At 40.3% G+C, this 60,948-nt stretch overlaps 2 protein-coding genes across 2 annotated transcripts; one reads left to right on the forward strand and one right to left on the reverse strand.

Annotated features, from left to right (window-relative positions):
• The first annotated feature begins 33,035 nt into the window (after positions 1 to 33,035).
• Positions 33,036 to 38,804, forward strand: acta2 (actin alpha 2, smooth muscle). Its single transcript, XM_072666915.1, has 9 exons — positions 33,036 to 33,082; positions 34,588 to 34,763; positions 35,430 to 35,558; positions 36,321 to 36,431; positions 36,708 to 36,792; positions 36,877 to 37,038; positions 37,411 to 37,602; positions 37,715 to 37,896; positions 38,170 to 38,804. Exons 2-9 carry the CDS (start codon positions 34,635 to 34,637, stop codon positions 38,311 to 38,313), a joined length of 1,134 nt encoding a protein of 377 aa, XP_072523016.1. The 5' UTR covers positions 33,036 to 33,082; positions 34,588 to 34,634; the 3' UTR covers positions 38,314 to 38,804.
• Positions 38,805 to 39,772: 968 nt separating this feature from the next.
• On the reverse strand, positions 39,773 to 60,670 carry stambpl1 (STAM binding protein-like 1). The gene is made up of 12 exons (XM_072667310.1): positions 60,516 to 60,670; positions 60,302 to 60,418; positions 55,381 to 55,487; positions 53,037 to 53,254; positions 51,359 to 51,434; positions 50,945 to 51,040; positions 49,606 to 49,906; positions 47,589 to 47,713; positions 45,445 to 45,582; positions 43,695 to 43,807; positions 42,340 to 42,439; positions 39,773 to 41,604 (listed from the first exon to the last, which is right to left on the reverse strand). The coding sequence occupies exons 3-12, from the start codon at positions 55,459 to 55,461 to the stop codon at positions 41,548 to 41,550; spliced, it is 1,305 nt and encodes a 434-aa protein (XP_072523411.1). The 5' UTR covers positions 55,462 to 55,487; positions 60,302 to 60,418; positions 60,516 to 60,670; the 3' UTR covers positions 39,773 to 41,547.
• Between the last annotated feature and the right edge of the window lie 278 nt (positions 60,671 to 60,948).

Genomic DNA, 60,948 nt, shown 5'->3' on the forward strand with positions numbered 1-60,948 from the left:
ACATTTGTGAAAGAATAGGTCGCTCTCAGGAGCTCATTGAATTCCAGTGTGGTACTGTGATGCCACCTGTCCAGTCGTGAAATTTCCTCGCTACCAAATTTTCCACAGTCAACTGTCAGTGGTATTATAACAAAGTGGAAGCTATTGGGAACGACAGCAACTCAGTCATGAAGTGGTAGGCCACGTAAAATGACCGAGCAGGGTCAATGGATGCTGAGGCGTATTGTGCGCAGAGGTCACTAGCTTTCTGAAGTTATTTGCTACAGAGCTCCAAACTTCATGTGGCCTTTAGATTAGCTCAAGAACAGTGAATAGAGAGTTTCATGAAATGGGTTTCTATGGCAGAGCAGCTGCATCCAAGCCTTACATCACCAAGCGCAATCCAACGCTTTGGATGCAGTGGTGTAAAGCATGCCGCCACTGGAGAAGTGGAAACATGTTCTCTGGAGTGACGAATCATGTTTTTCCCTCTGACAATCCAATGATAAGCAAGTTTGGTGTAGAAAAACTTCACTGAGTCCTGACCTGAACACGATAAAACACAGGGATGAATTAGAGCAGAGACTCTGAGCCAGGCCTTCTTGTTGAAAATCAGTGTCTAACCTTAAAAATGAGCTTCTGGAAGTATTTCCTATAGATACACTCCTAAAGCTTGTGGAAAGCCTTTGCAGAAGAGTTGAAGCTGTATTAGATGCAAAAAGGTGGTTTGGTCAACAGTACCTTATTGAATCGAGCCTCAAAAACACCAGTAAATGTGTTTCAGCTGGCATTGCTTTAATGTTTGCACAGAAGAGCCCCCTTGTGGGCCCGTGGGCGGTCCCATTCTAGCTATCTAAAATCAATTAAGTGATTAGTGTCCAATATTCTCAAGCCATCCACACACCCTACCACTCCCCTCCCCCATAACCTTTTAAGACATACTAAACATGTGAAATAACTTTATATGTTGTCATAGAAAACCCTACCATCGCAGCAGCTGTATGACATGATTGGAAAGCGTAAGCAATGTGAGTGAAGTTCTGTATTTGCATGCTCATGTCATCATAAAAAATCAGCGACCAGGCATCGTAATGTTGTCATGTAAACCCAAGCTAAAGATTAGATTCTGTGGTGTTGTTCTTGAGTAAGGAGCATTTTCATATATGGCATAGGCGCAAGCTAACGTTGTTGAGAGGTGCCCAATCACATTTCCTCATTGCACAAATCTATCTCTCTCTCTCTCTTTCTCTCTCTCTCTCTCTCTCTCTCTCTCTCTCTCTCTCTCTCTCACTCACACACACACACACACACACACACAAAGGCCACAGAGAGTGGTGTCTTATTATACTTTGTAAAACTGTGTCTGACAATTGTTGACTTAACTGAGATGCAGAATGAAAATAGGTGAGTTAGGAGAACTGATGACTAAACTTAGTTGAGATAAAGTAAGTTATTAAAGTTATTTTTTTAGTTATCATTTTAAGTTGCCCCAACTTTAAATGGTTTACAGTCACAAACATATGATCTCCTGTCTCTTGACAAGCACACAGTTTGATGGTTATGTCTCTCAATAGCCCATGTACAATTCTGTGTCCATGAAAGAATGACTCAGAACTGTGTTTAGTGAAATTTCACAACTCTAGAGTGGCCCAACAGTCTAACTGCCTGCTCATCAAGCGTGAGGACATCATACATTCATATCCCAACAGTAGTTGGGATATAGTCTGTGTCCTAGTCTGTGGACATCATGTGATGGGGGAAGTTCTAATTTACCAATGGGGTATAAACAGTAAACAAACTGACACAGTACTGTATGTGGCCTTTTTGGCCTTGTCAGAAATTATGGCAGGATAGTGTTTTTAGGTGCAAAGTTGTATTTCTAAGGTACATCTTGTCATTGTGTCTATTTGATCTAAAGTGATGACTACACATTATCATCAGTTATAAGTTATCTCATATTAGTTCAGTCAAATGTGTTCGTAAGTTGCCCTTTTTAGCTCTGCATCTCAGTCATCTCAATACAGTTAAAGTTCGATTCTTTAAAATTGTTGTCCTCTCCCTTAAATTGGATAATTGCTTATTTCTACCTATAAAGAGGATATCAGAAAAATTGTTTCAAAACAAAACAACAAAACGAATACTGTTCAGTTTAATAGTTTGGGGAGAGGCTTTCTTTTTCTGACATAGTTAATATCATAGCACACAAAGGTCCTGAAAAGGTCCTTTCACAATTGTGAAATTGAGAATTCTTCAATTTCCAGGTCACTGGGCTAAGGTTCCATCACTACAACAAAGGTTTATACTGTTGCTTGTTATGTCTGAATAATTTTGGGACCGTTTCAAATCAACAGCCGCACTTTTCCTTGGCTGAACTTTTTATGACAAAAGTAGCCATGCGCAAAAAAAGAATAAAATAAATGTTTTTTTTATTCATCTATTTCAGTATGAAGTTACCATTCCATAAAAAATGGGGTTTTGCTACATGGGAGTAATATCTTTGTAAGCCTAAGCTGTTATCACTGTTCCCTAGAGTTCTTTTGAACAATTATTGCATTGATAGCATTAAACAGTATTTCTGAACTGATACTTCATCTTCAAATGAGCCTTTAAGAACAGTGCCAGTTCAGTTCAATGCAAGGTTAACTGAGTTCAGTTCAATGCAATGCTATTAACTGCTCAGTGAATATACAAACTTTAATCTGAACTACTTGTACATTTAATATCTCTGTGGCCTGCTTAGTGTGTCATCAGCTTTCTAACTGTCATGGAAGATGAAGATGGTCTTCATTTCCCTTTTCCCCTCAAAATATGACCACAAACCACATGTGTTCAGCACATCGTAGTCGCTGTGGTGTGGAACGTAACCAGAGTAGCTCTTTTGGAGTTCCCTCTAAAGCCCAGATAATTCACAGAGAAACTTTATATGAAAAGTTGCATTTGCTTTTGCTCTTGCTGCTGCAGCTGCGTAAGAAAGGATCTCTGAAGCAGCAAATGGTTTTAGGAATGTCACAGGATTGGACTCCAGCGCAACCCTGGATATTTGGTAATGCTCACACATGCTGCAACAAGCTTTTATCAGATGATGATTGAAGGATAAAGCCATAAGTGTACGTCATCATACAAACAGTGCACTTCCGTTATTGCTTGTGCATGTATAAACTGTTTTGGTGTTCAATATCATTGTTCTTAATTCACACTGGAAAGGTTACAAATGACTCAATAACAGTGATGCACATCTATGAACTTGCTGGGAACTTTCATGACTTTAACACTGCGTATAGCTGCCATGAGAATTTTTGAGATTTGGTCTTTGCGGTTCTGACAGTGGATATATATATGGATAGTAGAATGGGTGGAAATGATAGTTGTGTTCGCAGCAGCGTTTTATACTTTGGTCAGCACATTTTAATTAATCACATTCACTCACTGACTGACCCTGTAGCCTAAAAGACACTGAAGTATATTAATGTATTAATATTAATGTATTAATTATTGTAATGGTTCTAATTGTAATGAAGAGATTAAACCTTTACATTAAGTGAAGGTTCTTCAGACCTTTAAAAGGTTTTTTACATCCACATAACTTATTACAAATGTGGTTCTTATAGGGCACCACTCGAAGGAACCAGTTAAAGCACCTTTATTTTTAAGAGCGTTACCAACAACATTTCCACAGATTGTTCCAGCCAGCATTTGTATTACAAACCAATCTGCTCTTAAAATGTGAGGATTTTTTTTATGTACATTTTCAGACTTCAAGCACTGTATAAAACATTGTCCAACAATCAAATGTGTCAAACGTATTCACATTCATTACTAGAAGTGGAGATACTAGGGTTTTAAAGGCTTCTATAGGACATCTATAGAAGTATCAGCTTAAGCTTTTTACTCAAGTAAAAGTGTAAAAGTTCTGGTTTCAAAAAGTATTGTAAACCTAACATGTTAAAATTACAAAGATTTTACATTTCAGGCAAACTGTTTTGTACATTTCACAGAGTGGCTGCACAGTTAAAGTGGTCTTGACTGATGTCCCAGGTTGTTGCTGTGCTGTTGTCCCTGTGTTGTTGCAGGAGGTGTTGATATGGTATACCTGTTGGTTGCTAAGCCATTGCTAATGGAACAGATGTGTACCAAAATGTAGGGTGCTAAAACATTTGCTCAAAAAATGGTTGGTCTGAAAGCTCAACCAATGTGTTTAGCTAATAGATCTGTGTCCAGAAACTTTTGACTAAAATGTAAGGAAAACAAGTGCTAAAAGATTAGGCCATGTCACAGAGACCTATAGTGCAGAAATTTTGATTATCTTTACTTTGACACCTCTGCCAACCTCTGCCAACCATAGCCATTTTATGCTGATCAATTACGTTTGCTGTTCCAATCCTGGCTAGTGCTAGTTGAAAAATCAGTTCTGCTGCATCTGTAACTCAGTAACCCAACATACGAATCCTAAAGCTCTCTTATTGGCTCTGTTATCCTCCTTCTCCGTTCTCCTCATTAAGCCCAGCCTTTACACACTTAGCGGATTATCGAGTCCCTAACATGCATTAAGGGTGAATGTTCTCTTTAAAGCAAATAAAAAAAAAAAGTCTGCAGATGTTTGAGATTTGAAAATTGCTGCTTAAATACATATTTGACCCCCATTTGATACTCGCATGTTCACTCGTTATTCCTGACAGATTTGGACTTCATCTTGTCCAGTGTAGAACATTTATCTTTCAGTTGTTCAGACCAGACTCTTGATATTGTTGACTGGGGTCAGCCACTGAACTCTGTAGCTCCTTCACAGTTTGACCCTGTTTACACTTCATGTGACTAGTATCTGGATTGTAACTTCAAGTAGAAAAGTAAAAGTAATGTAAGGAAAACAAAGGCCAAAAGCGTAGGTCACGCCACAGGGGCCTATAGTGCACTACCCCACCTTCCCAAAAAGACTTTTTCTAAAAGCCATGTTCTATTAAAATGTTAATGCTGAAAAATGTTGCGATGCACTAGGCTGCCCGTTTCAGCTGCAGACCTGCCGATTGAAAATGAATGCATTTTAGTAATATCAAATATATTAAAGGAGCATCTATGTGCACTACTGAACATTAACATGTGTTTTATGGAGCTGATAAGATTTTTATCCACATGCATTTACACTTGGTAGTCAAATGCATCTCCTGTTAGTCAGATCGCTATGTGGGACGAGGTCAAATATACAGAAAACCTAACATGTTAAAATGACAAAGATTCTACATTTTAGGCAAACTGTTATGCTGATATCATTAAAAAAGTACATTTCACAGAGTGGCTGCACAGCTAAAGTCATTTTGACTGATGTCCCAGGTTGTTGCTGTGCTGTTGTCCCTGTGTTGTTGCAGGAGGTGTTGATATGATATACCTGTTGGTTGCTAAGCCATTGCTAATTTGTGGCTAAAGTGTTGCTATGGTATAGATGTGTGCCAAAATGTAGGGTGCTAAAACATTTGCTCAAAAAATGGTTGGTCTGAAAGCTCAACCAATGTGTTTAGCCAATAGATCTGTGTCCATAAACTTTTGACTAAAATGTGGGCTGCCAAAACTTTTGCCCGGTCCAAATATATTCGAAAATGTGTCCAAAATATGTCCAAAAGCTCAACCAGTAGATTTGGCTTCTTCTCTCTGTACAGTCTTGCAGATCTAGACAGAGTGGGAGTTCCACTGCGATGACACTTAAGGTCCTGTGACTGATGTTCTACAAATCAAGTTTCACACCAAAATATGGTGTGGTTGGTGTGGCGCAACAGCTAACACCACTACCTGCCACTGAGCTACCACACCCTGTGGGAGACTGGTGTTCGATTCCCGGTCTGGGTGACTATGCTGCGCTATGCCAATAAGAGTCCTTGGGCAAGACTCCTTACACTACACTGACCCACCTCTGTAATACGAGTAACCTTGTAAGTCGCTCTGGATAAGAGCATCTGCTAAATGCCATAAATGTAAATAATATTTTTACTAAAAGATTCTTTTTACTCAGTTACGTCAGTTATGTCAGTTGTGCTGTCCTGCCTGTTATTGTGCTTAATAAATGTATTGTAATTATTGTATTGCTTTTTGCTTTATGTTTGCAGGCTTGCACATTTGTTTGCACATGCACTGCACTTTATATAGTCATGTGTAGTAGTGTGTTGCTGCAAGGTGATTTCGTTTCAGTGTGTACTAGTACACCATTGAAATGACAGTAAAAGCCTGTTGCCTTGAGTGGACTGGACCTGAGTAAAAGTATGAATTTGTATTTAAAATTTTATATATAAGTATTTGATTATATATAAAATACTTAGTTACTTATTTGCACTTTTTTATTTTCATTATGTTGATAATAGCATCTGCTTACTGCATACTGCTCTGTGGATTCAGTGCTGGTTGATTGGTCACCTCAGGCATTAGAGGTTTATTATTTCATTTTAAACTAAAACCATTTAAAAAGTTCGATGCACAGCTAATTCACCAGTGTTAAATCAACACCGATAGCGTTAAATTAACACAGTGTAAAATTTAAATTTATTCAAAATGTTCATTTGACACCAGCAATGTTAATTTAACACTGGTGAATCTGCTGTGTAGGCTCCTTTTGTCCTTTAGCTCAAGTCTTTTTGAAAATATACGTTTACCAGATTATTAGACTGCGGTAATAACACCTTGATAAGTTCAGCCTACTCTATACACATCTTACAGAAGCTCTTCCCAGTTAACACTTGCTGTAACAGTGGATCAACTTTAGAAGAATCTGAATCATGGTGGTTTGAGACCAGCTGTTCATGATTAAAGTCTGTACTGTCCTGTAAAGTACCTCACATTTCAAGAGATGAATCCACAGAGTGACAGTTCACTTCTGAGCAGGAAATGACTGATCATGTTGAGTAGCGGAGCCACATCATTTGTCTTATACATTTGTGCGAGAGTTTAGGTGTGCAGGTTCATGACGCTGTCCAATATTAATGAATATCTGACTCTCCAGATGAAATGTGCGTCCAAAATGTGGATAAGTGCAGCTTTGGTTATATAGATGGATGGATGGATAGACCTTTGTTGATCCAGAAGGAAACCATGTAGTCATGTATGTAATTGTACACAAGCAGACACATATTAGGCAAGAGTTAAAAAAAAAAGAAAAAGAAAAAAAACCCTGACGTTTATCCAGTGGCTGTAATGAGTCACAGTCATGTGGTTAATGTTCACATTAGGGTGGAAATACCTTCCCGTGGTGGAGCCTCCCCACGCTCGCTTTAATGGACGTATTAATCAACTAGACGCGTTAATTAATTACTAATGTTAATGCTTATCATTCTTGAACTATTATGACTTTGTCTGTAAACTAGTACGAACCTAAAATGACCCTTGTTCAAAGAGTGAGGAGCGTAGTGGAATTGCTGTACGTAGACCCTGACGTACAGCTGTAACCAAACGTTTCACATCCGCATGATAAGAATTAACAAGCCAGTCCTGGGTGATGCGGTTTCTAGAGAAAGAAAAGTGGAGCGGTAAGGGAGTTAGAGGTAAATAAAATAATTGGTAAAATGTGATTAATAAAAATGACCTGTTAGATCACCCCCGCATGTTTTACTATTTGAAATGTCTATAAAAAAGAATCAGGAGCTCTACATTAGTTGTAGATGTTTAGAACATCAACAGAGAGGATTTTGGAGGAGCCGGTCTTATTTAAAATGTAGTCTGGTTTGCTCTAGATTGTTGAAGTGAGTGGGATCACCATGGCAAGATGCAAAGAGCTCTCAGAAAGGTCTTCAGAAAGAAGGTTGTAGATGCAGATGAGTCTGGGTAGAGATTTAAAAAGATCTCGTTCCACTGTCTGCAAACAACTGCCAACACGACAGCAGACTGAAATGATGCTTGTGCAAAAGGTGAGGAGCGTAGTGGAATTACTGTAACATGGACCCTGATGTGCAGCTGCAACCAAACGTTTCACATCCACATGGGAAGAATAAACAAGCCAGTACTGGTGATGCGGTTTCTAGAGATAGAAAAGTGAAGCGGTAAGAGAGTAATTGGTAAAATGTGATTAACATTCTATTTTCTTGTGAAGAAAAAGTTGACTAAAATGATGCTTGTGCAAAAGGTGAGGAGCATAGTGGAATTGCTGTAATGTAGACCCTGACGTGCAGCTGCAACCAAACGTTTCACATCCACATGGGAAGAATAAACAAGCCAGTACTGGTGATGCGGTTTCTAGAGAAAGAAAAGTGAAACATGGAGGGCAGTGTTCTGCTATGCAGATCTAAGAGGGTAACCGTTGTTTGGCCAAAGTACCAAACAACCTCACAAAGTGGCTGCCAATGCAAGAAACCTGAATCCAGTTTTCCAAAAGCATCTTAGTGATAAATTAATCTAATCCGGGAAAGAAAGCTTTCGGGAAACTCAACTTTGATCAGTAAACAAAGTTGGCACACATTCATGTGGAAAAATTACGACACATCATGAAAAGCCTTGGTCTCTAACATATTTAAAGATATGACAGATTGATCTTCTCTTAAACAATATTGGGAGATGAAGGTGATATGACAAAAGCGTTTAAAACTAAGTGAAGAAATGTCTTTTCAATCATTTGTAAAATGTAGTTAATAGAAATGCAATTTTCCATTCCAATTAAAATGGAGACACCAAACAAGCCGTAGATGACTGACTACATCTGGGATACATGTGTAAATGTGGGTTTTCACTGAACTATTCATTTAACACTCCAACACTAAGGCTAAGGCATATTATTCGGTAACTACAGGGACTTCAGTGCAAACATGTGGGCCATTTCTTGGAAGTAGGAGTGTGTAATAAAGACCACTGGCCATTTAAGTGGTTAAACCAAGCATGGGCCTAAATAACAGTTGTACACAATCATTACTACATATCTCACAGAATCATTCTACAGTAGCTGCTGAATAGCTCATATTAGTTACTGAATAGTACGTTTTAGGACAAATAACTTAATAATTAGCCATGGGTTCAAGGGGTTTGTAATTACTCCATCATTTTGCATGCTTTAATGTGTAGTTACTAAAAACACAGCTTATAATGGGGACAACTGGAAAGTGATGAAAGAAAGGGAAGTTCATCAACTTGCAAATGTGTCCTTGTAACTTCCTTTTCCTTTTCAGTCATAAATATCATTGGCTAAATATGAGCCAAAAATGTTTTGTCTTCTTTTGGAAATGTTCATTCCAGTAAAACTGGAGTCATTCCATGCTTATATACTGGAAACATTCAACATTTGGGACTCATAACTAATTCAGAGATGAAATAGACTGAATAACAAACCACTTTGAAAGCAACAAGGAACTTCATCCGGTGTTAAGCCCCTAAAAGTGCTGAAGGACAAATTAAGCTCACTGGTTAAGCTTGTAGGGTCTGGTTCCTTAAAAAGCTCTGCAGTGAAATGCTCTCTTTAGAGACACTCTACACTACTTATAGCCCTTTAGAAGGGTGGCCCATATAGTTATTTTAGTAAAGCCTATAGTTACTAAAGTAATACACCTCAGGAGTGCATTGTATAGCAGGTAAAGGTGTTCTCAGACACAATGCAAACATCCATTTTCAAACATTAGTGAACCAAGTAGGTACTAAAATATCAGCTCTTTATGTGGCAACATGATCCTCTCTATGATGCTTAATTTTAGATTTACCCAACCCACTCATAAGAGTCATTTGCAATAACCTGTAAGTAATATTGTTATTGCTTTTTTAATTTTTATTTATATTGTGTAAATAGTGTAAATTATTTATCTACATTTTTGTAACTGAGTGTCTTGCTATCCCTTTCTGCTGTTACACTGAGAATTTCCCCACTGCGGGACTAATAAAGGATTATCTTATCTTATCTTATCGTAGTACTGTCCCCCCCATTACATGCAGTGGTCTCGACACTGGGAGGATAAGGATTGACTCATGCCTCCTCTGACGCTTGCAAACCAGCCACCACCTCTTTTCGAATGACCTGCCAACCAACACAGTGGGAGGAAGCGTACTAGCAGACACCCGTGCTGGGGTACAAGAGAGGTCGGTCATGTAACTTCCTGATTGGCTAGGGCAGAGATTACCAGGAAAGTTAGAGACTATGCAGGCGGCAGCATAGCGCGAATCTCTGGTGCACTGTTCAAACAACTGCATTTTTTAGAGACAATTGTGTCTGTGCAGCTCCAACAAACATAGTGTTTTTGCTTGAAAGCACTGACGTGAGCATAGACTAAACTTGGTGATAGCCTTACAAGCTGCTACAGAAGCGTTACAAGCATGTATTAATTTGTCATCATTGAAAGTTATAGATGAATGAGTCATTCACCAGGTGTTATTGACAGGTAAAAAAAGGACTCAGGGGGTTCAGTGGCAAACCAGATAAATTTAAGCATTTGAATGCCACACAAGAAGGCATGATTACAAGTCATTCAAAGATTATGAGAAATAACTAGACGGCAAGACAACTTACAGGAATTCATCACAGCAGACCTCGGCCACATCTTTCATTTTATTTATGACTTGCTTAATCAACAGCTGTTTTACAGGTGTGGAAAAAATATATACTCTTAAACCAAAAACACCTTAGGGAAATCAAATGACCTTACTGAAACCGTAACAATCTTTCTGCCATATGGCCCAAATTCCAACAAAATCAACATTGTGAAGCATTGTTTATAGAGTGTATTATTATTATTATTATTATTATTATTATTATTATCATTATCAGTAGTATATTTTTTCACCCCAATTAACAAGAGGCTATACTTCACTGACCATTCTGAGCATGACTGGGCAAAACAGCTCTGGCTTTTGGATAATGAGGAGCTTCTTCTTCAAACATTACATTACACAGTATTTTGGGTCTATCTTTGGGTCTATTTGTAGGCTATGAAACTATTGTTAAGTTTGTGGATCAAACTCCAGAAAGTCTTTCTTTATAGAAGAGAACACGGGTCGTTTCATACGATTATCATCATTTGAAATGGAACCAATGATAATGGAGTGAATGGAAGTGAGTGACAGCTTCTTTCAAATGGTCCCCCACTTTCCATTTGAATATGCTAGACAAATGCAGCTGATGCTTCCCCCACATGGTCTAAATGCATGCTCAAACCTGTTGCCATTTTCTGCCAAGTTCTGATATGAAAACTAGTTGGCAAGCATCAGTTGGCAACAGCTTGTACAGAATTTCTGCATAAAAGCTTGGTGAACAAGAATGACCATAATCTTGCGATATCCAACACATTATTTTTGTCTATAACTTATTAGCTTATTAGCTTACTCTGGCACATTGATGGCAAATAAATAAATCAATAAATAAACAAATCTCACACTCACAATCTATGTGTTGCTATAAATGCTTTGTTAAAATACCTTGATAACAAAGAACGTGATGATAAGAATAAGCCAACCCCGAAAGCTCCCAAAATCACTTGCCACAAAAGCAAAAATTCAGGGGGGATTTTCTCCCACTAAAATTGCACCAGTCTGAAGTACCCTTGTTTTTTTTTTAAGTTGATTGCCCATATGAGTATATAAAACTGTTTGCCAGATAAATGTTGGCGAGAAAGCTGGCAAATTTTAGACAAGACGACTAACATTAGCCTGACTCCAGATGAAACAAGTAGCAAACTACAGACTGAGGGTGTTTAGAAGTTTAGAAGAGTTTTGTTTTTGTGACAGATTTGCTCAGGTACTCAGGAATAACAGCCAGCACAGTTAACTGTACAAACCCACGGTTAGTTTGACTAGCTAGTTTGCTAACTAAGAAGTGGTGGCTAAATAACTGAGTCAGAGCATCTCCAAAACAGGTAGATCAGTTGGGTCTTGTGGGGATGCAGTGGTCAGTACCTACCAAAACTGCCCCAAGGAAGGACATCTGGCGAACCGGCAACAGGATTATGGATACCGAGGTCTCATCCACCTTCCAACTTACAGAACTTAAAAAGGATCTGCTGCTAACATCTTCTTGACCACAGGACACCGTCAAAGATCCTGTGCAGTCATAGGGGTCCGCTACAAACCCTTTGCTGCCATCGACGCTTATCACTATCCAAGTGTTCTTTAGGCCTCCTTAGAAAGTAATAGGGTCAACAAGAGCATACAACAAGAATTTGATTGTAAATCTGAAAACAGGCAATCAGAGTAAAAAAAAAGCATTAAGTGAAGGACCTGCGAGGCCGATTCAAGTTTATACAGATCAGACTATATGCATGTTGAGTCACTAGTTGTTTTTCAACATACTCTATCGGCCATGCTCCCTCATGTTTGCTCTTTATCTCTATCTCGGTCTTACACTATAAGATGTTGTGAAATGGCAAGCAGTGAGATTGTCCACATTTTGGTTATACAAGGCCAATTTGTTGGAACCATTGGAAGCCTGATGGCTTGGGTTTGGAACTGTCTGCACATGCCTATACCCTTAGGCAAGAATGTAATTGTCTTTTATAGAGAAAATGTGGGCGCAAATGGAAATAGTATGTTCATCATTGACATGGGCGCTTTATTGTGATGAACCTTTCCCCACTTTTTTCTTTAGTCTTTTTCCATGTTGACTTTTCTTAATAATGCTTAAACAAATTAAAAAACAAAACGCTTTAAAGTGAAAGTGCTTGTCACACTCACGCTTATTTGTCAGTACCCTATCATGGTTGATCAAAGCTAACAATCAGTAAGCCGTATACGTAGAGGGCGGGGGGATTTTGTTGGTGGTTGGATGAAGTGTGTGAATTTTCAAGCCAGGTTTCCACTCAGCCTAATCTAATCAGACGATTGCCTGAAAGTAGAACATTGACGGATCACACACATATATATATATATATATATATATATATATATATATATATATATATATATATATATATATATCAAGTCAAGTCAAATGGGTTTTATTGTCATTTCAACTATATACACAGTGAAACGAACAACGTTCCTCCAGGATCATGGTGCAACATATATATATATATATATATATATATATATATATATATATATACACCTTTCTGAAATCAAGGATATTAAGAGAAGAGAGTTTATCCTGCTTTTGTTGGAATAACTGTCTCTACTGTCCAGGGAAGGCTATTTACTAGACTAGACTAGAGCATTGCTGTGAAGATTTGATTGCAATTCAACACAACAAAGGTGTTAGTGAGGTCAGGATGTTGGACGATCACCACCCCACCTCATCCCCAACCTCCCAAATCATCCTAAACGTTTTGAATGGAGCACCATCAATCATTCCAGAGAACACAGTTCCACTGCTCCACAGCTCAATGCAGAGGAACTTTATATCCCTCTAGCCCAAGCCTGGCATTAGGCATGATGCCAACAGGTCCACGTTTATCTGCTACAGAGAGTCCTACTCTATTGGACTAGCTGAAAGTACCCTTCATTAGAAGGGGTGTCCACAAACATTTGAACATTTGAATGTGACAGCGGCAATCTTAACTGAACATTAGCACCATTAATTGGTAAAACGATCTTAATCCAATGCCATTGATAATGCCATTCTTCTTAAAAAGGGCAAAACAGTGCATGGGCATGTTTTATTAGATTGGTTTTCATTCCATGTAAACATACTTGAGCATGCTCCAACAAAGCATGTACTTCACAAATAAAACTCCAGGCAGTTTAAAAAGGCATGGCTTGATTTTTAATGTTGACTTTCTTTTCTATGCTCCATGGAATATATCACATTGCCAAACCTATAAATCCCTATGGTCAAAGCTTTGAATGCCTGAACAAGTCTAACATTGTTCAGAACAAGTTGTACCTTTTCATTTAGTCATTAGTATTTTAAATGACAAGCATTCCTTTGATTACTTGCACTGAGTCACCAGTTTATCCGATGGCCATTTGATCAGAAACTACTGCCAGAGAACCCAGGCATGATTTGTGTATATAGCTTCTGTTCCTTAGAAGAATACACATGCTCTGTCCAGCTTGATAAACTCATTCATATCCAAAAGCTAAATCTAAAATTAGCAGGAAAACTGTCCCAAAATGTGTTCTGATTGAGGTTTAGACTATATGTAGAGTTATGCCTTGGATGAAGAGAGCTTATTCGAATGTTTCTGTGATTGCTCATTCTTAGGGGAGCACAGTGGTTGACGTAGCAGGTAGGGATGCAACAGGTCATAACTACCCCAAACCGGTTTCTTCTACCTCTGCCTGAGGTTGTGGGTTCCATCCTTGCTTTGTTCTCTGTCTGCGAGACGTCCCGAGTTCCACCTGTGATAGCATGGGTTACCCTCAGATTTCCTCCTTCCCCCTGATTAAAAGACATGGTAGGCCGACTGGCTATGCAATTGACTGTAAAATTCTTATTTAAAGGGTATCTGCATTATTTAAAGCAACATTATGTAACATTTTTACCTTTAAATAACAGCTTTAAAATCACTGTGATGCTTCACTGACCTGTAACAGGGAGAACAGCACCGCTATCATTGCTAATCCAGGCTCAGCACATCATAAACTGCACTATGTAACCTGCGAGAACTGCATAATGCTGCACAACTGCTGAGTAAAATTCAGTAATATTGCTCTACCACATTAGTCCACATGCGTCCTTTACTTTCAGTGATGGTTCTGTATCTCTCAGCTTGTCCAGAAACACATGTGAAAAGCGTGTTCTTGATTTGTGACTACAGCACAAATTACACTTCCTGACTTTAGGGGAAGCCTAGGAGCCAGAAATTCCCATCACCACATAATGTTGCTTTTAATAGCCTGTTACTCCTCCATGTGTTTCCTGTGAACACATAGACTGTTCTGCTGGTTAAACCCATGAAGACCCTGAAACTATTCTGTGGAAAGATGTTCAAAAATGTCTGAACCACAAGCAAGTAACCACATGTATCACATGCAAGTAATACCATTCTATCAGTGACATATGAGCAAGCAGGTATCCAAATCTTATTGTAATGCAGTACATACACTTGTCCCATAAGACTAAATTTCTAATATTCGGCAGATGCTCTTATCCAGAGGATCTTACAGTTGTAAGGTATGGTATGGAGTAATTTGTTCCAGTGTAAAAGTAATTAGATTACTACCCCTCTTAAGATTAGACAAAGCTTCTAATCCGGCCCACCAAATACTTTCAGAACCCATGTTCTCAACAGCGGCTATTTAATTCAGCTGGTTATTAAAAGTAATACATTTTTGGATTGATAGCAAAGCATTTTATAGTATTTGGGAATTTCCCCACTGCGGGACTAATAAAGGACTATCTTATCTTGGACTATCTTATCTTATTTTGTGTATCCAAACACCATGGAGGTTCTTCCAATCTTCTGAGTGAGAAGTGTGACCTGTGGAGGCATTCTAGTTAAAATTTCTCAGGAATCCCATCATCCCAGTTCAAATGGAGCTCAACTCCTCCAGCTCATTAATCTGTTGAGCATTTTTACTGTGAGTCATAAACTATTCACTTGTTCACTATTTACGTTCCACAGTGTGTGAAAGTTGCCACAGTACTTTTTTATATAGTGCTACATCACTACGATAGGTACAATCAGGTTCTCCAGAAATGTCGATAAGCACAGTGACAGCTTTGGCAGTGTTAAAACAAACACTGAACACTGACTCTTTAAGGAGACATGTTATTCAATTACAGCTCAGACAGAGACTGAACGTAGAGCTGAGAGTGTTAGTCTGTCAGTCAGCGGCCCAGCTGTCTTTTATCTGTCAGAGAAAGGCATCATTGAGTCACTGTTCCACTGGCACTTCATCCAAAATATGATAATGACATGTAATTCTCCACTAGCAATCAAAAGAACACACCCCACATAAATGAAGGTGCTACAAAGGGCTTAAACAGGCGCGTTTAAAGCTGTAAAAATCTGCACGCAGAATGTAAACTCACTAGCTGTGTCCGGATTATATTACATTATTATATTATATTTTGGGGTTATGCCATTTTGTAGAGGTGTCCGAAAACATTTGCATAAGTTTCAGTGCACTGTAACAGTCCCACAGTGCACCACAATATGTAGCGCACAAATTATGTGGACATTAAATACTCGTAATTCATTGCATTGTTTGATTTCAGGATTCACTGGTAGCTTCTACAAGGAAGGTCAATGTTCAGACTGTTTAAAGCAATAAGATCACACACATAACCAGGTGTTCACTACCTTGTCGACGCTATATATAAGCTTCTAATCCAGCCCACCAAATACATTCAGATAGCAAAGCATTTTATGGTATGTTGTGCATCCAAACACAATGGAGGTTATATATATATATATATATATAGGGTCATTATAAATCTTCCAGAACCTGATATGGAGATAAAAATGTTCTGTCCCAGTACACAGTAAAAAGTCTTGCTATGGTCAAGAAGTGTCGCTTCGAGCACTGATATGATGTGATCAAAGTCTTTTAAACATTTCTCCAGATTTGCTCTGAGACAAGATCATCTGGCCCAAAGCACATTTCACAGATATAGACAATAATGTCTTACTCAATCTGCTTACGTTCCTAGATGTCAGAGATGTCAAAGTGTCACTGAACAATTTGTCTTGGAAAAGGAAATGAGGCTTGTGGCCTATGGGCAGGTAGCAGCAGGGTGAGTTGGTATTTGTAAAATGACTTACTCAATGTGTACTCAATGAGTCTTTCATTTCCTGGTGCCAGAGGTTTCTTCAGTAGAGAGTGATTGAATAATTTTACCAGACAAGTCTAGACCAGGTAAGGCAAATGGAGCATAAATGAAGCATTCTGTGGTTGCTGGTGTTCTGCAGCTGGTTCAGTGTGTCAGCAGAGGGTGGTGGGAAGTAGCGACTCGCAGTGTTGAGGCATGTGTGTTGCTTCAGCTGCCTGTGCTGCTGACTCACGGGTGAGGCAATACCTCTGGTGTCGTGTTTGTGCTAGAAGCACAATTGAATGGAAACTCGAAAGGGAAAGTCCCATTATCTCCACCCTCGGCTCACACTGTGATGCAACGCAATGAAAGAATATTTCATAGGAAACCACTCTCAGCCAACCCCGATTAACTGCTGCAGTTGACAGACCAGCCTGAAACTTATTAAGGTCTATTATTAATCTACCAAAACTGATCACACAAAACACAACCAGTAAACTGGCGACAAGGTCATGGGCACCTAAGTCTCATTGATGCAACTGTAAGGTCCCACCTCATAACTTACAGGACTTGCTGCTGACGGCTTGGTGTCACATACCACAGGACACCTTCAGAGGTCTTGTGGAGTCCACACCTTGAATGGTCAGATCTGTTGTGGTGGCACAAAGGGGGACCTGTCCAGTATTAGACTGATTATATATATATATATATATATATATATATATATATATATATATATATTGATAAAGTTATGGCTGATCAGTTTATCTCCACACATCCTTACACCCCCGTAACAGACAACTACACTGTCCTTCAGCAGGAAATCTTTCCCAAATGAATCTCAGTTACATTTTAGTCACTAATATTTAAATACTGGTTGCTTTTTGTGCTTGATTTTATTGTGTTTTGTTGGTGATAGCAGCTGAGTGATTGATTACATGTCTGACCAATAGAGCTTTAAAAATAGCATCTCAAGAACTGACATATAGAGAAGTTCCACTGCAGCTGGAAAGCTCAGTACCCGATGAGTCTTTGCCCTGATACTCTTCTACTTCTGCTTCTGCTGTTATTTTCGGAAAGGTACTTTTGCTTTTGCTAGTCTCATTATGTCACTGATGTTTTACCTGAGTATGGGTATAGAGGTGATCTCTGCTATGAAGTGTATGTATTTGAATAGAGAATGGAATATGTTACGTCTGGATGAGGCCTGTAGCATGTCTGCGATGTGTTCTTCTCTTCATGGACATCATCATGGCTTTTGGAGAAAGATTGTTCATTGAGATGGCTGCTGTGACCGGAAATGAGAATTCATGTATCCAGTCTCCTAACTGTCCTATCAGGGATTTCCATTGTTTTCAAACTTAGTGAAAACTGATTTTATGGAGATTAGAATTCTGATCAAGGAATTTTAGGAATAAAATTAAGATTTTCAAGTGACTGAGAATGACTTGTGGTCACCATTAGGATGCATTTGGGATTAGGGACCCACATGGGCATTACACTGGTTGATTTAATTACTTTACCAGTAACATGGCAATATACCAGAGCATGACTGATTCCTCATTATTTTAGACCTGGTCCTATTTTTAACCTTACGTTTGTACATGTGTTGACCTGCTGAGATGACTTGTATCTATTGTTTCCAGTCCTCAGTCTAGTACTTTTTATATTTTTTGATATGTTTTTTAATGTTTCTGTTTTTCTAAAAATAAAAAAAAATGCATGTAACTTCATGAATCATCCCTGTCACACAAAAACCTTCTTCTCATTTTTGTGGTTTTTGACTTTTTGACGAATCTGGCAGTTGTTCTATATATCTCCATATGTATTATTTTAATTATATATAATATCTGTTTACATTGACTTGTATTGATATTAAGAAGGTATTTTCCTTCTCCTGTGATTTGCCATTTTAAAAATATTACATGCTGCAAAAGTTATAAATTGGGTCTTTTCATTTTAGTATTTCTGGGATACCCAACAACACCCAACAACTAAACCTATTGGTGTGTAAACTTAAAATGCAAACCTTCTATACATGAGATCAACTTTCCCGCAACACTTTAGCATATAATAAATGATTGACTGTACAACATACTAGTGATTCACTGTTGCCGTACCAGTTCCACTGGCCTATTTTGGTATTATATTAGGCTAAAAATAGAATGACAATAATGAAATGGAAAATGTGGGCTGCTCCCACCTTTATTCGGTGCTCTGAAAGACCTAGGTTTGCAAAAGAAATGTGTGGCAGGGAGGGGTGATGGGTTTCCCCTGGCTTGATGGAAACAGATTAGACTAATGATAACTGGCCACTGGTGGGCAACTGAAAGTAAGTAACGAATGGGAGGAAGTAAAACAAGGTCACTTTCTAGTTTGAGTAGTCTTAAGGACTACTAACCTAATATTACCAGAATATTTTTAAAACAGAAAATATAAAAAAATAATAATATGATGCATATTACTGCTGTCCAATGAAAAACATGCATATTTGAACCCTGTAGCTGCTCTGTACACTGTGTAAGTAACCCTGGATTAATAGACCAATAGAAATGCTCTAAATGACTTGGAATGAACTCATATTTTTCATTAACTTTGAAATTCAAGTAGCTCCTGTAAAGTCACCATTTAGGAGATATATGTGTTTCATTGGACAGCGGTTATATCAAGCTACGGTCACAATAAATTAATTGCGATATTGTGATGCTGTAAGCAAGAAGATATATTGCAATTTTATTTAATCAGCTCTTCGTATAATAACACACCATCTTCTCTTTATAAAATCTCAGTAAAATAAAAGTTCTGTCTCAGAGTCTTGACACTGTGTTTTTGAGAATTAATACAGTATTGCAAAACTTCACACTATAATAAATCAATCTTTCTTACACAAATATTAATCTATTTTAGATATAAATATAAATACATCTGAAATATACAGTATATCACTTTAATGAAGGGCTGTAGGTGTTGGGTGGGAAATGTTATTACTGAAGGTTTTTTAAGAATGGTTAAGGCAACACACACACACACACACACACACACACTGCACTGACTACAGTCAGTACACCAGGCCCTGGGCAGAATTGCTGATGAGCTCTCCACTCAGACAGCAGAGGGAGTTTTAACACAAACCCACGACACTGAGAAGAACACTACAGGGGTCTACAGCAGTTCCTCACCAGAGCAGATTGCTGTACAAATGGTGCATTCTGGGCAGCACGTCAAGCTTTTTGCTGCAGAAATTAAAATGCTGGATCTCAGAGTAATAAACTGTCTGAGTTAGGAAAGTGACTGGTAGGTGGCGCAGACTCGAGCAGCTTGTTTTGGAATATTACAGTAGAGAACAGAGTTTATCAGCAGTCTGTGGTTTATTTGTTTTGGATTGGTATTAGTGGTATCAGGGTGTGTTCCAGCGGCGTATCTGCACACTAATACTCTAAGGTATATAGTGAATAGTGTTTGGCAAGGGTTTGGCAAGTTAGTACACAAAATATTAGATATGCACTTGCCTCAATGTTTTTCCACTGTTTCCAGACATAAGTAGCTCCTCTGTTTCCATTTCACATTGCATTGTGGAACAAGTGTCCATCTAAACCAGGAGTGGGCAACGAGGGCCGGACTCCAACACAGTTTGCTGATTTCTCTGCTCAAGCAAGCGTAAACTGAACCTGGGAATTAACAGGTGAGTTGAGTAAAACAAGGTAAAACACAAATCTTGGGAATCCAGCCGTCCAGGACTGGGACTGCCCACCCCTGATGTAAACCGCACACAGAAACTGATTGGTGCATTGTGTATGCATTGTGAATCTTTGAGTATACTCATCTTTTACACTCTTAAGTATATTACATACTACCTACTCAACAACTAGTATTACCCAATAATATGCAATTGGGACACACCCACAGTTACAATGTCATTAATTTCAACATTTCCGGGCGAAATGGCACACATGACAAATTATTATGATGGAGGAGGAGAAGAGGGGTTTTAGCTTGTTTTAGCTTGATAATAGTTGGAGGTGGTGGAGGATGGGACATGCTGTGCTATTATTGGTTAATATTGCAAAACCTAGCCTAGGCTAGATCTGTAACTAGAACAAGTAATTTTTGTAATTATTCCTAGAGTTTTAGTAGATAGTGTTGCTGTCCTCTTGCTATCCCTTCGCTAAAGGTTTAGCTCACTACCTGCTCACCTACCACCAGGTTGGTCAATTACCCATCTTTGATTAGCTAGAGCGACTATATTTTGTTTTGTTTTTTGTTTTGTTTTTTAAAAAAGGACAGTCTGGACACATAGGCCTCCATCATGGTTAGGAAATAGGATGGGGGACTTCAAGAAGACTCAAATTGTAGAACTGTGGCAATGTGCATGTACAAGGTTAAATATCTCAAAAATCAATGCAAGTTTGTTAATGAACATTTACTCATTTACCAAAACTAATAAATAACCATAACAGCCTATGTGTCCAAAATCGTCTCCTTTCATTTTCAACTTTCAACAGTTTTAGTTGTATTAACTTTTACATAACATGATTCTCATTTTCCTGCCGATGAAAAAACAAGTGAATAAATACATAAATCAAACAAAAAGGTGAAGTCAAACTGATTTGTGTTTGTTTACATTTGCATTTAGGTATTTTTAGGTTGTGGTCACCTGGGTGGGAAGCAGTTTGACCAATGGTTGCTGTAGATACACGTACATGTAACCAAAAATGCAGATGAGTTCAGCCTAGCGGTAGCTTTTAGCCTTTCAGCCTCATTTTCATATTCTCCCCAAGTAGTCCTTGCGTTTAGTCTCTGAAGGCTTTAACTAGTGGGCTGGTGTCTATAGATTCTAGGGGTTTCAATAAAACTGTGTTACATAACAGCTTTGGGGTTTTGGAGTGTTTTGGTTATTCCTGATTTTCCTTTCAGTGTTTGAGGTTTATGGTTTGTCTCTTGAATTTATTAAGCTCTCCTTAATATGCTGAGATTAATGTTTTTTTTTCCATTGTAGGGCACCTTTAAGAAGCTTTATTTATTCATCCACACTTCATTTGACCAGATTATATTTATTTACCTGTTTATTTATTTAGGTACAACATGCTATTCTTAGCCTAAAGAGATGCAGTACATTGAAATGCATTTCACATGTTTTGTTATTTTACCATTGCGATATTTTGTGTTTTCATGTAACTAGAATTTAGAACATTTTAGAAATACATACAATACTATGCATTCTGTTCTAAAACACTGTATGTGTACTCAAAGGAAATCTTGCCTGTAAAAGAATTTAAATAGATTTTACGGTGTGGGTGCAGATTTTACACAGCCCACAAAGATCAGGAGACTTTAGAACAGTAGGGCTTTTCAGTGATGCCAAGGATAAGGACAGAGTGCATATTGACCTCCTTAACATTACATATCATGCTTTAGGAAATACCCCTTGGTTTGCTCTGTAAAGTGGTGAGATAATATGCAAATTTTAGCATTTCAGAAAAGCACAGAGCATGTACAGGAATCCAGTCAACAAAACAAGACTGCCTGTAATTAGGAGAGCATGCAAATTATGACTTCAGTAACCGGTTGTGGTTTGAGGAGTGACCAGGAGAAAGAAAACAAGGAAAGGAGTTTCTGGGAGGTTTCAGTTTTGCAATAGAAGCGGAGGTGTCAGGGAGCAGGCAGGGTGTAAGCAAACCTCACTTTAATGAAAAACATCTTACCAACAAGTGCATCTGCAAGTGTAGCCTACACCCAATATTGTAGTTATTAAATATTGTCATACATAGGACACACTCAATATGTTCTCAATTCTGAGAAAACAAGTTGTAGAATGAATCGAATGGCCAGTGTTGAAATTGAAGTAAGAGTAGTGGATATAGGAAGTTTGAGTATTTAGTGTAACTTTTATTCTCAGATTAATTTTCATTTCCTGTAAAACCGAGTTTCATAATTCATTATAATGACTTTATCAGCATATTTCTTTTTTTATATTTCTATAAGTTTCACTTTTAGTTTTACTAGTTAGTTTTTGTTGTTGCAATATTTCTACTAACTACTAGAATTAAAATGGTTTTGGTATTTATAATATAATTTCTAGCTACTGAATTGTAGTGGTTATATAGTATCATTTATAACTACTAGAATTACAAAACCGAGGTTCTCCTTTTAGGTCCGAAAGACACTAGAAACTCAGACTTAATGTTAGACTTGGCTGATGCTTCCATTATTCCTAGTCTAACAGCTAAAAATCTTGGCATCATATTCAATTCAGATTTATCATTTTAGCAACATATAGCTAATATTAGTAAGACAGCCTTTATGCATTTTAGGAACATTGCCAAACTATAGGTTTCTATATGTTGCAGAAAAGCTAGTACATGCTTTTATTACCTCTAATAGATTACTGTAATGCACTTTTGTCAGGTTGTTCCAGCAGGAGCCTCAATAAACTTCAAAATGCTGCAGCCAGGGTCCTTCCTAAAACTAAAAAATTTGACCATATCAGTCCAGTTCTATCAGCACTTCATTGGCTCCCAGTTAAAATTTTATTGAATACAAATTTCTTCTATTAACATATAAAGCCCTACATGACCTTGCTCCTGAGTACCTGTGGGATCTTCTTGCATATTATAAACCATCAAGATTACTTAGATCTCAGAGTGCTGGCTTCCTAGTAGTTCCCAAAAGTCAGAAAACCTCAGCAGGGGGAAGAGCCTTTTCTTATACATTCTTATAATGTTCGAGACTCAGACACAGTCTCAATCTTTAAAACTAAGCTGAAAACTCATCTGTTTAGTTTAACTTCTGGTAATTAACGTTTCCCCTTAGATAAAGGTTGCAGGTCCAGGGGTTCATGGACGCAGGGAATTGTAGTATACTGAGATGCTGGAGCTGTCGTCTCGCTACTTGCACGGGATCACTCAGGTTTGTGGATGGTGGAGCAGATAGACGCTAGCGTTTCAGGGTGCTCCCATGTCTGTGTTACCTTCTGGCTCTCTCCTTTTAACTAGGCTGTTATAATCAGACACACTCTAATACTGCTCAACATTCTCTGCTCTCTATGAATCCATTTAGAACTAACTCTGTCTCTTTACCTTCTCAGAGTAAATGGTCACCCAGCTCGACCTGCTGGAAGACTGATCACTGAGGTCTCCTCTACCTGCATCAGACCAGCTGCCACCTACCAGTCCAACCAGTAGGCCCCGTCCCTACCACCACCCATGCCAGACCAGCGGCACACTCTCCTACCTGTTTACTGACCATGTTAAAACCTAAATGGACTCTTAACTATCTGCCACTATTAATATTACCACTATTAACCATCATTACTCTGACCATCCCTGCCATGACTATATTAAGTTATACTACACCATGACTAATATATAATGATCATGATCAGAGCAGTTCAACAGTATAGATGGTTTGGTAACTTTTATCAATAATGTTTAAATAGTTCTGACCAGAGGAGGATGGGTCAGGCCCCCCTTGTGAGTTTTGGTTCCTCCCAGGGTTTCTTCCTCCAGCTCTGAGGGAGTTTTTCCTTGCCACTGTCACTCGCTGCTCACTAGGGGTCTTAGATTATTTATGTCTTTTTATGTTATTTCTTTTTTCCTCTGCCTTTTACTAATTACTGATTATGTAAAGCTGCTTTGTGATGACAAGCGCTATACAAATAAATTTGTATATTTTTAGTTTTAGTAATTTCTAGCTACTAGAATTTGTATTTTATTACTTATATGTCAAGCTACTGTAAATTTAGTTGTATTCATTTTAATAGTTTGAATATTTTTTAACTTCTAGAATTAAAATGTTTACTTTTAGTAATTATGGTATAATTTCTAAATTCTTCAATTAAAATAGTTTTAGTTTAACTATTTTTAATGTAATTTCTACCTACTAATATTAAAATGTTTACTTTCAGTAATTAAATATGATGGTATAATGTCTAACTATTAGAATTACAATGTTTAACTACTAGAATGTTATTTTAGTTTTGGTAGTTATAATATAATGCCCAGATCTAGCTAGTTGATTCTACCAGCATTACATTATAGTTAGGCCTAAAGATTCATTTACCATAAAAACAAAAAATTACTGAAATTCACAATTATTTTACCATGAGAACCATAAGTATTTCTCACAGCTTTTCTGCTCTTTGAGATTCCACTTTTATGCATAGTTTTCTGCACTACATAGCTGTTTTCATAATCAATTGATTCAATCACTCCAGTTTACGTTTGTGTTTTTATTTTAGTTTGTAAAAATGAATAACAGGTGCACATTCTGTTGTCGCATGCTTCAATTAACCTGGGCAAAAGGCTCAGGCTAAGGTTACAGGTGTTGGGAAACAAAACCAGACAGTATGGTGAGTAATTCTCGGTTGACTGTGTTTATTAGATTCCCACAGTCTCAAGACTGTCATTTATGTGAAATGCATTTGAGTAATACACATCTGAATAATTGTCTGATCAGCATGTGTAGTAGCAGAGGTCAGGGCCTCCATTTATTAAGCACGATAGATAGCCTCTAGACATTTTTTTATGATTTTTCATATATATATATATTTTTTGTATTATCATTATTGTTATTATTATTATTATTGTTGTTGTTGTTGTTGTTGTTGTAAATGATATTTGTTGCCGTGCCTACTTTGATCAAAGACATTTTAAAGAGATAATGAAAAATGATTGATAGTATCATTTAATTTTACTGCAGTTTAATGGATTAGATTTTCTGGCTGAGCTGTATCTGTTTTATATCTGCTGTTTTTGTAATGCTGTTTATGTGAGTCCATTGTTAGTGTCACTAGTGTTAGAGTCACTACCTCTATTTTTAGCCAGTTAGCTGGCTTACCTGCCCACGGTCTCCAAATATTTCATCCCCAAGGAGCCCATTAAAATGCTCATATATTCCACATATATACAGTCATATGTATTTGGACAGTGACTTTTTTTTTTTTTTTTTTGTAATTTGGCCTCTCAACACGACTGAATTTGAAATCATCAATATCATATTGGCCAGAAGATTATTATTATGTCATGACAAATTATGGAAAAATAAAAGGCCTGAAATTGATTGTGTGTTCAATTTGTGTTGGGTAGCTGTTTATAGGAGAAAAAGCCTAAGCAGCGAGAGAGCAGAAATTTTAGAAGTGGCCAAATCAACTACTGCACTTTTTCAGCAATACTAAAAACCCCAAGAGACCACAAGTAACAGTTAAAGTGGGTGATCAAAGAGTTCTTTTCTCGGTAAAGAAAAATCCCCTTTACAACATCTAGTCAAGTCAAGAACGCTCTTAAAGAGGTAGGTGTATCAAAGCCATAATCAAGAAACACAAATTTAAATGCGCTGCAGTGTTTACTTCAAGAGGTAAACGACTGGCAACACACAGAAACTCATATTAGACTAAAAGAGAACATCTAAAAGAAAAGTCTGCCCAGTTCTGGAACAAGGCAGATGAAACCAAGACTAACTTTAGTATGGAGGGGGTAAGAAATGATCCAAGTTAATGATCTGAAGCATTTCGACATATGTCAAACATGGTGGAGGCAAGCACTGGCATGGCAAGGATATACAGTATCTCACTGTAAAATCTTTACTTCTGAAATTAAGTCAACATACAGTCATTGACGTCTACATGGCTGGCAACACAAGTGAGTACACCTCACAGTGAACATTTCCAGCCACGCAGACCAAGTTCATGCAGTGTGTGACCTCCCACTTCTTCAACCTCTGCAGCAATGCCTTTTGGAAGCCTACCTCTGGATATAACGCTGAACGTGTGGACTCAACTTCTTTGGTTGACCTTGGCGAGGCCTGTCCTGGAATACCACTGGCCTTGGACGCCAAGCTGTAGCTCAGTTTCGGGGCGTTAGTAATCTTCTTATAGCCTAGACAACCGTATTTCCCACAAAGCACCACATTTACCAGCCCTGCTCCCCATTCACACCTGGAACCTTGTAACTCTAACGAGTCACATGACACCAAGGAAAGACAAGGACACAAATGGGCACAATTTAGACATATTCACTGTGCTATTTATTCACTGCCAGCTATTTAGACATTAATGGCTGTGTGTTGAGTTATTTTCAGTATCTATACTTCTATACAAGCTGTACACTGACTTCTCTAAGTTATATATATATATATAATTTTTGCAGAAATGTGAGGGGTGTTCTCACTGTGATACTGTATATGGCTGCCAATGGGACTGGGTCACTGGTTTTATGGGTGATGTGTTGATTTAAGCAGCAGGATGAATACTAAAGTGTACTACTAGGGCCCATTTTTTAAGATCTTGCTTATGCCTTTCCATCCTGTCTACTAATACACACTCTCACACAAGCAGCAGAGTAGAGAGTATTAAAGGGCTACAGAGAGAGAGAGAGAGAGGAGGGAGAGGAGGGAGAGAGCGCTCAGGCACTGCAGTGGGTTGTCATTAGACATTCCGTAGCTGGTTTTGTGCAGATGCTTTGTTGATGCTGAGCGTCCAATGAGACGCAGGCCAGAGGAGTCCTTTAAGAGCGCAGCTGCTTTGCCATTTTCGGTCAAAGCACATGCCAAAAGACAGAGGTTTGACGCCCACCGCCCAGTAGCAAACATAGCAGACTGCCGCTGGTTCTGATGGACTGCAGTCCTACTGATCTAGAGTTCAGGCCCTCGAATGAACTGAATTTTAGTCCAACTAACTCACTGTAAAGCTTTGAGTCCTTGGAGGTTTTACTGTTAAACAGCCTGTTAGATTTGAATCAGTGACCCTGTTTGGTTTCCGAGGCCTTGAGGCCATTTATCCTCCGACGTTATTAGTGGTTACTCTGAAGTAACAGCCAGGCAGGCTGAGGAAGCAGCTGGATAAAATAATACAGCAGATTATTTACAGGACTTTTATTAGGCATACAGTCCGATTTACTGATTTACTGTCAGCTGATTAGACAGAGAATGACCACAAGTGGCAATAGTAGTGGCTTAACTCTAGACTTTCAGTTAGACAAACTTCCGTTAAGATCAATAGATAATTACAAAAATGAAGAAAACGTCACCTAAAGGTCAGAGAAGCGGGCACGGCTGACATCCACGTCTGAGGTGCCCTTAAAGCAACTGCAAAGAGATGCTGAGATCCAGCATAATAACTAATAATTCCATGTTTGGTCAGATTTGAAATAATTTTTCTGTGGGAGACAGGGGTTTGATTATCCTGTCGGACAAGCACCCCATGCTACAAGAATAACAGTCCTTGGGCATAAACTCCTAATACTACATTCACTTACCTGTGTGACATGAGGGTGTTTGATTTGTTAGTCAGTTGCCATAGCCCCACCCACTCACCCAGTAACAGAATAAACTAAAGTTATAAAAGTTTGTAAACTATTTTAGTAAGAAAATAGAATGTATGAATTTTTTGGCCCTCAGACTACCACCACATGCACTGCGTATACATTTATGGCACTGGTCTGACGCTCTTGTCCAGAGCTAACTACAGCTGACTCATGTTACACAGGTAGGCAAAGGCCCAAAGACTCTTACTGGTGAAATGTAGTGGGTTTCCCCCGCAGAGGAATCAAACCCCAATCTGTCATGGGGAAGATGGGTTTTTTACCCACTATTCTACATCAAACACAAGCCCCCCCAGTGACAAAATGTTTGTATATGCCTGTGCTAGCATATTGATCACCAGTTGTGACGACTACAGCAACTTAGTTCCATTTGGAGTTTTACTTTAGCAAGAACGTGGGCTTTAAAATGTAATAGGACTCAACCTTGAACCAAAGTCAAGCCGCCAATACCAAGTAATTCACAATAGTTTCTGCATTAAGGGTAAGCACAGCTAATCCTTCAGAGTTCAGGCCCTCGAATGAACTGAATTTCAGTCCAACTAACTCACTGCAAGCCTTGAGTCCTTGGAGGTTCTACCATTAAACAGGCTGTTTGATTTTAATCAGTGACCCTGTTTGGTTTAATCAGTGACCCTGAGAAAGACCCCATGTTCCTTACTGTCACATTTAACATTAGTTTCAAAGGCCCTAAAACAGAACCCTGTGGGACTCCACCGGATATGCTAAGTCAAGCCGCCAATACCAAGCAATTCACAATAGTTTCTGCATTAAGGGTAAGCACAGCTAATGTAAAAGCATAGTTAGTGTTAGTTAATGTTAGTCCATCGTGCTTCGGAGGCTCTACTTTTAGCGTGTAAGTGTGAGAGGCAAAATGTGGGATGGGGAAAGGAAGCCTTGGCCGGGACCAGAGCACATCTAAACATGGCAATGAAGATGAGCACAGTGACCTATTAGCATGAAGGATATCCTCCTCCGAAGCACGCATTTACAGTAAGCCATCCCAGAGCGTGCATCTAGGGGTGAAACAATTCCCCTTTTCCTCACATTTACCCCCCTCCCCTCCTCCATTCCCCCCCTCCCCCTTCCTAAATACAAACACAATACACCTACGGGTAGGCAGTTAGGCATTCGTATACACACGCCGTATTTCTCCATGCTAGACTGTGTTTTTTTCCCAGGCCGCTCCTACCGTGGGGTTCTTTCTTCCCTTACATGCCTGCGAGTGGAGCGGCCTGCCAAGTTTCTCCTTATTTACCGAATAGCTCCTTTTTTGGTGCTGCATTAAAGCTTAGCTAGTGGGGTGGAGAAAGCTGCAGCAGTTTCCTTCAGTGTGGACCACTGAGCGGCGTGGACGAGAGAGTGTGGACCACTGCCAAAAAAAGAGACAGACACATACTAGCGGCGTGTTTACAGGAGTCAGAGCTTAACTTGGCTGTCCGTCGACAAGAATGTATCCAAAAAGGAGAGAGTGCCCAGCCCGGTTTAGGGGGAACGTCTGAGACGAGTAGGGTGCCGTAGCCTGCATCTGTCTTTTCGTGCCTTCTATGTGTGGGTCTGAAGAAAATGATAAGGCTGGTGAATATTGAATCAAGCAGTATTTGGGGTGAAATCTCTCCTTGCCTCTGGTGCTTTGGATAGTTCTCTTCGCAAGCCACATTTTGGGCTCTGATAGCTAATCTGGTACATTCCTGACATTTTTTCCATTAAACACTCCACATAGCAGGCCTGATACCAAAAACAAGAGGAAATCAGCCCTACTGCAGCTACCCACCAGTAATCCGGGAGCAGGCCAGCTATAGCTCAGTGGCTTCACACACACACACACACAGCGTTTGGTCTGTCTGTCACTCTCGGGACTTGAAATCTGAGTGCTGAGGGAAGTTTTCACAGGGGAGACAGACTAAGTGTCAAACACTCAGCACTGCTTATGAGGCATGCATCCTACTGCTGATTCCCCTGATCTACTCCCATGTTCTTCATTGTTATGTACACATGTCCACTCTGGAAATATGGACAATGCAATACGCCAATAGCCTGTTAGAAAAATTGAAAGACTTTCCCAAGGTGCAGGAAATGCAAGTGTACCCTCACAAATACACGTGAGAAAACTTTGAATGTTAAACTTGCTTGACTGTAGACAGTGACTCTGGTATTCCAGCAGCTTCCTCCAGACCTTGTCAAAGGGGCTATACTCGCTATGAATATGTCTGTGCAGTCAGGGGAGCTGCAAGGGGCCCCATGAAAAGATATTACACCAGATCCCACAAACAATACTCATTTTCAGGGTCATTTTTCAGAACCCCTGAACCCCCTGCATCCCTGTATGATCTTGAAATCTGCGGTGTTCAGAAATGGCTCCAAGAGATATCCCAGCCTTGTGTCAATCTGCGAACATCCTTCTCAGATCTGGACTGAGCTCCTTTAACTTTCTCATTATACTGTGTGTTGGTCAATCCAGTGAGTGATGTCAAACAAACCCTTCTAATGTGAGAGATGCACAGAGCAGCTACCAGCTGTAGCCAAGCATGATCACAAATAGGAACTTGCCAAGAGGCCTTGGTAAGTCAAAAGACATTTTGGGACTTTAAGCACCACTGAATTGAACCTCTAAGTGTGTGTATGTATATTTTCGACCCTGTGTTGATTTCATATATCCCCTCAAAAATCAAATATAATTTTTTTTCTATGATAAATGTATGCAGTAACTCATTCTGCAACAGAAACCAGAACAGAAATCACTGAAAGCCCATGACATTCATGTCCATGATGAGTGTAGGTTATATAAACTTCCAACCTTAGCCATTACCCCTAAAGGAGCACCTTTAGAATAAACCCTTCATTTATGATGACGCATGGAGCGTTTACATTATTTTATGGATAGAGAAACTTTGTTGGAGCTACCATGTGCTTTACCACACATCAGCCGATCTCAACTACAGAGGCTGAATCATTTTTGTGTCTCAGTGGTTAATGTTCAGCCTTTCTTGGCATACTTAGACTGGCAGCTCAATGGGTCAGGTAGAAACATGCATTTAATACGTCATTTCAGATTAATGTTGATAGTAGGACTGAGTCACACACTTATCCTCTACTCACACCTGTTGGTCTTTTTTTGAGAAACACCTATAATGTGAGCGCACTGTAGGTTTACAGAAGTAATATGGCTTCCACTGCTGTGCTGAGAATAGGCCATCACTCTGGACCCAATTTCACAACAGCGTCTTAAGATCCTCTCAACTGGTAGAGGGACATAAGAGTTTGGTGTGGAGTTCACTGAAACACTTGGCATCTTTGTGGTAAAATGCTTTCAGGAAACCCATCCAAGCTCAGTGGTGGTCCTGTGATGTTCTCTTTCCATTGATGAACAGGGTACAGCAAGGCTGGTGGTTGGTTATACACACAACCTATTTACTAAGTTCACAGAATGTAGCCCATCTGTTGCTGCAACCTATCAGCCCACCTCTAATCCATCCATCAGTGGAAATGGACCACCTTAAGACCACCGCTGACCAGATAGATTTGCTGGGTGAGAAGCATTGCTGGGTTGCTAAACACTGTGTACTCTAATTGCCCACCATATTAGACACACCTATCAGTTTGATGCACCTTGTAGGTGTGCAGCTCATCAGTGGTCAGTTTCTGACCACAGAGCTACTTATGGTTGGATAATTTGCATTGTAAGACTCTCAACCCAGCAGGGATATATTTGTACAAGCATGACACACCTTACCATGTCACTGCCATGTGAGCGCTACTGTTGTGCTGAGAATGGTCCACCACCCTAATAATATCTGATCCATGGAGGCCTTTTTGGAGGTCCTTTTTATGGGGCAAAAGGTGTACCTATGTAACAGGTGTTTCTGATAAAATGGCTTGTACAGGTACTTAGTACAGTGGCATCTTAGCTAGTTTGTCTATTGAATGATGTTGCACCTTGATGAACGGCTCACAAGCATCTCTACTGGGTTCAGGACTTTGACTAGGTGGTGGGTTTGCTTCTTTGTTTTGGATCATTGTCTTGCAGCACAACCTAATTCTGTTTCAGCTTCAGCTCATAGTAAGAACAACCAGTGTAATTCATACTTTTCTGATTTAGGAGGAAAGAATTTATGGTACCTTCAATAATATCAAATTGTCCTGGTCCCAGGGCAGCAACACATCACACTACCACCACATTTAAATGTCGGTAATGGTGTCCCAACAGTGAAGTGCAGGAGTAGCTTTCCCCCTACTTTTGACTCCCTTCCCTGCTGTGGAGTCATGAACACTAACCTTTGCTGAGGACACAGAAACCTACAGTTCCTTGGATGTTCTTCCTGGAACCTTTAGAGACGTCCTGAGTTAGTGACTGCTGTGCCCTTGGGGAAATTCGAACAGGCTGGCCACTCCTAGAAAGTTGCACCAATGTTCCATCGGTTCTCGAGTTGTAGATAATGGTTCTCACTATGGTTCAGCTTAGCAGAGATGGCACAAACCTGCAGTTCCTAGGATATTCTCCTGGAACCATTGGAGGCTTTTTGGATTGATGACCACTGTGGCTTTGGGGAAATCTCGACAGGTCAGACACTCCTAGAAACCTTCGCCAACGTTCCTTGGGTTGTAGTTGTAGATAATGGTTCTCACTATGGTTGATCTTAGCAAAGATCTGTTCTGGAAATCAGCAGAAGATCAAACATTGTTTCATGGCACTGTATATTACATTCGGGATATTTGTGGGAAACCACTGGTTATGATACAGATACAGTTAAGGTACTGTTAGACACTCCTGGCTGTAAAATGTAACTGGCAGGATAGGAGCTACATAATTCAGACATCTCTCTCCTTGCCCCCACCCCTCTCAGGTGTGTGTTAGCAGCTTTGGCCTGCTACTGCACCGTGTGTGTCTATAGTAGGGCTGCACTCAGCTGTGTGTTTATGTTCCTGCACGATGAGGTCTCCATCCTTTCAGAGCAGAAAAAAAACGCGACACTCCTTGGAATGGCCTGAGTGATGAGGCCGGAGGAGCCGCCCAGCAGATGCCCGGATTGGAGTGTTTTCCCCCAGTCATCCCTATAAGGCTGTAGTGGAGTGAGCCTGCGTTTCTGTGTGCGGCCCAGGCTCCATGTTTGGGAGGTGGGAGGGGGCTGGGGTATGGGACAGGAGCTACATAAGAGCTCCACAGGCCAGTGAGGGCCACACCATCACCAAGTGGCTAAACCCCCGGCCCAGCACTGTCAGGGTAAGTGACCGCAATTCACTCTCTGTCTCATCTCTCTCTCTTTCTCTCTCTCTCTTTCCTTGCCTGTCCTTTCACCCCTTTTAAACTGGTGCTGTATTAAGCTGTGAGCTTTCAATTAGGTGGACACGCTGAAGACCCAAACTGATGCAGACAGCAGATTATTAGCTGGCTGTTTGTAGTGGATGTGTGTGCACAGGTGCATTGCTGCTACACTGGTCTGAGCTGCAAGATAACTCAGCTGTAGTCTTTTGAGTTCTGTATTGAGCTGCTTTTCATACAAAGAGAACATTTAATGGGATAGATTAACATGCAATAGACCTTTAATGTGCTAGCCTATAGCATGCTATTTACCCAATAGCAACTGAATGTTCAATTGCATTAGATTGCAGTATTGAGTTGGTAGAACTTAGCAGAAGTTGTAACTCCTGTGGCGAACTGCATTAGCACAGTGTAATGGATTGCACTTCTCCAGTAAAACTGTCTAACAGTCTCTAACCTTGTCAGGCTGTGCGTTGTGTAGTGGATGTTTGCAGCAGAGTCTCTCTCTCTCTCTCACTCTCTTGCTGCTGGGCTGAAGTCCCTGTAGGCTAAAGCCCCTTTGATTTGTGAGGGTTATGACTAAATATGGTTCTCTCTAACAGCGTCAGAGGGATCAGTGTGACTCCTCTCTTATACCCCCCCCCCCCCCACACACACACACACACCACCCCCACCCCATTTCTTTCTCTCTCTTCGTAAACTATTGAGGACAGGCAGGGCCAAGGAGAGTTTGCAAACTCCAAAGACAGGCATGCCTCCCCATCATTTCCAAATTAGGAAGTTTTCCCATGGTGCAGAATTCATTCATCAGGTAGAGCAGTGGGTGCACCCAGCTTGGCAGAGGAGGAGTCCTGCACATACTTCTACACCTTTTAGGCTCCTTTTAGAGCACAGGTTTGATTATTGACTGGAGGAATGGGAATAGTGGAATGGAATAACAGCATTGTAAGCTCAGTGTGGTCCAATAGTACCTTCATCAGATGCAGCTGAACACTTTGAAAATAATGTAGAAAGTCTATTAATAACTTTTAGTGTTTACTTGACTTTTGGAGTATTTTTGACTTTTGGAGTGTTGAACTGTAAATAACACACATTTAAACTAACTGGAATATTTTCAGCCTTAGTATATGGGTAGTATTCCATCCATTCATGAATCCTGAAGAAAAGGGTGTGGTCACACACACACACACACACACACACACACACACACACACTTACGCATGGTCTTATTCTCTTAATACAGACACCAGGATTAACCACTGGATCTAATGTAATAATAATTGTAATAATTGTAATAATGTAATAATAATGTAATAATAATAAAAAGATACATGCATTGACTGACAGACACAAATAGACAGATAAATAGGCAGGCAGATATACAGATGGGTAGATGGGATCTTCCACTTTTAGAAACTGAACGCAGTGTGTGTTGACCATGTGTGTGTGTGTTGGTGCTTTTGCAGTGATTGTCTCCTGTTTGGAGTGAAGAAGGAAATCCGAACCGAACAAAATGTGCGACGACGAAGAGAGCACCGCCCTGGTATGCGATAACGGATCAGGACTGTGTAAGGCAGGCTTCGCCGGGGATGACGCCCCCCGAGCCGTGTTCCCCTCCATCGTGGGTCGTCCCAGACACCAGGTGAACTTTCCCTGTCCCACCACTTGGGACAGTACACTGAAACGTTCAAATAGGTCACAGCCTAGAAAGTTCATAGTGCAGAAACCGGCTTACCGGCTGTTTCTCAGAGGTGTGCAGAGTAGCCTGAATCTGTACTCTAGTGAAAGTGCAGCTGCCTCTGTGAACGTAACAGTACTTGTTACAGTAGAAGTAAAACTAGGCAACTAGCATCATGAACATGGTGAAAAGCAGAACAGTATCAGCACATCAACACAGGAAGTGAAGTTTGTTTTCCTTTTTTTCTTGAGTGGGAGGTGAAGGGTTATTAGCTGAAGACATAATCCTTTATGTAACTGAGCTATATATTAACTCATTTACATGCACCATATAGTCAGAATAACCAGGCCATTCCCGTCTCCGGTCTACATTATAATTAACCATACTTTCACATACCAGTGGTTTGTAATCTGCAAGGAAATGAATGCGTAGCACATTGCCAGCGCTCAGAATACTTTCCTGTTGGGTTTTCTGATAGCTTATCTTATTTTCTGTAAGTGAGTCATCTACGGAAACCACATCATTCAGCATTAAGCAATGGAAACAGCCGAAACTTTTGTTACCTAAAAGTGGTGGATATGTATATTTGATTGTGGGTCACATTAAAGGCATGTGCCGCTCTCTCCACAGGGTGTGATGGTGGGTATGGGGCAGAAAGACAGTTACGTTGGTGATGAAGCACAGAGCAAAAGAGGTATCCTGACCCTTAAGTACCCAATCGAGCACGGCATCATCACAAACTGGGACGATATGGAAAAAGTAAGCAGCCCTCTCTGATTTAGGCTCCGTTAAGAGCTGAGGGAAAGATTTAAACAATCTCCTAAAAATAGCAACAAGTTGCTCTCCACACTTACGCTAGATTTCTAAAAGATGGATGTAGCTCAAGTTTACATGTAGGCCAATTGTCTCGTTGCTGTAATTGCCTGGGTGCCCCTTAAGCTCTAATAGGTGAGCTCCAATAGGCCCCACTTTTACCTGAAAGAGCTGTTTGTACTCATTGTTCATGAGTCACACACACAAACACATGCACACAAATGTGTCAAGCTCGTTCCTTCATGCAATCGCTGTCATTGGCCGACAGATGCCTGCAGCAGATGGTATTATTCCCCGAGATCTTGGCCTACTCCGCATCTCACTAATTGTGTATCCCTTGTGTCACAGCAATTAACAGCTTAAACCCTGTACATAGGCCCACACAGTTCTTCACCCTTTTAACTATGGGACTCATGATTAACATCATATGTTTCATAGGGCCTAAAATAGAACCTTGTGGGACTCCACAAAACATGTGAAACTGACGATTACCAAACAGTTCATAGTAGTTCCTGCATTATGACCACAGAAAAAAGTAGTGCCAGTAGCTCAATGTAAAGCCACCATTGCTGTTACTTAGCAACTGGTGTTCAGTGGAATGATACAAGTACAGTGAAAAGGACATGCTGTTATGAGTTGTGAAAGTGTAGATCTTAGGCGCAGTGTAGGTCTTGCCTGAATTTCACCTTTTTTTTTGTCTTTTCCTAGATCTGGCATCACTCCTTCTACAATGAGCTCCGTGTTGCCCCTGAGGAACACCCCACTCTGCTGACAGAGGCCCCCCTCAACCCCAAAGCTAACAGGGAGAAGATGACCCAGGTCAGAGCTTGCATTGCTTACGTCAGCTGATGTCATGGAAAAGTGAAAAAATGCTCTAGTGACCAAAGGAAATGAAAAGAAGTTCTTCGACCCATTTAGATTCGTTCTTCAGATACAGTCATGAAAAGCTCTTGCAGATGGTTCTTTATAATGCTAGCACTAAGAGGGTTCTACATTTGTTACCACTGAGTCACATAATCAACTGCAATGCTGCATAGAACCCTATTTCTTTAGAGTGTTAATCAGCGATGGTCAATATCAACAATCTTTCTCCAGATCATGTTCGAGACCTTCAACGTTCCAGCCATGTACGTAGCTATTCAAGCGGTGCTATCCCTCTATGCCTCTGGCCGCACAACAGGTCAGTCCCTTTGCCAAAGCATGTAACAGCAATGGCTTGATGGTATCATGCGACACACCTAAACAAATATCCCCTTTTTTTCAGGCATTGTCCTTGATTCTGGTGATGGTGTCACCCACAACGTGCCCATTTACGAGGGCTATGCTCTTCCCCACGCCATCATGCGTTTGGACTTGGCCGGCCGTGATCTCACTGACTACCTCATGAAGATCCTGACTGAACGTGGCTACTCATTCGTGACCACTGGTGAGTGCTGATATCCGAGTTGTTCCTCATCTTCTTGTTTCAAAAGGGAAGGTGCTAAAAGACATTCTTTGCACAGTACCATGCAAGAACCATTTGTGTGAAGAACCATTATGTAGAACTTTACATAATGTAAAGTTTCAAACCCTTCGGTTCAAGCCTGGTTCTTTAGGCTCTTCCATGCGATTGCTTAAAGAACCCTTAGGGCGTAAGTAGTTAGAGAGGCAAGGGAATACATGAAAATAAGATTTTAGGAATTACTTGATCAGTACTAAGGAGATTATGCCAATGAGACCCCAGGTTCTGTAGGATACACCAAGTTACGGAGAAAGATGTGAAGCGAATGCTGAAGCAGTTCTGATCTACCTTCCACAGCTGAAAGAGAAATTGTCCGTGATATCAAGGAGAAGCTGTGCTACGTCGCGCTGGACTTTGAGAATGAGATGGCCACTGCTGCCTCCTCCTCCTCTCTGGAGAAAAGCTACGAGCTTCCTGACGGACAGGTCATCACCATCGGCAACGAGAGGTTCCGCTGCCCCGAGACCCTCTTCCAGCCATCCTTCATTGGTGAGGCCTCCTTTCTTATTCCTCCCTCAGTCTCACACTCTCCCAATCTCATCCCTCCATTGAAGTCAGTGAAGCTATGCCCCTGGCCTCACATTGTGCTTCTCTCTCTCAGGTATGGAATCTGCTGGTATCCACGAAACCACTTACAACAGCATCATGAAGTGCGACATTGACATCCGTAAGGACCTGTACGCCAACAACGTCCTGTCTGGCGGTACCACCATGTACCCTGGTATTGCTGACAGGATGCAGAAGGAGATTACTGCTCTGGCCCCCAGCACCATGAAGATCAAGGTGAGCACACTGTGGACTGGTCAGCTCATGCTGGTCATGCTGGTTAACCAGCTTAGCTCTTTACCAGCATTGGGAATGTTCGCTACCAGCATGACCAACATAACCAAGATAGTCAACCAGTATGACCAAGCTTTTTGGCCAGGATGACCGCCAAACATTGCTAGCATGACCATTGGTGGGAGGGGGGGGTTGTGCCATTCATCCTGTACAGTCCTCATCATCTTGTCGAACACTAACTGTGTGGCTTCTTCTGCTGTGTGTTTGTGTGGTCAGATCATTGCCCCACCAGAGAGGAAATACTCAGTTTGGATCGGCGGCTCCATCCTGGCCTCCCTCTCCACCTTCCAGCAGATGTGGATCAGCAAGCAGGAGTACGATGAGGCCGGCCCATCCATTGTGCATCGCAAGTGCTTCTAAGCGGGCAAACTCCACACCTCCTCCAACTCTTCTAAATCTGCTCTTGCTTCCTGGCCTGTAAACTGTGAATGTATCCTCTGGTTTCCCTCCTCTTGTTTTGTCTTTGCACTGCCCACACCTGAGTGAATCTTTGGATTTCTTTTTTTTTTTCCATCAGGTTTTTTTTTTATGTTTATTTTTTGTTACATCGGATGAGAAAGGCTTGAACGTGCCGCCAACATGAACAGATTGGGAAAAAAATCCTGGGGTATGTGAGGCCCCAGTTAAGAGGGAGAGAGATAAAGAAAGAGAAAGCGAGAGAGAGAATAAGAATAAACGCAAGGTGTTCTGTAACGGTTTAGAAGGAAACAGAGTTTACGTTCTCCCTCTGTGTTCAAAATGTAATACGATTCCCCTCGCATGTGTTTTCTCACTGCTGTGGGCTTTAAAGGCAGTTTGTACGGATATCTATATGATAACCCCAGGAACGAATAAAGCTCTGCATTCAGAAACTGTGTTGGACTTTTTGACTATTTTGACTGTTTCACACCATCATGAGAATAATAGCCATACACTCCTCAGGGACATGAATGGGTCAGCATTACACATACAGCCAGTGCTGAAAGTCCAGAAATGTCTCTTAACTTGCCAAAGCCTCTTAACTTCCTGTTAGTGATCATGATTGGCTACAGCTGGTAGCTTCTCTGTGCCCATATACAACAGACTTGTTTGGCAGCCCTTGTTGGACTGACCAGCACACAGTACAAGTCCAGGAAGCTCAGTGCAGGTCTGAGAATGATGATCATAGATTTACACAAATCAGGAACATCAGGAATGCCTTTTCTAAACACCTGGAGATTCTAACATTGTCACTTCAAGTACACGTTCATCACCAATTTAAGTGTAGACATACATTATAAAATAAACACACCATATACACACTTCTGACTTTCACTCAAGTGTATTTTTGGCTCCACTTTTATATTAGTAGAGATTTGGGCACCATACCCCTACTTTCACTTCAGTACTGTTCCCTGCTCCTACTACCTCATAACTCCCTCAAATTCCAAAGGTGACTAAAGTCAAGCATCCAGGCTTTTTTCTGTCCTGGCACCGAAGTAGTGTCCGAACAGCAGTTTAAAGAAGACCCATCTCCTCCGAGAGTACTTTTGTAGTATCTAAGCTTAGAGGTATCCTAGTCTATTCAAACTAGCTAAGGGTATTTTCTGAGTAAACAGTGAAGCACTTCTGTAATTCAATCTGGATAAGGGCCTACGCAAAAAAAAAGAAAGCTTTGCACCATAATGATGCAAGAGCCTCAACATTCCGACGTGTGTATTTAAAGTATTGCGCAATCCTTTTTTATCATCACAAATCACTCTTGTCTCATCACTGTCTGTTATGTTGAACTCTGTGGGTGTTGTTCGGTCTGCATTCAGGATGAGATGATGGCGATTAAAAAAAACAAAACGTGACACCATTAAACCGTTTTTCTTTTATTAGCAAAATGGCAGTGGAAAAACATGTTCTACAGTCACCTGCACTAACCGCTTCAGTGGAACTACTGGCACACAGACAGAGACGGACTCGGAAAACATTCCAATGCTCACGCGAAATCCATGATATGGTGACAACATTTCACTAGACGGTTTGAGGGAAAGCTTTTGTTCTATGCAAGAACCGATACTGACGAGGAACAGGAATTTTCACTCTACTTCCACTCTGGAAACAATGTTTGGATGGGTTCCAGGGTGTGCTCATGAGGGAATGGTACCTGAGACATTTGCTGTCAGGCCAACGGCACTCTTAGCTCCTCTAATAAGGCGATTTAGGCTTCTTTGCTTGTTTTGTTTTTAATTATTATTATTATTATTATTATTCCTGTGGGTGCTTTGGTTCAGGTCGAGTGAGGCAAGGCTGGGAAACATCTCTGCCGGTTTGTGAGCTCTTCTCAGGTGTGACATCAAAGAGTCGAGAGCATTAGCCATCAGGCTGCAACACAGTTAACTGCTTCAGTTACGCAAAAACACCCATTAACTCCTTCATAAAACTAAACACCTTAACAGGCCTGAAATTCAGATTTCTGGTTGGAAATGTTGCATTTAACTGTAAGCTAAATACACTATACGGACAAAAGTATTGGGACACAAGTATTGGGACACCTGCACATCTATTTTCTCTTCCGAAAATCAAGGGTATTAACTGTCTCTACTGTACAGAGAAGGCTTTCCACTTGATTTCGGAGCACTGCTGTGAGGATCTGATTGAATTTAGTGACAAGAGCGTGGAAAATAGTGAGGTCAGGATGTTGGATCACCACCACCCCACCTCATCCCCAACAACCCAACTCATCCTAAAAAAATTGTACTGGATGGAGCACCATCATTCCTAGAGGGGCTTTATACCCCTCTAGCTCACACCTGGCATTAGGCATGGTGCCAATAGGTTCATTTTTATCTGCTCCAGAGTGTCCTATTCTATTGGCATGGCTTCTGTACAGGGACTAGACAAGCTGTGTGTGTGTGTGTAATTGTACATCTGCGTCAGCAATGAATGCGACTTAAAGTAGCTGAATTAATTCATTAGAAGGGGTGTCCACAAACATTTGGACATATAGTGCATCTTAAACTGATTATATTGTACATAGCCACAAAAACAATCGGTTTAAACATTTCTGCGGTGTTCGTCAGCAGGAACACTGTGTTGTAAATGCATACTGGGGTTAAAAGGTAGCTCTTTCCAGTGTATACAGCAATAAAACCAAACTAATGACCTATTATTATTATTATTATTATTACATAAGGCAACTGTCCAAAAAATAACATTTGCATCCTTTTAAAAACTCCTAAAAAAGTTCACATTTTGAATATGGCATAACACAGCTAAAGGCTGCCACCTTGAGGACAAAACTGTTAATGCTGAAACTGCCAAGCAGTCAGATCACAAAACCCTGTCCAAAAGATACTTCTGAACAGCCGAAAAACGCTAAAGCAAGCCATCAGAAAAGTCAACAACAAATCAGAGAATCAGAGAAAGAGGAAACAACACCACTTAACAGCTTCACAGCTTCACTAGAAGATGCCAACAGCAACCTGTGCAGCACAGAGATTCCACTTCACAGTACCGTGTTGTTCAATAAATAAACACAATAAAAAAAATTAAGAAAAAAAAACAGCCTTCAAGTAGACAAAGATATATAAACAGGGCTTCTGAGTGCGTCCCTGCTTCCACTGAAGTGTGCGCCCGCCTCCTCTGTCACCTGAGGTCAAGCACTGTCGTTTTGGAGTCCCTCACGACCACGTGCTTACAGATCTGCGAATAGCACACATCTGATTTTCAGTTCCTTCAAATGGAGCTTTCTGCTCGCTTCTCCTTTGTATGCACACAGCCAGGTGTACAGTGCAGTATTTTTAAAGATATTAGTAAAGGTTTGAGAAAGGTTTTTCGAGTGGTTTGGAGTAAAACGCTCCGTTCCATATAAAGATGCCAACTCACAGGAATGGTTCACAGTGGTTGTGAATGGAACCAGGCAGAAAGTTACAGAAATGGTTGTGAATATGCTCTCTGATGAGTGAGATACTGTGTAACAGACGTTCAGAGAATGCCATTTTTGGCCTGAAATGTACTGTTTAAAACACATTAATGGCAGAGAAGTATGTGCGAGGTGTTATGAGGCACAATAGTTCCCAAGGAAAGCTCTATTTGCTCTATTTTACTAATATGAGCATTACATACAAACAGTCAGAACAGACGCTTGTAGAATCACTGATGATTATAGACAGTATATAAAATCACTTAGAAGACATCAGGGCTAGTACGTTTCTCTACAACTAACCATTTCACACCAAACCACTCGGAACAACTTATTATGCCGCCATTTAGAAAAATTCCCACCTGTAACATTCCTCTTAAAGCCATTTTGTTTAATTGCTTATTAATTGTTTATTCATTTGTTTGATAATTGTTTATTACTTTGTTTCATATCATTAGGAAACTATTAAATATTAGATTCTTATACAAAGAAAGGATAGGGGTTAGGATTCTTACGGTGAAGAGAGGAGGGTCTTTTGAGTGGGGGTGAAAGCCCTTCAGTCTACAGCCTGCCACCTCCCCCATTCCAGCGCTGGTGAGTCTGAACACCCCCGTACTGCAGACATACAAAACAACATACATAATACAGGTGAATGTGAATGTTTAGGTGCTCTTGGTCAAATTACATATTTTGTCTTTTTTTTTAATTAATAATAAAGAAGTATCAAGCATCTGTAGCTAATCAAACATAAGCCCATATTTCACCTAATCTTAATGAACAGTTACTCTGTTTACCTACTCTGTCAATGTGGCCTGTGTAAACATTTGGGCACATTAAGGAGTCAGACAGAGCTTTTGACCTCCTTTGGCAGAAATCACAGCTTGCAAAACATTCCATACAAAGCCCATGTTAAAAGTTAGATCCACCCCCCATGCTTCACAGTTCTTCACGAGGTGTTCTTTTTATAAAAGGTGTGTGACCAAAAAGTTCTATTTTGACTCCATCAGTCCACATTGCTTGTTTCTAAAACTGGCTGACCACCTGGCTTGCCTAAAAGCTCCATAGCATCCTTAAAATGTTGAGCTTTGTGACAAAAAGTCACCGGTAAGGTTTCCTTCTTATGACTCTTCCATGCAGATTATGCTTCTGCAAGTAACGCTGCACAGTGGAAGGGTGCTTCACCCTTCTGACAATGTTTTTAGCAGTCATATATGCCTTTCTTACTGGCTTACCAGCATTTCCTTGGTCTTCCAAATCTCATCTTGACAGTTCCCCTGCACTGCCATTTGAACTGCCATTTGGTAATTCACAACAAATGGTAGAAACTGCAAGCTGAAAACAATATCTTCTTACAGCCTTCCCCTGCTTCAATTACTTCTGTTTTCACATCCTCAGACAGTTGCTTAGAGGAGCGCATCAAAGCTCAAATGAACTACCACTGTTGCAAAGTGTTAGTTCAAGCTTTAAAAAGTCAGAGAATTTCTAAAACCTATACATTTGATTCAGCCGACACTCCCTATTCACAACTGTTCCCATGCTGATTTGAGTCCTGATCAAATCAAATCATTATCAAAATGAAAAGTATGCATTTGCAATGCTTAGGGTGCCCAAACCTAACGAGCTCCAGAGGCTGTTTATTAATTCTCAATATATATATTTTTAACATTATAGCCTCGGGTGCCATACATTTTAATGAGCTTTTGCATAAGACTGTATTTTACATATCTATTTAAATAAGAACATTGTTAAACTGCTGAAAAAGAGTCTGGTGATGCTGTGAATATTGTTAATGTGACTGATTTAAGCATTAACGCTGCATGTTGGTTCACTGACTGTGGGTTGTGTTGGTGCAGTGTGTAAGAGCACTCACTCATTATGCTTGGGTGAGCAGACAATGGCGATGGCCTCGGGCAGCATAAGCTGATAGGAGCTGTGTGTGTGCAGATCCACACTGGAGAGGAAAGCTGTCTGCGTGGGGTGTGTCTGTAGGTATGCAAAAGCACACACACACACACACACATGTACACATACACAAATAACTAAGATCTTTGCATGACTAGTTTTTCCGTAGAGCAGAGATATGTGTGATCAGCAGGTGACTTGACAAGCGACTAAGAATAACTGGTCCTGTAAAACGCTGAGGGAGGTTACCATGGTGACCCTCACGCTCAAGCCCCATTACATTTGATCATGCAAATAATAGGAGGAACTCAATAGGGTCATTTTAAATGAACTGTCTGCCTCTCACCGACACGCCATTATGCTGTAAAGAAAGTCTCAGCTTTCAAATTTCAAATCAAAGCTCTCTGCCTTGACAAAAGTCATGTAAAAGCAGGCAGAATAAAGACAGCAGGGCCCGACCGATATGTTGGTCCTGAGGTTTTGTCAGCATTTGTGAAAATCTGCTGATAAAGCTTTGATATTTAACTATTTGTTTTAGGCTGGAACAAACAGAACCTGCTGATGTGACTGATTCACTGATCACTTCTTCAATAGTAATACACTAGTAGTTTAATAGTTGGTTAAAAAAACATAGCATGTTATAACACACAATTCTATGAAGGGATTAAGAATAATAAAAACACATTAACCAATGAAATCTGAAGATGTCCCACTGTTGTGCGGAGAATACACTGTGTGCTGTACGCTCCCTGTTCAGCTCAGCTGCTGATAGCTGGTTTTAGATGGTCTAAGCTGGTTTTTAATTTAAAATGTCAAGGTTTAAAAGTTAGCAAGACACCTGGTTAAGCTGACTACCAGTGTAGTCAGACATGTCATACTGTTTAACCACCTTGGTCATGCTGGTTAAGCCGCTTGGTCATACTGGTCAACCACCTTGGTCATGCTGGTTAAGCCGCTTGGTCATACTGGTCGACCACCTCGGTTATGCTGGTTAAGCAGTTTGGTCATGCTGGTTAAGCCGCTTGGTCATACTGTTCAACCACTTTGGTCATGCTGCTTAAGTCGCTTGGTCATGCTGGTTAAGCAGCTTGGTCATACTGTTCAACAACCTTGGTTATGCTGGTTAAGCAGCTTGGTCATGCTGCTTAAGCGACTTGGTCTAGCTTGTAGACTAGGTTGGTCAGGTTGTTTACGCTGCTAGACCAGCTTAACCATCAAACTCAAACAAAAACATATCCTATGCTGATCAAGAGCTACGCTGGTCAACCAGCTTGACCAGCTTGAACTGGCTGTGGATGAAGACTGATGAATGTAATGCGGAACTAAATTTCACAAGTGTGAGTTAACTTAAGAAAACATAAAAAGTAAGCTGTTGGCAAATAACATGTTTAAAATAAAGAGAATCCAGTCTTATGTATTTGGGGGTTTGTTGCTTTTTTGGTCTTGCTGTACTAAACCCTGATGTCCAAGCCGTTATGGGACCCGAACCGTGACTTCTGTGTATCATTACACTCCTACTGAGAACTGATAAAAACATGTGACAGTTCACATATTATACTGTATACTATATTATACTGTAATATCAGTCAGTAAAGGACTGTTTAACTACTACTGGCCACTACTATCAGTTTTATAATTAGAGAATATTCAAATCAGTCAGGCCCTTCTAAAAGAACTGAATTCTGCACATTCACAGTGAACAAAAGAGAGAGACCCACATGGATCCAGCCAAGGGTCAGCAGGTTATGGTGGTCCTGATAACTGAAGAGCTCTTCTACGTTCTCCATGTCACAGTAGTCCGGGCCAGCTGATTGTTTGGGCACGATCACGTGGGTGAGCACAAACTCGTTGTGAGTCTGGTGGATAGAACAAAAGCAAGAGTTGTTTTTGGTTTTTTTTTTTAAAGCAGTCATTCAGTCATTGTAAGGCAGCTTTAGTCAGCACCCAAATGCCAAACAAAGCCCAAGAGATACATATTAACAAACATTTATAGAGCTATTCTCTGGGGAATGAGTAACCACTGAGTACATTCACACTCAGTTTCAGTATTACCATAGCTGGTACTGTAAAGCCTTCATAAACATACCTATTCTTATCCCACAGATCAAACACACAGACGCTGTGAAAGATCGTTTGTATCTGACCAGTCTGACCTTTGCATTTCTCACTACACTGGATTTGCATATTACTGATGGTTAAAGATACTGCTGTACAAGAATCGAATCAGTAAATAATAAATAATTTTATTAAGGAATCAATGTGTAAAATGACACTAACAAAGTAGTTCTGTACAGCTTCAGAGGTTTCAAATAATTAGTAGAAAACTAATGTAGATGTAGGAAGAATAAAATAAAAAGAAATGATGATTCTAAGAAAGCTGTAGAACATTACAATCTAGCGATAATAATAATAATAATAATAATAATAATAATAATATCCAAAGTGCTTTCAATAGTAGTGTTTAAATTCTGAAGTTGAAAATTATTCTAAATAAACAATTATATTCAATTATCACTGCAGAATTTCTTGTTCTCAGAATACTTGAAATGTTAAGTAAATCTTAAATACACTATAAAAGTGATCAGTTCTTTTAAAAAAGCACAATGTATTCTGTCATTACCACAATTTTTTAAAGGCAACACTTGTTAACATTGTACATATGAAAACAAAAACAAGCGGGCATATGTCAGCCAAATGAATAATGAAACCATGTACCCACAAAACTTTATTGGTATTGTAATAGTAATGTGTATTGGTAATGACTAGGTCTGTCACGATAATTATGTCATCGTCCTATTGTACGATATATGGACATGTTTACTTTGTGTATTTTTTTATATAAGGGTGAATGTCGCCAGTATTTTAGCCAGTCATTCTATTCTGTTCTAGTCTGCTCTCTGTTAGAAACTTTTGACAAGCAATACGAACTGCCAAAACAAGCAAACATCTCCAAAACTACTATTAATTAAAACTGCATAGCTTTTTAAAAATGGTGCTATTATATTATCATTATATCAGTGGCATAAAATGGTCTTAAAATATCCAAAAATATCGTTTATCACAATTATTTCTGGGACAACACTTACAGTTACTGTTACAAGTAATTACACCAGGTGATGATGATAATGACTGGTTTTCAGTTTCACTATCAGTTAAACACGTAACAAGTTAAATACAAATTAAACTTACTTAACTTTAAAAACCTGAATCACATCCTTAGAGAGCTTTAGAGATACAGAAAACAGTAAAGGATGAAACAGTAAGTGAACCCTTTAGAATGACCTGCATTTCTTGGCAAATACATAGTAAGCTCAGTCTCGGTAATTATTAAATATTTACTTTAAAGCATGTAAACACTGTCCTAAATTATTAACATTAAAACAAAATGATTCCTAATTTTATTTGTTTTTAAGTAAAACTGGCCAAAAAAGCCCCTAACTGAAAAGCACACATTTATCTGTATTTTACAGAGATGGCAACATTTCCTAATAACACAACAATCAACAATAAATAATATTTATTCAATCACCCTGCCCTGACAGCTTGTGTTTGTAAGTGACCCGTAACTGTGTGAACACTAATCTTTGAAAGAACCCGCATGCGCACACTTCATCAGGTCTGAACTGCTGACATGCTGCCAACACTAGATGATGATCACACAGATATGCACACGTCACATAGCCTTGTAATGACATATCTGATATATCCGGTCTCGTATCACATGTGAACGTGAACAGATCAGATTAACAAAGATCTGATTTTTGTGTTTACGCAGCTCAAATCTGTGCATGTCAATCCTGTAATATGAACACAGCTGCTAAAAAAAGGCTGAAGAAAAGGGTCTGAATGAGAGAGCTCGTACCAGTTTTCCGCAGAGCACGCCGCACGTCTCGATGCCTCTGGCTGTGTTGCTGTCGGCCAGCAGCAGAAACCTGTATGTCAGGTCTCGAGGAATCAGAACCCGCCTCAGGCCTTCCACTCGCTGATCTGGAGACAAACAAGCACACACATATACATACACACACACACCACACACACACACACACACACACACGCTTCAAACTTTGATCCAGTCTTTAACCTTTTAAACCTTGTATATAAGACCACAACCCAGTTCTTCACTCTCAAAACTAGTTATGAAATAATTAACATAATTTGCATACTTTTGTGTTCCTAAAACAGAACCCTGCGGGACTCCTCAAGATATGCTAAACGGTTGCCAAATAATTCACAATAGTCTCTGCATTAGGACAAATAAGTAAATAATGGCAACGTGTTTAACAGTTCACAAACCAATTATGTCAACTTAAAAAATAACAATTTACAATTTACAATTATGGCATTTAGCTGACGCTCTTATCCAGAGCAACTTACAAGGTTACTCGTATTACAGAGGTGGGCCAATGTAGTGTTAGGAGTCTCGCCCAAGGACTCTTATTGGTGTAGTGCAGCATCGTCACCCAGACCGGGAATCGAACCGCAGTGGTGTTATCTGTTGCGCCACACCAACCAACAACTGTGTCTTTGGTTAACATTTACATTGTTTATGCTTAAAGACCCTGTCTACTAGGGTTAAATATTTAAAAATGTTTTTTAATACTAAATATATGCCAAAAAATAAGCATTTACCAATATAATATTCAATATATATTTATATATTAATGCACTTTAATCACTTTAATTAATGCTCTAAAAAACGTAAGCTACAGCTGACTCAGTTTTGTGAGAGTGTGTGAGATTGCAGAATGATTTACAGGGACTGTTTTTTTCATGTTTTAATAAAGTGGTTACACTTTATGCCTTTGAGTCATGTATTCATTGGATCTGACAGTTATTACATTTTTGTAAAAATAACTTTAAAGAAATAAACACGAAAAGCTGATATTGCACTTTAAAATAGCCCTGTAGTTCATTCTGCACCCTGTATGTTCTGCACCATTTAAGTGCAAAGAAAAATTAATATGTTGAGGAATAAGTGAATGAATAAGTTGGAGATTACTTCCAGCCTCTTTTGTGCAGCAGTGTTATAATAACAGTGTTTTAGTTACAAGCTGTGTGACAGAGGGGAGCAGGTTAGATGAACTAGTGGAATTGATTACTAGCTGATTGCTGTATCACGTCTGTAGCTTAGCAAAGAGGCTGAATGCACAGGAAGGCATTGTCTTTATTGAGGCAGGTGATGTAAACAACATATAGCTAACTCTGATGGGTTCTTTGGCCGATCTGACGTCGCATAGGCACAAAATTAGTGCCGCTCAACTTAAATCCAACAGACGAAAACTACGAAACAAGTAGTTCAAAATCCAAAATATATTTTTGCTCTGCCAGTTCATAAAAACTCATCACAACTATAGATAATAGTTATAAAAGAATTGTGAAAATGAGTAGCTTTCAACACTCAGATACTTATTCAACCATTTTTAAATTATCTTTAAAAATAATTGCAGCCTAATTCTAGTTAATTGTGCTTTTGTATTAAAAACTAAACACATTTAGTTCAAGTGAAGTGAAGCAAGTCAGGCATGCTACGTGATAGCTATGATGTCGCTAGGTAGTTGCTCTGATATCCCAGGTGGTTGCTACGGTGCTGCCAAGTGGTTGCTGCACCAGCCCTTAGGGTTATTTGGGTGTAATCAGTGTATTTGTGTATTTATATCAGATGGATAAGAAGGGTGCACAATTTTTCCACCCATTCATTCCTATGTGAAAAATCCATTTCTCCGCTAAAACCATATGTCTAATCAATAAGCTGTATACAAACCTAAATCACGGTTCTCAGCGATGCAAGTCATACACAGATACCTTCAAATAGGTGAAAACACACAGCCACACACCAACATAAAACTCTGCCACAGCGACACCACAGATCACATACTCACTCTGCACTACTGCTAGGGTGGCTGCAGGTTTGGGGGCGGGGGCTGGTGGTTTGGGGTCTAGGCGCATATGGTTTTTGGGGGCTTGGGACAGACAGGAGCCATCAGTTTGTTCAGGCACTTTTTGGGCGGCGTCCTCTTTGCGGTTGGCCTGCTCCTGTCGGCGAAGCTGGTCCTCAAAGTAGCGGAACTGCTCCGACTCCAGCTGCATCTTCCTGAGCTGCGCCACGCGCTGCCTCTCCTCCTCCAGCAGAGACAGCCTCTGCAACTGCTCCCCACACACGGCTACAGGCACAGGCTGACTCTGGACACACACGATCACACGCCACGCACATACAGGTTTGTTTTTATTTAGTGTCAGGTCACAGGGTCATATGTATGTCCCACAGACAGACACACACACATACACACAGTTCAGTGTCTTATTTTTCCATATGTATTACATATCTGTAATTACCTATTTGTAATAAAATGTCATATATCTTTACATTGTGTACAAAAACAATGTATGTCATCCTAAATGGACCAAAACAAATGGTTTCAAATTCCAAAACAACTTTGAATGAAATCTTTTCACTTTTATTGAAAGTTTTAAAGTGGCCATTATAAAAGATACAAGGTTCATAATGATATGCAAGTACAGACACTATAGGTCCAACTATTTGTGGACAACCCTTCTAATGAATGCATTAACCTACTCAAAGTTGCACCCATTGCTGACACAGATGTGCAAATGCACACACATAGCTTGTCTAGTCCCTTTAGAGTATTGCCAACAGAATAGGACTCTCTTGAGCAGATGAACATAAATCTACTGGCACCATGCCTAAAATCAGGCATGGGCGAGAGGGGTATAAAGTCCCCCAGCATTGAGCTATGGAGCAGTGGAACTGTGTTCTCTGGAACGACGACCTCCAATATTTTTGGGGTGAGTTATGAGAGTTGGGGATGAGGTGAAGTGGTGATTATCCAACATCCTAATCACTAATACTGTTTTTGCTGAATGCAGCTAAATCCTCATAGCACTGCTATAGAGACACACACATACACACACCTAAATACATTAAACTCAGCTCACACCAAAGAACTCACAGATAGACTCACAAAAGTGCACAAAGCAATTCCAGTACTTCCACAGCAAACACATCCTTCACAGTCTGCAAAAGCGACTGCAATTCTTTGCAGGTTTAACCACACATTAAGAGACAGGGATACAAATCCGTGTTTGTAATTAACGTTGATGAGAAGGTGTTTACTAACACTGGGCTTAGAGACACAAAAAGCTTACTGTAAGAAGGGGGTCTAATCTGTTCGGGTGCATCGCAGGAACCCACGGACTCACCTGCCTCTTCAAATATTCACTGTACTCCTTGCTGTATTTCTCATGGAGGAGTTTCTTCAGTTGATCTTTGCGTGGGAAAGCCACTTCTTGCAATTTCTACAAACAGGCAATGGAACAAAATGAAAGTCATGTTGCAATATTAGGAGGGCTAAATAAACATCAGAAAGCAATACACGGATAGTGCTTCATTGGGTCTCACTTCTCAGACAAAAGGAAAAGGTCTTTAGTCACATTTCTAGACTGAGCCTCCTTCAGTATAACCTGGAGTATGCAGAAGGGATCACCTCCATTGCCTTCATGCATAAATGCGTGCCAGTGTCTCCATCCAGGCTAATGAAGTATGATGCTAATGAGATTTACAGTAGGCTCAGCGCTGCAGGGTTCCATCACTCAGCACGGCTGCCAAGGGCTTACCTTCATTATCACTTGCTTCTCGGGGACGTTGCACTGCTGGTAATCCCGATGACTGGGGAGTTTCTCCACAAACAAACTGCACACAGACAACAGACAGCTGGTATCTCCAACAGGGAACACGATATCTGTATGAATAATACAGGTTCTATGCTTTTTGGAAATCTATATATGGAATCTGTTTAGAGCTTTAAGCTACTTGTGCATTAGAGATTTCTAACTAGAGATAACTAACAGCAGTCCAGCAGATTAACAGAATCAGCAAACTGTGGACTAAGCATCAGCACTGGACAGCCTCTGCACTTACCAGATATAATAAGAATATACATTATCATGACATGACATTAATGTCTCGCCTGTTATTACATTAATCTACTAATCAAGCCATTATGTCCTCTCCAGTTTCCTCCTTTCCCCCCATCACGGTCCAGCAAGCTCTTAAAGCTCTGTCTCTGTGATGAGCAATTCTGTCCATCTCTCTGCTCTTTCCACAGCTGTCACTGCTGATTTGCCTCATGCAGAGTTCTTTCACTGCTCCACATGATGCCTAATGTATGAGGCGCAGTTGGGAGGAAGTTCTGAACTTTTCTCATTTCCTTCCACACGTACTGGACCTTGACAAACTAGCCTGAGGTCACAGAGTTCTCATGAGTGAGACTGTTTATCAGGCTGCAAGTAGAGAGTGTAGTAGAGCTTCATCAATCAACCTAGCACAATTATGGCACATGTACAAGCATACCTGGACATTAAGTGCATTAGAGAGCAGCTGAGTGGTATATACGATTAAACACATGCACGGTCCCACAATCTCCTTTCTCAAACCTTCCTTGAGGAAAACATGTATGTTGCTACAACTATGAGTGTTAAGCTGTTCTTGTGAGAGGTCCTGTGCAGCTGCACCACAGTTACACAGTGTCGTAGCAGCATTCCAGCCTGGAGTGGCAACACCAGTAAAACATTGCTGCGGAGCCCTGGGAGAAGAGAGGGTAAAGGGCCTTGCTCAGGAGCCCAAGCGTGGCAGCTTGCCGAGCCCGGGTCTCGAACCACGTCCCTGTCATCAATAGCCCGGAGCTCTAACCGCTGAGCCACCACTGCCAAGCACTGGTGAGATCTTTGATATGCTTAGAAAAGCACACTGTGCATCACAATAACACACTGTCTCACTATAAAATATTGTGATATTGCCCAACACTGACCGTTTTTGGTTGTTGATCTTTTGTCTTATTACTGGACTCCCGCAAAACTGCTTTGCGACAACGTCAGTTGTAAAAAACGCTATGCAAATAAATTTGAATTAAAACTGATTCTAATTGTTATGCTTAATTTAGTTCCCTTTGCGACTGCAGTCATTTAAAGCTCCATCTTTGTGATAAACTATTTATTCTAGTATGATTTAACTTTCTAAATATGCACAGGAGAATGTATGAAATTAAGGAAGGTTCTTCAAAGGTTCTTTAGTAACAGTAATACTTTTTATATAGATACTCAAAGAATCATTTGAATGCATTAATGATTCTTTACCTGGCTAAATGTTCTTTATAGAACCTTTTACAAAATGTTTCTATAAAGTACTAAAAAAGGGGCACTACTCTTAAAGAACCTCTTTTTCTGAAATTATTTACTATATTTAAAGACTATATTTGTTTAAGGTGTGTATGAAAGTTGCAGTATCTGGCCGTACGTGATGAATTTGTTGTAGAGGACGAAGGCATTCTCCAGGCTGCCCTCCTCCAGGTACACGGCTGCCATGCGCTCCATCTCCACGCCTGAGCGGAAGTAGCGGCGGGGGGCGATCTCCTCATTAATCTCGATGTTGTAGCCCATTTTACTGAGTGCTCGCACACGCTCCACTGCCGGTAGAGTCACATCCGTGTAGTCCGGCTCAGCCGCCAGCTTCTTCTGCAAAGCACAGAGAAAGAGAGGCAGGGATAGCATCAGTGAAGTGAAGACACACTTAGACAATCATGGCAAATAACTGATGCAGTGTAGAGTGTAAAATTAACTGGATGCTAAGAGGTACTTCTAATATTTCACATGAATTGAATGATAGATAATAGAAATTTATACAATGTAATTATCTATTTATAGTAATTACTGTATATTAATTAGCTATTCATTTATAGTAATATCTACATATAGTGAAATAGTGAAATACTGAACCAAAAAACACTGTATCAGTAATTCACTCTCTAAAAAACATCTGGCTTTTCTGACTTTAAACCGGCACTGCAAAAAGGAGTGGGCCAATGTTAGAGAAAAATGCAATCATACACAACTAAAAACTATATGTGTGTTGCAATATGTTTCATAAAATAATATTATTGGTTTATAAAATATTACAGCTCTACTAGAAGTCAGATAAAATATATCAGATGTTGATATATTAACATTATATCAATCCAGAATATACTGTGTCATGTGTCATATCATGTGACCTAGAGCACTGAGTAAAGAGATACTCCAACCCTAAACCTGAAAAATCCTAAAAATCTGATTTCCTGTGAAAACACCTTTTTACTCACAAGGCAGAATTGTTTTGGTGCCTAAATTGAATTACCAGGATCAGCCAGAATCACAAAAGCAGTGGAATGTGTGAATAAAATTTAGTTTAAAAAAAGTTTATAAACAGCCAGAGGCTGTTAGACATGGTCAGAGGCAGAAGACGAGTATCTTGACTCGTCTTCACAGCACAGTAACTCTGGATGTGAGCCACATACGATCTGGCAATGAGATGCAATGGAAAGAACGGGCTCTACAGATTCAGGAAAAATGTTAACCATATTTCTGTGCTGTATTATTACAAAGATATTAATAGAAATGTTGAGAAATATCAGATTTGACATGCCACGCTCCTGATGTGTGGACTCCAGATTTGTCCTTCCATCCTTATAATAACAATGATGTATTCACATCATTGTTACAGATGGATTGTTACAGTGGCATCTGACAGACTATGCACAGACGACATCAACTGCATGAAGTACTTGAACTGCTGCTTTTCTGACTTTATGACTACAAAGATACACTGTAATTACGAAAGTGATAAATGAAATTCCTATATATCTGTATTAACATAAGCTGTTGGACTGCGATCCACCTGTAACAGAGAGTACAACACCAGCAGTTATGGCAGGGATTATTACAGTGTCACTACAAAGTTATCATTTGCAGCTTTGTTCATTATTATCACTCACTCTAAAAAATATATTCTTTCATATTCATTTTCATGAGTTATTTGTTTATAACAGTCGATTTGTTTTCAGCTGAAAGTTGTACAGTAGGAGCATAATATCAGACTCCTTTTATACATGGGCCACAAAAATGCTGCTGAAAACGAAGACTGTTAGTCAGCTTTGAACTGCTGTGAACACACACACAAACACACACACACTGACTGTGCTCATGTCTCAGTGCTCCCTCAGAACTGAGAGAGGCGGAGGTGACCGGAAGCCACTGTGCTAGCTCTGGGCGCTCATACTAATGACTAAACAGAGGCTCTTTTGAAGGGTCAGAGAGGGGAGAGGGTGTCCTATCAGCATTCTGTAGGGCTGTAAGGAGCTAGAGAAAGGGCTAGTCAGCAGGCGATGCTTGCCGGACCTGACAAGCGGCTTGGCATCTTTGTCTACAACAACGGTCAGCGATGGAGAACTTAATCGAAGCTAATTCAAAAACTCTCCGCATTTGTTACTCTTTTATAGGCTGGAGGGGCGGGGGGTATTATTTACTAAATGAAAACACCCTCTTTGTCTTTGCCCTTAATCATCATCATCTATTCATTGAAAGAAAGGAGAAGAAAAGTGTGAAGGGGGGGGGGTTGCATCCGTTCCCTCCCTCGCTTCAGGATGGAAGGATGTGAATGACAGAGCATCTGTAATGAGCATGCTAATGGGGGTGAGTCAGAGAAAGCTGTTTTCCTGTTTAAGGCCATAGACCGCAATCAGCCCCCCCACACACCCCAACCTAGAGCACAGAGAACACTGACCCATTAAACCAACCCCCTTTGCCCACCCCCCACCACCGCTCACCAGCGCACTAAAGCTGAACTCCTGGTCCATGGTGTATTTAGGATGCAGGCTGGCAGGCTCCAATCCTCCTGATGTCTCCATCTGTCATCTCCCGGGACGAGTTCGCACTAAGGACGGAAAAAAAGAGAAGGGAAAAAAATATGACGGCTCTGACATAATGACATCACGAGGCCGCTGCTTCAAGGCTGCCAGGTCAATACAGCCATAATCGACCCCCTTTCGCTCAGCCGGCCTCCAATTACTCCAATAAAGCAGAACAAAGCGTAACGCATTAAAGCATTGGAGGTGTCTTCCCCATCCTTTTCCTTCAGATTCTATCATCTCTCCTTAATTCACTTATAAAGCGGCACTGTGTGCTGCATCTCTCTTCTCCTAAGGGAGGCTATTAATTATATTATTAATTGAAACTCCCTACATTGGGTCCAACTAGCCAAATGCGCCGCTATTCAGTCCAGCAAAAAAAAAAAAGCAGAAACTGTGCTACAGTTGCTATGACAGCTTGTAACCATGCAGCAAAATATGGTGACTCATGAATATCTTTCAGCTGTGAAAAAAGGAGGAAAAAAAAAACCTTGGTGGGCTTTCGCACAAAAGCGCACAGCTCTGCGGACGTTAAGATACTCTCGCTTTATGAGGCTTTTCTGCACTCTCGCTGCTGAGCCACACTTTCGTCCATTTACCACAGAGGCCACGGAGCAGTTTCGCCACCCAACATCATGATATTCGGGTTGATGCTGCCATGGCAACATGGTGAAGTGAACGCACGGTAAAAATAAAGGGCCTGGTGTGAGGGAGAAGTATAGGTGCAATTTAGCACTGAGCAATCGCTGCTGTGAAATTACGGTCAGCCCTGTGCATATCTCATATCACAGTCAACCGTATGCCACTGTTTTTCCACTGTCCTTTAAGACCACTCGTTAGCAGGAAAGGTTCAAACAGACCAAAACCGCGGCCTAAATATTAGAAGAGTCAGCTTAGGACCAGAAGGTGGCAGGTTCAATGCCCTGAACCATCAGGATACAGGGACGGTGGGGGGTGAGGGAACAGTGCAACATCCGCAACTGAGGAAACCCTAAGCAAGGCACCCGACCTCTAACTGTATCCTGGGTGCTGAGGTAGCTACCTGGGTTTGTGTTCTCACCCCCCGATTCACTAGTGGGTGTGTGTTTACAACCACGAATGGGTTAAAGTAACATTATGCAGAATTTTTACCTGAAAACTACAGTTTCAAAATCACGTTAATTCTCCACTGACCTGTAATGGGGAGAACAGCGTCTCTATCATTGCCACTTCAGGTAGCAAAGCAGCATTTATTGTCAATATATCAGTGCCATAAAATGCTCCTAGCGGAGGCGGTACTTGAGCTGGGCTAACTCTCACTGTGAGTTATTGATATGCTTCAGTGTTTTAAAAAACTCATCAGTCAGACTTCCACTGGCACAAAACGCTCATCATTCTCAAGTCCGCTGGTTCTGGTTTGCTTAGGGTACCCCATTTTATCTTCAGTCAGAGGCAGGAGAGCGTTTCGTCAACCAGCTCCTAAACTCTGGACATTAATCCTTCAAAGTCTCTAAGATCTATCTTCTGTTTCAGCCTTGGAAACGCAACGGAAAACCCCACCTCTTTATTCAGTGATATTCTTCTCTTCCAGTTTTCCTTCTGCAGCAACTGGTGCAGTCTCTCTTATACAGGGTTCCCCATCACTGCTCTCTTATTTGCACTCTGACTGTAATGTGTTGCCTATTTTAGTTTTTGTTTTGTCTCTCTCACCCTTGGGTTTGCATAGTGCCCTTGAGCTGAGCGCTATGTAAAACGTCTTATTACAGTCTTCAATGCAGAGTTCTGAACAACAAAAACATAAATGATGAAAAACGTTACTTTTAAATTATACGGAAAGAGTGCTTAAGGTGTCGAAATTTTATAATGACTGAACCTAAATACTCCAAAATGACTTCTACATAAAATCTTTTTACATTAGCTTTCATTGAAAAAGCTTCATTTTCCTTCACTTTTAAACCAAGGTTAAAAAAACAATATCTACAGCTGGGGGTGGGCAATACGATGACATTTTATTGAAATTGTTATTATGAGTTATTGTGTTATTATTATTATCAGCCTGATCTTACGGTGAAAACGTTCACATTGGTCATTTGTTACATGACCACTAGTACCAAAGAAATGACTTCAGGAGACAACTATACATCAACTTACAACAGAGAATTTACACCTAAACCTAACCTTAATCTACACCTTAATCTACACCTAAACCTTACCTAAACCTAACCTTAATCTACACCTTAATCTACACCTAAACCTTACCTAAACCTAACCTTAATCTACACCTAAACCTTACCTTAATCTACACCTAAATCATACCTTAATCTACACCTAAGCCTTTCCTTAATCTACACCTAAACCTAACCTTAATCTACACCGTAATCTACACCTAAACCTTACCTTAATCTACACCTAAACCTAACCTTAATCTACACCTAAACCTTACCTTAATCTACACCTAAACCTAACCTTAATCTACACCTTAATCTACACCTAAACCTTACCTTAATCTACACCTTAATCTACACCTAAACCTTACCTAAACCTAACCGTAATCTACACCTAAACCTAACCTTAATCTACACCTAAACCTAACCTTAATTTACACCTTAATCTACACCTAAACCATACCTTAATCTACACCTCAACCATACCTTAATCTACACTTTAATCTACACCTAAACCATACCTTAATCTACTCCTTAATCTACACCTAAACCTTTTCTTAATCTACACCTAAACCATACCTTAATCTACACCTAAACCTAACCTTAATCTACACCTAAACCGTACCTTAATCTACACCTAAACCGTACCTTAATCTACCCGTAAACCTTACCTTAATCTACACCTAAACCTTACCTTAATCTACACCTCGATCTACACATAAACATAACCTTAATCTACACCTTAATCTAGAACCAAAACCTAACCTTAATCTACACCTAAACCTTACCTTAATCTACACCTAAACCATACCTTAATCTACACCTTGATCTACACATACACCTTAACTTAATGTACACATAAATCTAACCTTAATCTACACCTAAATCTACACCCAAACCTAACCTTAACCCTTATTCTAAACACTTCTAATTCTAACCTTAACCACTCTGAAATGATGAGTCTTTCCCCTTTCTCCAGTCATTTCAGTCATGTTAATCTCACAAGAATTTGAATTTCTCAAGGATAAAGTTCAGAAACAGCAGGATTTCCTCCAACCTGATCTCAGAGCGCTTGTTTATTATTCTTCTTTGAGCACGTGTGTCTGTATTTTGCTCATCAGAGCTACTAGTGGCCAGGTGAAAAAAAAAACAACCACATTGGTTGTATTTCTGGACTGAAACAATCAACCTACATGGTTGCTTCTATGTGTGATCATGTTGGGGATACACAACATGCTCTGTTAATGTATTGTGGAGAACACTGACCAACAGCACATTTCATTACAGAGAGTGTAATCAGAGCTGTTTAATTAGATGAAGCAGAATTAGATCCTCAATCTAAATCACTGCACTCCGTATGGGAGAGTACTTAAACAGCAGTTTTTAAGAATCTGCTGATATCCATCATATCCATCATACACCCATTAGTCAGAGTATCTCCATACACTACACACCACATAACAGAGCCATTGGCGGCCTGACCGCAACAAAAGATCATTGTTTCGTTGAAAGTTCTTTGAGGTACTACATTTGTTCATTTCTCATCATTTATCTTCAGTATTTATCATTAATCATCATCAGTATATACACTTCAACGTGAGCAGGGTTCAGTGCTAAGCCTCTCTTAGGAAAGAGACAGGCACAGTAAAGGCACTGTCACAGACGTGGTAAGTGGTTGTACAGCATACCTTAAGAGGTGAGTAAACACAACCACAGCCTGTGCAAGAATTCCTATTAACAACTGAGAGGGACTTTACTCTTCCTGGCACTCTTAAAAGTAGCAGGCTTTATAAAACCCGAGCCATTAGAGATGGCATATCCGTATTGACGTATGTCAGTATGGTGACATGCTGGATCAGATGTCAGAGGGAAAAATCTTGCAACAGATGGATGGGTTCCCCTTTTGAGTCTTGGTTTCTCTCACGGTTTCTTCCTCTCGATCTGAGGGATCTGTTTCCACTGGCTTGCTCAAAAGAGGCTCGGACCCGGATCTCTGTACAACATTCGTTGTAAAAAGCGCCATGTAAATAAATCTGAGATCAACTGCAGTGAACTTTATGATGTGATGGCAGCTGTGTTCGAGTAGCTGGAGAATCAGGGCCTACCTTTAGACGTTAGATTCAAATTATATTTACTATAGCTCCTTTTTTTAAGCCTTACAGTGTTTGGAGATTGTCTAAAGACTTACATATCATAATATAGATGGCACTTTCACTGTTACGTCTGACAGACTTACATTTTTAGGCCAGAAAAGCTGAGCTGATTTCAGAGACTTCAGGCCAGGTTGTCACAATACAAGCAACTAATGCACCTGTCTCCTCTGAGCCCAGACTGAACTGAGACACTGCCGGTGTGTCATGAGAGGCAAAAAGCCCAACACATTTCCTAAAAAGCCTAGAAAATCAATAGTGCTGAGTTCAGGCAAATGCTTCTCTGCCTTAAACCCCACTGTGAACAGCAGCCGAAACTCTAATGGGCCAAAAAAAAAAACAACACTGGCCCCAGAGAGCAGCACTGGAAATTTCCCATCAATTATGCAAAAGAAAGGAAAGGATTCCGTCAGTTTAACTCTCTCTCTCTCTCTCTATCTCTCTCTCTCTCTCACACACACACACACACACACACACATACAGGGGCGTCAAAGCAAAACCGCATACAGAAACGTAGAGAATAAAAAAAGATGTCCACACACTCACCAGTGGTTCTCCTGTCCCATCTCTCTCTCCCCCTCTCTCTCTCTCTCTGTCTCTCCCCCTCTCTCTCTCTCTCTCTCTCTCTCTCTCCAGTCGTCGTCACATGCAGGCTAGCACATGCTAGAATTCACAGCCAAAACAGGAAACTGTCAGCACAAAACCCGGGGCTCTCTTTATTCACAAATTAATACAACCCCCAAACTCGCCGTTTCTTTACCTCCGCACTACACAGACCCTACCCGTCTCTTCGCCGAGGGGATGCGCGCAGTTTAGAGCGGCTAAAATGGCTGAAAGCTGCTCCCTCTCTAACACTATAACCTATACCGTGGGATGGTTTGTCCGAACCTCGACTCGGGTGAGCGCTGAGGCAGCGGCGCGCGCGCTCATCGCTTTCGCACCCGTATTCCACCAAACCCCGCCCCCTGCGCTGCAATTGGCTGCGGGCTTCCTCGCACGGTCCGCCCTTCTGCGCTACGATTGGCTAACAGTTTGCAGTGAAGCTTTTATACAACAGTTAATATTAGGTTTAATTATTTAAATTTAATAAACATTTTACTCGATCGTCACTAAGTTTACGTTGGTCTGTTGTAGATATATGCCTTGTCAAAAAATAAATATATATTTTAAATATATCATCGGTGAAATGGTTT

This window comes from Salminus brasiliensis, chromosome 22 (assembly GCF_030463535.1).
Source record: "Salminus brasiliensis chromosome 22, fSalBra1.hap2, whole genome shotgun sequence".
In the NCBI taxonomy this organism is placed as follows: domain Eukaryota; kingdom Metazoa; phylum Chordata; class Actinopteri; order Characiformes; family Bryconidae; genus Salminus; species Salminus brasiliensis.

Bases quoted from the DNA above. Each gene is read 5' to 3' on its own strand.
- acta2 (XM_072666915.1), top strand. From the start codon at position 34,635: ATGTGCGACGACGAAGAGAGCACCGCCCTGGTATGCGATAACGGATCA. The intron at 36,793-36,876 runs GTCAGTCCCTTT...CCTTTTTTTCAG, and splicing joins TGCCTCTGGCCGCACAACAG to GCATTGTCCTTGATTCTGGT. The intron at 37,039-37,410 runs GTGAGTGCTGAT...TACCTTCCACAG, and splicing joins CTACTCATTCGTGACCACTG to CTGAAAGAGAAATTGTCCGT.
- stambpl1 (XM_072667310.1), bottom strand. From the start codon at position 55,461: ATGGAGACATCAGGAGGATTGGAGCCTGCCAGCCTGCATCCTAAATAC. The intron at 49,907-50,944 runs GTGAGTCCGTGG...GTGTGTGTCCAG, and splicing joins GTGAATATTTGAAGAGGCAG to AGTCAGCCTGTGCCTGTAGC. The intron at 42,440-43,694 runs GTGAGTGCTCTT...GTATGTCTGCAG, and splicing joins TGCTCACCCAAGCATAATGA to TACGGGGGTGTTCAGACTCA.